General features: G+C 33.1%; 7 protein-coding genes and 3 non-coding genes across 10 annotated transcripts; 6 read left to right on the top strand and 4 right to left on the bottom strand.

Moving 5' to 3' along the window:
• Positions 1 to 4,875: 4,875 nt before the first annotated feature.
• Positions 4,876 to 9,095, top strand: LOC122594068 (probable dolichyl pyrophosphate Glc1Man9GlcNAc2 alpha-1,3-glucosyltransferase). The gene is made up of 5 exons (XM_043766544.1): positions 4,876 to 5,010; positions 6,306 to 7,212; positions 7,526 to 7,732; positions 8,151 to 8,388; positions 8,614 to 9,095. The coding sequence occupies exons 2-5, from the start codon at positions 6,433 to 6,435 to the stop codon at positions 8,976 to 8,978; spliced, it is 1,590 nt and encodes a 529-aa protein (XP_043622479.1). The 5' UTR covers positions 4,876 to 5,010; positions 6,306 to 6,432; the 3' UTR covers positions 8,979 to 9,095.
• A 638-nt stretch (positions 9,096 to 9,733) lies between these two features.
• On the bottom strand, positions 9,734 to 14,783 carry LOC122593269 (TVP38/TMEM64 family membrane protein slr0305-like). Its single transcript, XM_043765656.1, has 9 exons — positions 14,521 to 14,783; positions 13,951 to 14,012; positions 13,573 to 13,627; positions 11,824 to 11,922; positions 11,553 to 11,639; positions 11,340 to 11,456; positions 10,972 to 11,064; positions 10,185 to 10,215; positions 9,734 to 10,097 (listed from the first exon to the last, which is right to left on the bottom strand). The coding sequence occupies exons 1-9, from the start codon at positions 14,620 to 14,622 to the stop codon at positions 9,943 to 9,945; spliced, it is 801 nt and encodes a 266-aa protein (XP_043621591.1). The 5' UTR covers positions 14,623 to 14,783; the 3' UTR covers positions 9,734 to 9,942.
• A 761-nt stretch (positions 14,784 to 15,544) lies between these two features.
• On the top strand, positions 15,545 to 15,635 carry LOC122594738. Its single transcript, XR_006323095.1, has one exon. It is a non-coding gene; the product is annotated as a small nucleolar RNA Z223 (small nucleolar RNA).
• Positions 15,636 to 15,682: 47 nt separating this feature from the next.
• LOC122594740 lies at positions 15,683 to 15,798 on the top strand. Its single transcript, XR_006323097.1, has one exon. It is a non-coding gene; the product is annotated as a small nucleolar RNA Z278 (small nucleolar RNA).
• Positions 15,799 to 15,903: 105 nt separating this feature from the next.
• Positions 15,904 to 16,016, top strand: LOC122594751. The gene has a single exon (XR_006323107.1). It is a non-coding gene; the product is annotated as a small nucleolar RNA snoR97 (small nucleolar RNA).
• A 5,701-nt stretch (positions 16,017 to 21,717) lies between these two features.
• Positions 21,718 to 22,740, bottom strand: LOC122592123. Its single transcript, XM_043764332.1, has 2 exons — positions 22,033 to 22,740; positions 21,718 to 21,873 (listed from the first exon to the last, which is right to left on the bottom strand). The coding sequence occupies exons 1-2, from the start codon at positions 22,738 to 22,740 to the stop codon at positions 21,718 to 21,720; spliced, it is 864 nt and encodes a 287-aa protein (XP_043620267.1).
• Positions 22,741 to 24,688: 1,948 nt separating this feature from the next.
• On the bottom strand, positions 24,689 to 25,926 carry LOC122592552 (bZIP transcription factor 53). Its single transcript, XM_043764812.1, has 2 exons — positions 25,869 to 25,926; positions 24,689 to 25,690 (listed from the first exon to the last, which is right to left on the bottom strand). The coding sequence occupies exon 2, from the start codon at positions 25,345 to 25,347 to the stop codon at positions 24,898 to 24,900; it is 450 nt and encodes a 149-aa protein (XP_043620747.1). The 5' UTR covers positions 25,348 to 25,690; positions 25,869 to 25,926; the 3' UTR covers positions 24,689 to 24,897.
• Positions 25,927 to 34,516: 8,590 nt separating this feature from the next.
• Positions 34,517 to 42,188, top strand: LOC122593660 (vacuolar protein sorting-associated protein 51 homolog). The gene is made up of 20 exons (XM_043766094.1): positions 34,517 to 34,859; positions 35,180 to 35,319; positions 35,429 to 35,483; positions 35,603 to 35,710; positions 35,858 to 35,956; positions 36,065 to 36,142; positions 36,640 to 36,717; positions 37,636 to 37,785; positions 37,963 to 38,063; positions 38,161 to 38,228; positions 38,873 to 38,946; positions 39,062 to 39,128; positions 39,443 to 39,552; positions 39,636 to 39,902; positions 40,371 to 40,466; positions 40,549 to 40,620; positions 40,731 to 40,781; positions 40,910 to 41,131; positions 41,213 to 41,389; positions 41,773 to 42,188. Exons 1-20 carry the CDS (start codon positions 34,680 to 34,682, stop codon positions 41,890 to 41,892), a joined length of 2,313 nt encoding a protein of 770 aa, XP_043622029.1. The 5' UTR covers positions 34,517 to 34,679; the 3' UTR covers positions 41,893 to 42,188.
• A 1,311-nt stretch (positions 42,189 to 43,499) lies between these two features.
• LOC122593688 (DNA replication licensing factor MCM7) lies at positions 43,500 to 51,229 on the top strand. The gene is made up of 15 exons (XM_043766132.1): positions 43,500 to 43,593; positions 43,705 to 43,772; positions 43,878 to 43,937; positions 44,046 to 44,269; positions 47,600 to 47,777; positions 48,012 to 48,134; positions 48,252 to 48,341; positions 48,457 to 48,599; positions 49,062 to 49,239; positions 49,406 to 49,597; positions 49,737 to 49,909; positions 49,990 to 50,193; positions 50,364 to 50,529; positions 50,637 to 50,858; positions 50,940 to 51,229. Exons 1-15 carry the CDS (start codon positions 43,563 to 43,565, stop codon positions 51,042 to 51,044), a joined length of 2,157 nt encoding a protein of 718 aa, XP_043622067.1. The 5' UTR covers positions 43,500 to 43,562; the 3' UTR covers positions 51,045 to 51,229.
• Positions 51,230 to 51,429: 200 nt separating this feature from the next.
• On the bottom strand, positions 51,430 to 51,918 carry LOC122594468 (signaling peptide TAXIMIN 2). Its single transcript, XM_043766918.1, has one exon. The coding sequence runs from the start codon at positions 51,786 to 51,788 to the stop codon at positions 51,561 to 51,563; it is 228 nt and encodes a 75-aa protein (XP_043622853.1). The 5' UTR covers positions 51,789 to 51,918; the 3' UTR covers positions 51,430 to 51,560.
• Positions 51,919 to 60,257: the final 8,339 nt, after the last annotated feature.

The raw sequence follows: 60,257 nt of genomic DNA, 5'->3' as shown, positions 1-60,257 counted from the left end.
GACCGACCATCTTTTGGTTGGATGATATGTAATGGATTCATTTATGATTCGTGAATCATCAGCACATAAAAAGGTAACACAAATATTTTTTTAAAGGGTTGTGGTCTGGTTAACTCCTTTGTTTACCTATGTGGATAATTCTATGTTGAGAAACATCATGCGTGCAAATAACAAACTCATATCATATCCTTTTCGAAAGATATGTGAAATAAGAGATGCCTGTCAAATACGGTTAAACTTTGCGTCACTTGTCACTTTATTCATGTTATTTGTGTATATAGATGATTTAGAATTTAAAATTTGAACGAATTGCATTTTTGGTCCCTGTGTTATCACACCTTTTGCAAGTTTGATACAAACATGTGCAAAGTCGCGAAACGCATCCCTGTCATATCACACCTGTTGCAATTTTGGTCCAACAGTAACGTTCCGTCTATTTATACCGTTAAAGACATCATGTGCCCCTCATGTGAGAGAGTAAAAGACTCTTTTACCCCCAAATCATCATCATCTATACATCTTCATTGGCAGATTCTTTTTTGCAACTAACCAACAAAAATATACAGGAAAATTACATCACAAAACCTTATAAACCAAAACTCATAAATCTTATCTTACTTGTTATAAACAAAATCTATATCTATATCTATATTAATCCCTATATCATTCTTTATACCATTAAAATCATAACACTGAATAAAAAAGAAAACCCATATATATATATACTAGGTCTTTTACCCGCGCGATGCGCGACTATTTAAAAATATATATGGTTAAGTGTTGGTTGTTTGAAAATATAGTTAAGTGTTGGCTAAAAGTTTATAATTTAGGGGAAATTCATATATCATTTAACATCTAACAATTATTAATAACTATATATTTTTCTAGTTTAATAGTGTAACATGTGATGAATTATACAACAAATCATTAAGTCTCATTGTAAGGAATTGGCTAAACAATATACAAATCTGAAGAATAGAATTTTGTCAAAGCTCAAAATCATCGTAGTATATAGTAGCGATAGATTTAGTCAATAGGGTAGTGTTATCGAAAGAAAACACTCCGATGTTTAGCATGGGTCAAAGTTAAAAGTTAAAGGGCCCAAAAGAGGAACTAAAACCCCACTTAAAATAAAAAGGAAAAAAAAACAAAACAAAAATACTTTTGAAAAAATACATTAAAAATGTTTCAGTATGAGGACACTTGTTCTACCACGTCAACCAATGTTCATGAACAATTCCACCATAACTCTTCATTTGAAAGAGGCTCTTTATGATCTTACTCCGATTCCATCATCACACAAAACAAAGGACATTTGGTTGAATTTTGATCATGTTGACTTGATTTAACTCATTTAGCTAATGTCTACTTTTGACCATTTGCAATTTTGCAGTGTAACAGAGCCCATATGCAAGTAATTAACCGAATCCAAGTTTTATGGAACAAATAAAATTTGTTGTCACAAAAAGATTTAGTAGAAACATGGAACATCATGATTTACAAATGTGAGCTAAAAGAACTATCTAAATGACTAAAAAGAGGAAGGTATTAAACTTTGATGGTTAACTAAACTATATTAACCTTGTAGTCAGGATCACAGGAAGTAAAATGATGATAAATAAACCGAGAACCGTACTAAAAAGTGAAATAGATGGATGCCAAATGATGATAAATAAACCGAGAACCGTACTAAAGCTTATTAACCTATAAAAATTAAATCACAAATATGAAACAGTTAATCACAAAGGTGCGGTGATGACAAATGCAACCATGAGTTAAGACATAATTCCAAAAACTATAAATTACTTCAAAACTTAAATAAGCAACTAAAAAACAAAGATGCACTGAAATCTTGAACCATATACCTAACCGCATGCATTAGAATCACGCCGAAGCTCCATATTTTCACCACGTATTAACCCATACTAAAAAGATACATACAACTCATTACACTAAATAATCACCTCGATGAAGCTTTTGTAGATGGCCAAATATAACCTCTGTCGGAATACCCTTCATCATCCTAAAGTTGTTTTGCAAATATCTATGTCTCAAAATAATGCTTCAAAAAAAGCTTCACATTAGTCTGTCTGTATTAATATATAAAAAAATTTAATCTTTAAACAAATAATAAACGAAATCTAAAGACTATCTTAGATAACGTAAATGAATATCTTATAAACAAGGCCAAAACTACTAACTTTTAGATTTATGTAAAATCCCAAAATATAGATAAAATCGTTAAAGAATAATAATTTAGTTCTATCAAAAAGCAATTCATAAGAACTTACAAATTTAATTATAATGTGTCCAGCCAAAAAGAAATATGAGAGGAAAAGATAATTTCAAAAACTCTTGATCGGTATATATAGCATAAACATTGTTGTGTTTTTTTGGGTAAATAATATCATGTTTCTAATTATAAAGATTTAAATTCCTATAATATAATTATATGATTATTATTATTATTATTGTTAGAGACAAAGAAAAGAATAGTTGCAAAAAAATTTAAATATAATGTACACAATTTATTCACTTTCTTCCGTCCTGCGATTTATTTCAACCTTTTTTTTTTTTTACTTTTTATTTTATATTTTTATTTTATCTAATCATATTTTCTTTCTAGTCTATTATTTTATAATTTATTTATATTCTATATTAATATATGAGTTAAATTATTGAGAAAAATGTATGAGAATGACACATAGGTTGTAATCCTATGTGGCAAATTTATAAAATAGGTTTGAGTTTTTAGAGGTTATAGAATTGTTTGATTTCCTACTGTTTTAATAACTATATAGATAACAACAACAACAATGACAGTTTCAAGTGACCTCCAAACCAAATCTAAACTCAAATCAAACCAAAAATCAAAACCCCGAGACCACCATTGTGCCGCCGCAAACCACTGCACCATATATGGCCGCCGATCAGATGGAGCAAAACTTGTGGCGAAAAAATATTATGGGGTTTAAAAGCCTAATCCTGACAAGCTTAAATATGGTGTTTAAATTTGGTTATTAATGGTATGTAAGAATTATAGATCTTGGGTGAAAGGATGGATAGATGGCAGGGAAGAGTAAGTATAACACCACCATCGTCGATGACCAGACCACCACCACTGTCGATGACCAGACCACCACCACCGTCGATAACCATAACCGGAACTTCTTTGTTTAACGGGTTTTATTGGATTTTTTGTAGTTTCATGCCATCACACATACATACACAGCCACAAATATATATATATATATAGAGAGAGAGAGAGAGAGAGAAAGAGAGAGAGAGAAAAAAAGAGATAAAGAGAGTGTGTGTCCAAGAAGTGCATATATGTATAACAAAGGATTTAGTTGTGATATCTGATATATAGATATTGATGCGATGTATGGATGGATTCATGATATAGATTATTTGGATTTGGAGTTGGAAGAAAAAAATGGATGAAAAAATATGGAGTAATAATTTGCTATAGAAGATGTATAGATGATGATGATATGGGGGTAAAAAAGTTTTTTACTCCCTCACGCGAGGGACACATGATGTCTTTAACGGTAAAAATAAGTGGAACGTTACTGTTGGACCAAAATTGCAATAGGTGTGATATAACAGGGATGGGTTTTCACGACTTTGCATATGTTTGTATCAAACTTGCAAAAAGTGTGATAACATAGGGACCAAAAATACAATTCATTCTTAAAATTTTATATACTTCTAATTTTACTCTTAAATTAACCTCTAATCAAAGTTAATGCGATATATCAATTATTAAAGATTAAAGGTAAAATAAAATTAATTAAAACAATATTATATTATATTATTTAGAATTAAAAAATTAACATAACAATGATAGTGATATACAGTAAAAAGAACACACACAAAAAACACTTTATATCGCATCATCCCTATATATCTCTCTTATACACGACTATAACGGACGTCGGCTGTTGTCACCTTGAACCTTTTAGCTATGAGTGAGCATGAGTCAGTTTTGGTCGATTTTGGCCTAAAACCGAAACCCAATCCGATCCATTCGATTTTTTGAAAACCAAAATCATTAGATTTGGTTTTGACTCTGTTTTAACCTGGGCCATTCGACAAGGAGACATATGTCTTTTCCAACTTAGTTAATGGAAGATTCGTGCTAAGGTGTATTGGTTATAAAAGTAGTATTAAAGTGTCTGGCATACCATACCAACATTTGTTTTTAAAAGTAGATGTGTCGATTATGCTACTTCCAAACATAGTTTAACTAGGTGGATTATGTAATGGCGAGACTTAAAATAAAAAAACTTGGTGAGTGAGTTAATAAAATTGGGATAACTTTTGGTAGCAATGCTGAGAAATTTACTATCATTGCTACACATTAACGAAAATTATCCCATCGAAAAGAAGAATATTCCTTATGTTAAAAAAAAAAAACTTTCGTCATCTGTTTGTTTTGTAATGACTGTCAACAAGTTCTATGTTGCCCCTTCAAGAGTCAAAAACAATCATTGTTTTTTTTTTTTCTTTTTTTTTATACAACGATGATATACTTACAAACACCATAAATAAATGTTGTTTTTAAGGAGATTTTTGTTAGCTATAATTAATTTATATTTATATCTGCTTTAGTTTCAATCAGTTTTTATATTCATTTGCGGACGTCTTTATTGCCGATTTTTTTTATTTATATAACCTATATAAATATCTATTTTATTATATACAACTATTCACTTTTTGTTATAACAATATTTATATTGTATATTATCTGCGATAAATTACACAATAAATAGATTTGAATACATCGTTAAGGTTTTTCAACCTTACGATCTCGATCGTGTCAAAAGAAACACATACAAAGTGAAGTCCAATTTAAGCAAACTCACTTTGTCAAGAATGAAATAAAAATATGTAACAAAAAGTCAAAAATCAAATAATAGTACACAACTAACAAAAAGGGAGTATACTCCAATTTTCCAATCTGATCTTCTTCTCCCCGCGACTGCAACAACCATAAACACACAGTCGGTATGTATATACATATTAATGATTCTATTGTATCAATCATACATCTCACTTTTATACTCCGAAACTTGTAATGCTGAAATCTAATTATGTGAGGTTGCTGCTGTATGACTAGTTAGTTTTACTGTAATTAATAATTTGATTGATGATAAAAATAACTGATGTTAATTGTGTCATAGATCTTGTTTTATGTTTGTTATCGGTTAAATTCGTATGAGATGTAAGTATAACTTCTTTATAGCAAACTGGAGGTGGAAAAATAGGCGGATTGGATGGGGTAAATCGTCGAAAACCAAACGTTTTCTATTTGCAAATACAAGTAGCATATGTAAAGCCTATTTGTATCCCGAAATGAGAACAATGCACTTTACTGGTTTAGTATAAATTTTATTAATGCTTTTCATTCAGGGATATAGGTTAGATGTGTTACTTCTGTTTACATAGTAAAAGCCGCTAGATTTGATCCGAACCCATTTGATACATATGTTTTTTTCAAAAAAATCGGGCTCTTTCAACATTGTGGTCAAAGTGTAAATAGGTGTGGATGTGTTAGAATATTTAGCTTTTGAAAAGAATGAAAAAGAGCCTGTAGTTCACATATAGTCTAGTGGTTGTAGATTTCGTATTTTCCTTTGAGCCGTGTGCTCACTTTCTTTATTAAGTGTTTCAACCCTACCAATTGCCTCAAGAAATCTTAAAAAGGATAAAAACAAAGGACAACTCTAATCCAAGGTAACTAGGAGTTAGACTCTGAATAGACTATGTTGAAGTCGTGTGCGAAAATGAAACCAGAAATCTGTATACATTGCTCATTTAGAGACACAACCTTTGGATAAAAAAGATTGCAACTCTTGAAATGAAGAGTTATTACTATTACTTATACAAGTTAAATCACTGTCAAAAGAAGAGTCACACCTCTTCACATTAATGAAAATTAATTAACAGGGAATCTATGGTGGGAAAAATTGTTTATATTAGTTGGAGCGCTAAACAACTAGGGGACGCTCCCCCCTAGACCCCCGCAAGGGGTGCAGCCCCTAGAGGCCTAGACTTTTTCTATGTTTACTGGACTTGAATTAGCTCAATAAGTGCTACACACAAGCCTACTCATAGTTGATAGTTATGCTTAATTCAAAATCCCTTAGTTTCAACTATATCACAAGCACAACTAAAATGCCCCGATGACACTCAAATCACCAACAGTGGCGACAGTAATTTTATTTCTTAAAAATCATAAGACCTTTTGATGCTTTTTCATGAGTGCCAACTTACGAAAGACCGATTATGTACATTAATAGGTAAGTTTCCTACACCATAAACAGTAGAAAGCAGTTTCTCTAGCGATACAAGTCAAACTTGCAAAAAGGCCATCATTTTTATTCTAACAATTTCATTCACCTTCACAATCCCACCACAAGAGGATCTATGAAATCCCCAAAACGGAAAATAGCACAACACTTGAAAGAAAATCAAGTTCAGCTCCAAGGTTCACATAGATCCATACACAAAGACCTCCTGTGGTTCTCTCTCGTTGTTACGTTCTTCAAAGTTCTTCTCATCCCTGCCTATCATAGCACAGATTTTGAGGTTCACCGTAATTGGCTAGCACTCACCCATACACTTCCTTTATCTCAATGGTACACTGATGAAACCAGCCCATGGACCCTTGATTACCCTCCTTTCTTTGCTTACTTCGAGCGTTTCCTATCCTTTTTTGCGTCTCTTGTGGACCCCACCATCACAGACCTCCACAATGGCCTAAATTACAAAGCTCTTTCAGTCATCATTTTCCAAAGACTCAGCGTAATAGCCTCAGATACAATATTGATATACTCGGTTTACAATTTGACTCGTAACTTGGAGTCAAAGAAGAGGTTTTTGATCTTGATGTTGGTTATTTGGTCGCCTGGGTTGTTGATAGTTGACCATGTGCATTTTCAGTACAATGGGTTTCTTTTGGGGATTTTGTTAATTTCGTTGGGGGAACTGCAGAAAGGGAATGACTTGATAGGAGGGTTCTTTTTCGCGGTTTTATTGTGTTTTAAGCATTTATTTGCTGTGGCTGGGCCCATTTATTTTGTGTATCTGCTGCGACACTACTGCCGTGGTGGGATTTTTAAGGGTTTCAATAAGTTGGTCGCAATGGGTGTGGTGGTCGTTGGGGTTTTCGTTGCAGCCTATGGACCATTTGCATATCACGAGCAGGTAAAACACCTTTCTTCCATGAAATTACATTGCTTTTTTGGAAATAATTTTCTAGAATTGTTACTGACTTATTATGCATATATAGCCTTCTGATCATTAGAGCATCTTATATGAACCATGGTTGAACACTTGAACTGTTAAACAGTCGAAGTGTCTTTTAGACTGAACAATGTAATAACCATCAGTTTCTCGCTATAGTTACTGAGATATTGAATAAGTTCCCAATGACTCTAGTAATAGATTTAACTGGTATCATGCTCATGGATATCGACAACCCCATTATGCGTTTGTGACTATGTCTATTGCTTTGCAGATACAAGAAGTTCTGAGACGCATGTTTCCTTTTGGCAGGGGACTTTGTCATGCTTACTGGGCTCCAAATTTTTGGGTGTTCTATATACTTTCAGATAAGCTGCTTGCTTTAGTGCTTGCAAAACTGGGATTCCGTATCCAGACACCAACTGCTTCATTCACCAGTGGGCTAGTTGGGGATACCTCTCCGTTTGCTATACTACCTAAGGTATAATTTGGGGGCTAGAGGTGGCAGTTGCATCTCATTTATTTATGAATGGGTCGATTTAGGCTCTCTTTTATCTCAAAAGTGAACAAGCCATATGGGTTGAATAGGTTGAAACTTAAAAGTTGCCACTAGTCTAATTTTTTATGCCGACAACCTCCTGTCCCTTTTTATTTCAGGACTTTTTGCAACATTATTGTTAATAAATCATAGTTAACACATCCTTTTTATATTATTTCTCATATAATGGACAACTTTTTGGCAGCTCAACTGACTCCAGCACATCCTGTGCCGATATTTATAAAATATGACTTGTTTCGACCATTACATCTTGCCACCTCTAGTTGTATTTTTCTGCAAACCTGCATCTTTTAAGCTATATCTCCTATTCTTGTATAAATGAATCAACTTCGATATACAGATTACCCCTTCAGTAACCTTGGTCATGGTGCTGCTCGCTATTTCTCCAATTCTTGTTAAGGCTTGGAGGAATCCCCAGCCAAAGATGATTGTAAGATGGGTGGCATATGCATACTCATGTGGCTTTTTGTTTGGATGGCATGTGCATGAGAAGGCGTCACTTCACTTCTTAATTCCTCTTGCAGTTGTTGCTGTCGAAAGTGTCGAGGATGCATGCCATTTCTTAATTTTATCTACAGGTATAATTCTCGAGTGTATATCTACATATCAGCTACTCTAGAATTTGAACTTCAGCTCTGTTACATTTTACTTGATTGTCTCTGACAGTGGATGTTTCCCTGATCACGTCACAGCTATTATTTTAAGTTCATCGTATATTAGATTATGTACCATATTTTGTGTGTGATATCTTGAGGCATGAAGTGATAAAATCATGTTTGACAAATTCCTGGTTCTCTCTGCAGTTTCTGTCTACTCGTTGTTCCCTCTTCTCTATGAAGCCCAAGAGTATCCGATTAAAGTGATCTTGCTTCTTTTACACATTACTCTAATGTGGTTTGGTTTTTCTTCACAATTTTCCGACACAAGTGAATTAGACAAAAGAGCAACTCGTTTATCAAAAATTGGTGACCCTCTTGTTATTGGATTGATCGAGAAAAGTTATTTGCTTGGTTTTGTTGTGGTGGAGGCATGGGTGCAGTTTCTTCATCCTTTGCTTCTTGGTGATAGGCTTCCATTTTTACCCCTGATGTTGATCTCTTTTTATTGTGCATTAGGTATGATGTACTCTTGGATATGGCAACTTAGATATCTTGTTACGTCCCATTAATGATTTATTAGATGTGTTATTAACACACTAATATGGATCTCTAGATTGTACTCAAACATAAGCGAATTTTCATATAGTAGGTCTTTTAATGAGAAAAAATAGGTCATGTTATAGTGATTTTACTCTGTCATTCTTGTTTGGAGATTTGGCCGCAAACACACCTGGTTCATTGTTTCTTATCTACTACTAGTTATGTTTTCAGCAAAGCTGTGTAACAAATTTCAATAACGTTTGGTGACAATTTCTAACTTCAATCATTATCTGAACAATAGTTTTCCACACTTAGCTATGTAATGTATAATATCGCATATCATACTGTTTTTCACACGTTTAACTGTTTAAGGGAATGTAACTAGTGGTGGACTCGCCAGTGATACATCTCTATAATGATGGAGAAGCAGTGTTGACAAAACAATACAAGAAAATTATCCTTGAAATATACAGTCATCCACATACTCATACAGTCATACCCTTTGGGTGTTTTCAAATCATGTTACCTTCATTTAGCATCCCTCCCCTCATATATATGGCCCTTCCCAGGTCTTGCCGGTATTTGCATTTGGGTCGTTATGTGCCTTGTAACGGCTATCTCATCCCACACCAACCCACCGGGCTGCTGGTTGCCACTTTCTACCTTGTATCCCAATCTTATAAATTGGAAACGGTATGCTTAAATAACAAAAGTCACCAAGGTGATATATAGGTTGAAGACATTTTTCAACTAGTTTTACCAATAAAAAATTTACAAAGATAAAAGTCGATAAATATTGTGCTAACTTTCATATATGCATCGAAGAATATGTCAAATTGTTTTTACCCAAAAAAATATGTCAAATTGTTAACCTATGATACTTTAGTTAACTGTGGGAAAGAGAGGCCGGGATGGAAAGTTCAGCTATACATTGTAGAATAAAATCAAGGAAAGATCTAATTTTCGTCATTATTGAATGATTGTCAGGATGAATCAATCTTTGACAAGTAGCGATTGATGGAGATCCACCCGAGTTTCCTCCACAACAGATGAGCTCACAGTGCCACTGCCATCTATATCAGTACCTTCAGCCAAAGCTTTATCAAGAGCTGACTTTGCAACTTTGGTAATTACCACCATTAGGACCACTGAACAAGATTGAAATTTTATACATGATACACACATACAAAAAAGAAACAAGTGAATTAAAATAGGATTGATTATTTACAACGTACCAGACACCACAAAACTTAGAATTAGTACCGCCTGCATACACCAGACAAAAACAAATGTGAAGATCCAAAGAAATTCCCTTGTCCAACTCACAAATAAAAAAAAATCAAACACAAGAATGGAAGAAGCGGGTTTGTAACTAGAATTGCTAATGTCTGATTCCCCATATCTTTTCATTGCCCCGAGGACTGCCATGTTACATGTTTCCCTTCTGTAATATTAGTAGGTGTCTTATCTCAGGAAAAAGGTTTCTTTTTAAAATACACTGTTCAAAGAATGGTAGCTTCATCCCTTGAATATTAAGAGTCTGAAATATTTGTATTTGTATTAGATTATATAAAACCATTAAACATCATAATTGTACAACTACGGGCCCTTGGAGAGGAAATCAGAGACATTATTTTCTTTGTTGCACTAATCGAAATTCATCAAACACACACATGCACATACGGATGACCAAACCCAACCTGACACATAAATGTCTACAAAGTAAAAGCAAACTAATGTACAATTTACATGTGTATGTAAATTGGAAATCAAGATTAATGTACAATGATAAAAAGGTTACAAGCGTAAACCATAAACTAATGGCTCTACATGCTATCTGTAAAGACCTTCAACACTGCTACATAGATGTTATATAGGCAATGCCATACACAACAAAGGTTATGCCTTTGGTATTTGGTAATGCCAGCCTATAACGTGTTACATAATGTATCAAATCTTTATAATTATAAGAAGAATAAGAGCAACACAACTTTATCATATGATTGCCAAAAGAGATCTTACCCAACGAGTTTTCGAGAACTGGCTCCAACCATGAGTAACATCAGCTAGATCCTTCAATGTTGTTCCAACATATACAAGTGCAAAGGTAATTGGCTGGCCAGCAAATAATAAGTTCTAGTAAGCCATATAACTATACATAATACATCAAAAATAGCAAATAGGTGAATATCATAACTTCAATAATTAACACACACTCTTGGTAATTAAAAACTAGGCATATTTGTTATCCATATATACAAGAGGATTTCTCACATTTTTCGTTCATCAATCTCTGCAAAAACTCACATCAATTGAACCAAAAGGGCTTTAAACATTTTACAAACATGTATTTGTGTGTTAATAGGATGTGTCTAGTGAAGTAATAATACCATCATTCCCAGCCATGAAGCCATCATATACTCCCATGTGGTAATTGGAGTCACGGAAAGAAGGTAATTCAGCATGTTAAATGGGAGTAATGGAACAAGCCGGAGCAAGAGCACAATCTGGCAAAATAAGGAAATCACTCAAAGTAGTTGGAACAGTATATTTCATAAATACAATAATGGGGTAAACATGGTCAAAATGATTGTTCAACATGCCTTAAATCCAGATCTCTGAATAGCAATTGCAATTGCTTTGAACTGTGGATAATCCCCTAGCTTTGAAATGACATATGACCTCCCAATCTGCAATAAGACTTAGGAAAAACAAGATTAAGAGAACAAAAAGCATGTGGAGGTAAGAAAGCCAACAAAAACTTAAACTGGTTGTACTTGTCTCCTTGTCTACATTGTACTCAAATTTGATTTGTTCAAAACTTCCATAAAGATGATAGTATAAAAGTAAGTTGACAGATGGACATAAACTTACTGTTCTGCCAAGAACAAATGCTGCCGTTGCACCAATCACAGCACCAATAGAGTCAGCAAGAAAGCCCATAGGCAAACCAAAGAGATAACCACCACCAAGCTAGGATAAACACGATAAATACATCAATACATGCATACATACTATATATATACACATACATATATCACTATTTAATGCTCATGATAGAGCATTTCAACAGTAAGTAAACAAACTTTGTTAATGCATGTAAGCCATAAGTGCATAAGAGGTCAACACTAAGAGTATAACTATTAACTTTAACTATATCAGTTAGATGATTGGAAAATGCTCACCAATTTTAGTTTATTTTAGGCGAAACATAGCAAAGCAGAGAAGAATTAATCACACAAACAGCAAGAACGTATGTGATTTGGTCAATCACTGTTATCGACTTAGCCCATGAGCTAAAAGGGAACACTTGATTATGTATACCGCTGTTTCCGAAGGACATCCATACATGGAACCCTAATTATGACCATTTATAACCATATAACCTACTGACAATTGGGACCTATATAAGATAAAATCCCAATCTAACAGGTCCATATCAGGTCTCATTAATTGTAGTTTCTGTCGTTTATGGCTTTGGGCCTACTACTGGCCCTCGGCATATGACGCTGCTTATTCCTTTAAAGTTCCACTAACGATTGTGTTACAATCCCGCATCGGTCAAGTATGGGATTGGTTGGTGCCTTGGTGGTTTATAAGTCCAGGTGTCCCCTCCTCCATTGAGCTAGCTTTTGCGAGTGAGTTCGACAACTAGCTTATGGCTTGCTGCGAGCCTATAATTGAATGGGTTCTTATCAATTGGTATCAGATCCAAACCCTGCCTTTCAAAGTTCCGAGTGATGTCCTATGGAGTAGTGGCTTGGACCCGAAAAAGGAAGGGTGCAACCGTGACCAACATAGCCGTGACCAATGAGCTCGGAGTGGTGGCTTGGGCCCAAAAAAGAGGAGGGCCAACCATGACCAACATAGCCGTGACCAACAAGGACGTTGGCTCTTCAATGGGTGGGGTATTGTTATGATCACACATCGGCCAAGTAAGCGATTGGTTGGTGGTCTATAAGTCTAGGTGTCCCCTCCTCCTTTTAGCTAGCTTTTGGGAGTGAGTTCACACCTAGCTATGGCTTGATGCGAGCCTATTATGGAATAGGTTCTTATCAGGTTGTGATCCCTAGATAATAGACCAGTCATAGAATTCCAAGTCAAACTTTAGCAATCTGATTATAAGAGAGAACAAAACGCTACTCACAGTAGTGACAAACTGACAATGGTGTTTTGCAAAATGCAATAAAATCTTAGTAAATCTTCTATTAATATAGACCCCCCAAAGGTCATTCAAAACAGTAAATAATGTCTGTCTACCATAACATATCTGGTCAATGTAGAGCTTTTTTACATCTTAGGTTGCTAGGTGACTAACCTACATAAGATTTCTTATTGAAGGTTACTATTTGAAACAAGACGGGCAATGTTGACGCAGGCTTAATATGTGATACTGCTGAAGGAAATAAAAGGTGCAAATATATGAACCATGTAAAAAAGGCAGTCCAACAACCTACCCCTGTGAACATTTCATATCAATTACCAATAACTGATAACAATACTATAACACAAATGTCATGTAAACCAGAGAGACATGAAACTGGCAAAACCATTGTAGAAATAAGAATACATAATTTCTTCCGTTATTTTGCAACGGCGCAACGCACAAGAATTGTTACTTACCGTAAGTACTGATGCAGGAACTGCAAGAATTGTTAAAGGAACATATGCAACAGCCCTGCAGTAAGAACAGTTCACAAAACTAAGTATTGATGATACCAACCAAGTATGCAAGTTAGATATAACCGAAATACAAAGACAAAGCACATGATGGAACCCTTTTAATTTTTGATCAAGGAGATTGTGACATGAACTAAAAATTTAAGTTCTTTCTTTTGAATATAAATAAATGTCTCTACTAACATTGCAATAAATGTCAGTAGCTCAAATATAATTTCTTAATAAATTAATTATTTTAAAAATTATCCAATCAACAAGCTGTCATGAATGCAACTAAATATATACATGTATATAACTGAGATTCATATTCAAGATACTTACAATGCAAGAGGACCCCAAGGACCAAGATCTTCTTCCACCCATAATAAAAAGCCTTTTAATGCCTGCAAAAAAACAAAAAAATAAACCTCTTTTTAGTTTGCTATTTTATTTATATTTATATTAAAGGGGGCTTCAGGATTGTGCTTTCAAATAAGTTTTGTGCATTTGAAAGCATGTGCAAACCTGCTTTTACAAAACTGCATTTTCTTTTCTAAGATAAAATGTAGACTATCACTTTTCTGCCAAACTTTATTATTTTTCTGATTTCAGGTTATGCAAACATAATAATCTGTTCAAAACATAATCCAAATACTCCCAAAAAGAGATATATACAATACAAATATACATAATATATGCCAAAAGCTTAGCAAAGCCAGTGACTTTACATTGGAATTCAACCCCAAACCCTAATCAAAAATTTTCACATTATATTATCTTGATAATAATAATAGTAAATATCAAGTGATAATACGCAATTTAAGAGAACACCCAGATAATGAAATAAATAAACAAACAAAACCCAATTCACAAAATTTAGTTAAAAGGCAAAATCATAAATAAAGAAAGGACCTTTTCAACGGGGAGAGTAAAACAACCGATGGTGATGGCTGCGAAAAGAAGAATAAGAACACTAATTTTAATAATAGAAACCCAATTCCAATTTAACGCCATTAATTTTAATAACTTAATACTAATGCTAATATTTGAATTTGTTAACAATTATTTCTGGTCTCTCTGTAATTAATAATAAGAATGTGGCACAAATCGAGGCTCTGTTAAGAATGTGTTATGTTTGTTGTTGTTATACGTGTGGAAGGATCCCCAAAAAGGTAAGCTGGATCAATGTCTTCTTGGCTAAAGCTAAACTATATATACATAAAAATTATTATTTATTATTATTATTATTTATTATGTATTTATATTAGGGGAAAACCAATATGAGGCTACAAGCATGATCTTTCATCCTTTGACCGGAGATAGGCTGCTGCTAGAAGCATAGTTATTAACCCCATTATATTATACGAGTTTTTATCTTTTTTCAAACGAGATGGGTACCCGCGCAATACGGCAGCGGCAACGAAATAATTGACGTAAATGGTGGTTTAGTTATTTTATGGTTAAGAGATGTATATTTTGTAAATAACTTTATTAAAAATATTATATAGATATTAGGTGGAAGTTTTAATTTAATTAATAAAGAAGATATATATTTTGGATAAATATGAGTGTAAAATATTTTAGGATATATTGGGTAGATTTAGTGTGTGACTTAAAAATGTGTTAAAAAATAAAGATATTTTAGGTATTTTTAAGGTAGAGAGTTGAAAAGGGAAAAAGTAGTTTGTTTATTAATATAATGAAAAACTTGAATTTGCCGATGAAACCCAATGGGCCGGCCCATGATAGCAACCAGACGTCCATTAGTGAAACCCTAGAAAAAACTTCTTCATATCCGAGGCTATATATATAGATATCCCACATTCACATTCTTAGATATTATACAGCCGCACTGATGTATCTTTCAAAAAAAAGTGAAAGTGAATATTCCTTTTTGTTTTCGTAGTGTTTATGTTTGTTTTAAATTTAAATTTGTTGTATGCTGTGATGAATAAAACACAGCTTTAAGCCAGTTCTGCTTCTGAAAATTCATGATTGATAGAGCTGTTTTTTACTCTGAGCTTTCCTTCTTATTTTTTTAGTATAAAAAAAAGATCCTTTTCTGTAAAAAATTGCCAATGATGAAATAATCCAAGTGTATGAGGTACTGTGAATCCAAGTCCTTGTTTTACAGGGAGAACCACTTGGTGAAACTGTATTTCACTTGATATTACTGGATTTATCTGAGGTTTAATCTTTCCTTTTTTATTAAAAAAAATGATATTGTTTTTGTCTTTGATACATATGATGTGTATATAATTTAATTGAGTTTAAACTATACTTCATGGCTTGAATTTATTAGATGGGGCATGGAGTCTGAAAAAACTCGAAGAGGGATGGTGTGTTGTCTATCAGCTTCATCTTTTGTAATATTGACGAGACTGGAGTTAAATAACAGCACTACACTTTTTTATGTTTACCTTTTTACTTTATACCTTGTCCGTCTTCCTAGTCCATTGAGAACTTTGTTTTATAGGCTATGAATTTGTTATAGGGTAAATTACAAAAATTATATCTAAGAGTTATTCAAAATTACATTTGGTCATACTTACAATTTAAAATTTACTTGAGACATTCTTATCAATGTCAGAAATTTACACTAACCATACCTATTATTGACAGTCGTCTATTTGGCCGTTAAGTCGTCATGTGCCGTGCACGTAAGGTATGAAATCTGTGTATATTTTAGGTATCATCCATCTAAGATTAATATTTAAGATATTTATGCTTTTTTATTTTTTAAAAAAACTTATTTCAAAAATAAAAATAAAAAATTTCTAAAAAGATGTCATCACACGATACAGATTTGCTTTTGATCTTGCTTCACTCCTCGGATCCTGGAGGGATGTCATTTAACCGTATGAAAAATTTATTGCTTTTTAATTATTTTTGTGTTTTTTGCAATAGGTTTCCACTAAAAAAATGAATTATAGATTTACCATAAAAAATAAAAATAGTTTAATAGTTTTTGTGTTTCTCATCTTTGATTTATTTATTATACATATATAAAAAAATAATAACGATGATGATATATTAGCATGGTACCCGTGCTATAAAGCGGCGGTGATGACGATGGCAGTTTTGTGGTATGGATGACGAGTGGTGATTACATCGATAATTGGTGTCGAGTGGTCTAACCGTGTAAGGTGATACTGAAAATATTTATAAGATTAGGACTTAAAATGTAAATTAGCAATATAAGGATTTAAAGTATAAATTAATTTATTAATGACAAATTTGGTAATTTCTAATAACTTTTTTCATAGATGGGATTTATTAAGACTAATTTAGTACTTTTTTATCTAACCATTTTTTAAAATTAGGGGGTTAGATAATTTTTATAAAAGAATATAGATATAGATATAAATAAATGCATTTTTAATATACTTTTATGAAAAAAAATATATTTCTTCCTCATAAATTTCATATAACTTGATAAATAAATAAAACTCTAAAAATATACTTAATAAATCAAGTAAAGATAAAACTCTAAAACTTAATAATTTTTAGAGTGAATTATAATGATAATACTTAAAATATACATAAAATTACAGTTTTAATACCTCGCAAGCAAGACATGTGACTAGACTTAACGATGGTTGTCAGTGGTAGTTATGGCCAGTGTAAGTTTTTAACAATGGATATGTCTCAGACAATTTTTAAATTGTAGTTATGTCCAACGTAATATTGAACAAACCTCATGTATGATTTTTATAATTTACCCTTTATTTTATTTTTTGGGAAATGTTAAACGTACCTCCCAGGGCTATAATTAATTTGTTTAGACATGCATGATATTGTTATACTCCGATATTTATGCATATTTTTAGGTGGTTACATGAAATGTACAACACTTTTAAACATGTCTTGACAAATAAAACTTGGCCCCTGGGGTTATGTTTATCATTTCCCTATTTTTTAACAACATTACTATCGTTTCATTAACAAACTGAACTAAAAAAAAACATAAAAAAAGTACATCTAAAGAAAACAGATTCTTAGCCGACCACCACATATGCTAACGGACCCAAATTTCTTGTTGAATAACTTGGACATAACCCACACTAGTAAAACATAATCGGGATAACCTTATTGAAAAAAAAGACATAGTAGAGATATAATGGGAGGCGGGGGCGGATTAAAGATTCCAGGCGACTAGCGATCACTCGGGAACATATCTTCATACGCTGGATACTTGTCACACAACCCTCATATTCTGTGAAATACTTCGAGTTGTCATAATAACTACATTTATTAACAACTTCTAGCATTGGTGCAGAAGAGGAAGACGCCGATGAAAGCTCAGGCGTCGGTGGCCCCGTTGGTGTAGTAAGGATTGAGGTGGCGAGGCGTACGTAAAAGAAGATGAATTTCTGAAATCCACCTTTTGTGTACTTCTCACCACCTCAATTGCCACGACACCAGATGGGCGCGGGCGCATACCCTTTTCGTGGCGACGTCCTCTTTTGCACTTGCACCTGCACCGGGAAGTTGATAAAGTATATAGTTATTATGATAACCCAAAGTGTTTGTGCGACGTGTATCCGACGTCTGAAGATATGTTATCTAATGATCGTCTGTCGCAGGGAACCTTTCATCAGCCATCGCCTTCTTTATCACCAAGATATTTCTACTCTATCTTTTTATTCAAAAAAGTTTTCAGAAACCTTATTTAGGGATTATTGATTTTGTCTAATGTTTATCAAATATTTTAAGTATTTATTTGTAACAATACTTATGAATCTATTAAAGATATATACAAAATGTATTTCAATAATCACATATTAATATATAAAAAAAACAAGTGACCTAAATCACAACCCTCAATTTCTCAAAATTAAATTAATCAACAAATGTCTATATTAATTTACATTTTTTTGTTTTTATCACAAATTTACACTTTAACCCAATTTAAAAATAATTAATAGTTTATTGTCAAATGTCTATGTAATAACAAAATATAACTATAATTAGTAATTGTAATCAGGCTATAAGAAGGATAATCATTTTAATAATTGGAATCAAAATATATTTAGGATACAAGTGCTTCTTATATAAACCAAACCTTACAAATAAAATCACAACACCTAAAATAATTAAAAACCCCACGAACCAGCTGTTTTTTTTTATTGTTTTTTAATAACTATGACTAACGAAAATACAATAATTTTTTTATAAAACATTAATAAGAACTCGGTCTTGAAAGATTTAATATTCGGTATTTATATTTAAATATCACATTTTTTTTTAAGTATATTTTTATATTTAACGTATAAGTATTTTTTTTGTTCCATATATTAGATTTTATATTGATAATGTTGTAAAACCTATGTATTTGACACATATCTAAAATCTAGTTTTAAATTATACGTCATTATTAGATATAAATTTTGCAATTAAAATTGAGCTCCAAAGTAAAAAAAAAAAAAAAAATGTTAGAATCAAAAACTAAAATAGATAGATTATTATTGTATACATATAAGGAACACTTATATGTTAAGATTAATATCTTTTTCAACAACTCAATCAGCTTGAGCATACAAAATTATCAATCAGGATGTGATGTGAAAGAAAGGTTATCAGCGACCGGCGATCGATAGAAAACATATTTTCACATGCTGGTTACACGCCGCACAACCCTTTGTGTTTGGTGAAACATTGAGGGTTTTCATAAAAAACATATTTTTTTAACTTCCGGCGTCGGTATAGAAAAGGAAAACACCACTGAAGGGCGTGTGTCGACGACCCAATTGGTGTCCCGGAGATCGAGGCGATGTCTTCCTCTTCTGCACTGGCACAGAAAGTTGATAAAACTTATGATTATTATGAAAACCTTGGAGTGTCTCACCGAATACAAGGGGATGTGCAATGTGTATCTTGCGTATGAAGATATGTTTCCCAGCGATAGCTTGTCGCTGGGAACCTTTCTTCTACCATCGTCTCCTATCACCAGGATCTTTCGACTACTTTGTCTTTCCCTTCAATAAGGTTTTCCACCTGGATTATGTGGTAATAGTGTGAGTTATGTCCAAGTTATTCAACGAGAAATCTGGGTCTATTAGCATTTGTGATGCCCGACTAAGAATCTATGTTCTTTAGATGTACTTTATGGTATTTTTATTGGTAATTCTGTTACTTAATAAAATGATTCATTTTTAGGGTTTTTTGATTTTATTATGTTATGAATTGTTTTGTCTTCTATGTTCGGTACATTGGTTGTTATAGTAAATTTTAACAAATATCAGGAATTTCGATTTAAAAGCATTAAACAATGTTCGCCAAATATTTTAAGTGTTTGTTTGTTACTAATACTTATAGGGGTGTTCACGGTCCAAGAACCAGGCCGAACCAGACTTGTACAAGACTGAACCGAGGACCGTTTGTTCAGAAATTTAGAACCGAGGACCGGACCGATGTCTTCGGTTCGGTCCATGCTCGGTTTATATTCGGTTTTCGGGTCTAAAAGGTTGGATCGAGGACCAAGTGTTAGGCTTTATTTTTAGTCATGTTTGTTTGATTTCAGCCATACTTTTTGAGTTTTTGTCATTCATGAATAATAATGTAAGCAAGTTGCTTATCTAGAAATATTTATAAGGGATATATCATACATATATGTTTTTGAGTTTTAACAAGAAGTCAAGAATCCAAGCCATATAGCAAAATGCCCAATGTACTAGTGTACTAATGCAGATTGCAGCGAAACAAGTATGCAACACGAAAATATGGACAATGACTTTTGGAGTTTTGATATAATATTAATACATTACAAGCTTTTACAAGTTTGACTACTTGTACCCAAATCCATACATGTCCATTTTAAACTTTAACTTTAGACCAGACCAACAATTTCTATATAATTTGATACAATCATACACACTACAATACCAGAGCTAGTACCAGAGCTGAGTACCTGTGTGGCTGCGTCTCTGACCTGAGTACAAGCTAATATTTATGCATTCATAATTTGCATTCACAATAACAAAAATGCTTAAAAAAATAAGATTAAGCTCAATAGTACAGAAAGTGTCAATCTCAGTAGCAAATAAAGTTTCAAAAATACCAAATAATAAGAAAAATACTTGTCACAATTAAAAAGTCTCAAAATCCCTGCTTAAACTTATATTGAATATTTAAAATTTTGAATTATAGGCAGCATATACCTCGGTTCGGTCCAAACCGAAGGTTTTCTCGGTTTAAACATGGAACGAACCGAGGACCGAATGACATGAAATTAAGGAACCGTGGACCGGACCCATGATCTCAGTTCTACTCGGTTTTGGTCCAAAATCGTTCCGGTTTCTTAGTTTTCTCGGTTTGGACCATAATATGAACGACCCTAAATACTTATGTATCTAGTAAAAGATATTTACAAAATATATTTCAATAATCACATTTAATATTTTATGTCCTTATTGAGATATAAATTTTGCAATGAGAATTTAGCTCAAAAGTAAAAAAAAAAATAAAAAATGTTAGATTCAAGAATTAAAATAGATTACTTGTTACTTAGGCCTCTCCCTAAGCTAAGTCTCTTCCACACCTCTTCCACACTGCCACATCAGTTTTTCTCTCTCTTCATGCACCTCTTTCACAATCACTCCCTATAACCCCTCTTCCACACTTTTTATTTATTTTATTTTATATTTAAATAAAAAATAAATAATTCAACATTTATTTAAAATTAATTATTAAAAAAGCACACTACATTTATTAAAAAAAACACATTACATTAATTAAAAAAAAACACAATACATTTATTTAAAAAAAAACAATACATTACATTTATTAACTAAAAAAACACAATTAAAAAAAACACTACACTTAACGTTCACGTTCGTTTTCCGGCAAGTTCCAAATATGCTCGACTAGGGCGCCTCTTAGACGGTTGTGTGTCGCCCTATCACGTAACTCCCCTGTCATACGTTACTGAATGTCTACACGTTCGTCCCAAGAACTTGTTGGCGGGGTATCGGGAATTAGCTCCAAATCCAAAGGACTGATTGCACGCCCATTATATTCAACGACCATGTTGTGCAACAACATATAAGAGTACATGATGTGTTTAATTTTGTTAATACTTAATGGACGCGCACCCTGTTGAAGGATTCTCTATCGGCCTTGAAGTACCCCAAAAGCACGCTCCACGTCTTTTCTTGCAGACTCTTGGAAGCGTTTGAATTTAGAGGTCTTAGGGTCCATGGGACACTTGAAAGACTTGACAAGTGTAGTGCATTCTGGATAGATACCATCAGCTAGATAATAACCCTTTGTAAATTGTTGGCCATTAACGGTGAAATTTACCGCAGGAGCTCTATCTTGGAGAAGTTGGTCGAACAAGCCAGATTCATTAAAGACGTTGATGTCGTTGTTCGAACCAGCGGGTCCAAAGTAAGCATGCTAAATCCACAAATCATATGAAGCAACCGCTTCAAGTATAATCGTCGGATGTCCTTTGTCACCACGAGTGTATTGGCCTTGCCATGCCGTTGGGCAGTTTCTCCAAGCCCAATGCATACAATCAACGCTTTCAAGCATACCCGAAAAACCATGCACCGCCTCGTGTTTAGCGGTCACGCGGTTAACATCTTCTTGTGTCGGTTTTCTCAAAAACTCTGAGTGATATAACTGAACAACACATTTGCAGAAGTAGTTCAACGAATCGGTAGACGTTTGAGAACCCATTTCGAGGTATTCATCTAACTGGTCAGCAGTAGAAGCATAAGCCAGCTGGCGTATAGCGGAAGTACATTTTTGAAAAATATTTAACGTCGGGCGACCCACAGCGTCGGTTAGAGCGTTGTGGAAGAATACAAAGTGTTTTGGTAATGGTTGTACGACGTCAAAGTGATATATATCGTTTACTATACGAAGAAACATTTCTTTTGGCATTCGAAAACGCCTTCTAAAATAATCGGCAGGGTAAACGGGTTGCGGGGCAAAGTAATGATTGTATAAACGTGTGGAGGCTTCCACATGGTTTCTAATTATTGTTCTTCTTGGTATGATTGCCATTCTGAAGCTCTCTGCTTCTGCTTCTTCATCTTCGATTAAAGTAACGAAAGTGTTTAACATTTCGGCATCTATTGTATACTTACTCATGTATGAAACTGAATCTTCGTCGGAACTCGACATATTATGTGAAAATGTATAGAGTGTGTGTTGTTATGTATAAAAATATGAGTGAAAAGACGTGAATGAGATGAGAATGGTTGAATAGAAGTTGGTTTTTATAGAGGAGGTTTTTTTTTTTTATAAATCTAGCCGTTTGATTTTAAAAAAAAACAAAAAAAACAAAAGTGTAGCCGTTAACGTTGGAATTGGTCCCACAAACACGCTCCTCTCCTCGTCAATGAGCATCGACCGATCGAAAGGAAACGAAGGAAGAAGCTATCGACGAAGTTGCTCCCTATGTTGTCCTCGTCGACGAGCGGTCGAAGACCCTGTCGACGTGAGCTTAGTGAGCGGCCTTATATACATGCATGATTATCAATCTGGGTTGTCTAAAGATAAATATATTGTTTTACAACAGACAGTTCGAGCATACAAATTTGTGAGGACATCGAATATATAAAGATGTGGTATACAGAACTCTTGACATGAAATAAAACCAAATATGATTCGAGTAAACAAAATGTGGTAACGTTAACCGGGGTATATTTTGCTTTCGCTTTTGTTTTTGCTACAAATCATAGTTGAACCATGTACTGAGGGAAATCGGACAATTGTTTAAAATTTCATTTATTTCAACTAATACTGTTACTGAAAACATAAAGGTCATTGCAGAAACTCACGTTCGAAGTAATACCCAATGTCCAATAAGCAAAGCGTTTGATTGAAAAAACTGGTGAGATGATTTACTAGATGGCTAAGAAGATGGTGGTCAATGAAGCTTGATTTGAGAAGATATAACAGTGAAGACTCTATAATTTTGTAGAGTTTTTAACTAAAATGATGTACTTGAAAAATATATTTACCAAAATGGTATATTTTATAAATTATTTATCAAATGATGTACTTTTCAATTTTATTTTTTTTACCAAAATGGTGTTTTTATCACTTGAATACCAGATCCATCCATTTCATATCATAGCATCTTATCTATGAAATAGTTCCGAATCAAAGATTTAAAGAAAGTTGTATTTCAATCTCAATTAACTTTTCCTTGCTGAACTTGTTTGAGTTGTTTCTTTCTTAATTCGTTTTCTCTCTATATATCGCTTGCTCATATCATTTAACTTCTCAAGTAAAGCATCATTACACAAACAAAACAATGTATACATACATATATTATACGAGTATATATCTCATCCGGGGCCAAGAGCCACCGCCGGTAAATACAACAACAACAATAATATGAATAGATTTTAGCAGAAATTAGAGGTACAAATGTACAGAACAGAAATTCTAGGTACAATCATCAAAAATACTTGGACTAATATATATTTCCCCTTTTTAAATCTTAAAAAAACCAAACAAACCCAAACTAAAATTATAGGTACAAATGTACAATCATAACAAAGTTGCAATGTTTGAAGATCGGGTGATATGGTGACTAAAAAAAAGAATTAAAGGAGACGGCGGATCGAAGATTTTGCAATTTTGCACATGAAGTGTAAATTAAAAATAGATAAAAGTAATAAAAATACACTATTTTTGTAAATAGTATATAAAGTACACCATTTAAGTAAATATTTTTGTGAATACACTACTATGGTTATTAACTCAGTTTTTGTATATCTTATGTTGGAAGACACTAGTAAATGTGTTGAGTGCAGCATGTTTCCAATTGTGAATTTCTTCAAATTTGTCATTTTGTTACAAAAGTATAATGTTATAACAGGGATTTTCTGCACTTGTTTGTTAATCACATTAAGAATTAGAAACTTTTTTGTACGACTTTACCAAGCACTTTATTGTATCTGGCATTTGGCAAGCAAAATACCTTCCGAGAATCGACTTATAGCTTTCTTTCAAGCATTTGATCTATAGAAATAACTGAAGATTGGCAGATAATAAAATCCCACATAAGAATGATAAGACCAATTGCTATATAATCCCTCATATAAACATCATCAACAAGTACACAAAAAATAGTAGATTATATATTGCAATCCAAACCTAATAAAATCACATACTACTAAACACCATTTTCTTTCGGATCCCATATATCACAGAAACAAGCCTGCCTAACTAGCATTATTATTATTATAGCTACCAGAAACACAATTACATATAACCAAACTCAGACCCACTGACACGACACGATAGGCAGGGACTTGATCAGATACTCTAGAACATATTCATATCGAAAGATGATGCTGTGATAGGCTGAACCGAGCAAGGAAGCTTCCACGGTTCCAACAATGTATCAGGAATCTCAGGAATATCCATAGTCAAACCACTAACTTCTTGAGCAATATGCAAAACCGAGTTCAAAGAATGCAACCTGTCAGTCAATTCCGTAAGCTGAGCCCTCAAAACATTGTTCTGAGACTCTGCACCAACAAACATTTGGGTTGCCCCATCAACTTTTCTCATTATCGTGTTGTTATCGTTCTGTAACTGACTGATTTCACCGAGTAGTTCATCTAGACGTTGCTGCTTCTTTGCACGTGACCTCCGAGCCGATTCCCTGTTGGATATCATCCTCTTTCTTTTCCTTTCATCAAGGTTCGCGTACCTCGTGTCTCCGTCTGATCCTGTGGTGTTTGGAGACTGTTTCCGTTGCGGAGATGCCATTGAGATGTAAATTGGGGAAAATATGTAGTTTTGTTTAGAATTTAGGGTTTTCAAAATTGATTTTAATCAAATAATAATTATAACAAAGAATAAAAATTCTAAGGATTTCAAATACGGATACGAAATGATTAAGGGAGATTCATGAAAGCTCGTGAAACCAGTACAAAAAGACGACGGAAAATGAGTGTAGAATTCGGATCCGATGCATCAATATAGCATACGTCATAAATAAGTGTAACTCATTTAAATAATTTTCAAGTAATTATTTCAGAAACCCTAACTTTAAACTGATAAGATCTGATTAAAATAAACTGATTGGAATATGGAAATAGGTTCAAATTATCTGCAAGGATTCACAAATAAATATATATATATATTAATACCATAATCAGGATGATGTTAATATTAAAAGAAGAATAAATGATTGTTACAATCAAACTATTAAATTAATAAATAAAATAAAACTATTACTTGTAAAAGATAAATGAAATGAAAAAGAAGAGATAGAGAAGAAATGATACCTGTTGGTGATGGGATGAACAAAGTGGTAGGGTAGGTAGAGTTAACCAAAGGATTGGCAAAAGAAGGTTTGCAAGGGGGTTAGATGGGGGGTATTTATAGGCAGAAATCGTAGGTTTATGCGATTATTTTAATCAAATTTAATTTTTAATGTAATATAAAGGCAAACAAGGTAGGCCAGATATCCATGCTCTTTTATACATGAATCCTTTGACATTCTCAAGTTACAAAATGAGCACTTAACTTTATTCACACTATATATGTTTGTATTCTTTTGGATAAAACATTAAACATAGCAATGGTGGTGACATACGATATATTACATTTATCTTTTGTGGATTTCAATTATAATTATTATGCGAGTCAAGTTGATGATGACTATCTGGCTTCAGCTCAACTACATTACCAAATTCGAAATATAAAGCTTTGATTCAAAGCCCAATTTGATAAGCAAATTTAAGTCTCGGTTCAATCTTACTCAAAAAACTATATTAAGCTATTAATTTGAAGATTTTGTTAAAAGTAAGCTTAAGGCTATGATTAATACAAAGTAAAATTTTCATGCTTCATAGTTATTGACTTATCGATCATCATATGAAATACTTTAATGTGTGTTACTCATTTTATTTATATATATATCGATAAATACAGTAGTATGAATTCAATAAGTATATCCCAATATAATTAATTAGTATTGAGATTTATGTAAAGTTTTTCTTATGTTTGTTTATAATAAATAAAACTATAACTCAGAGTATATTGTGTTATTTTTTTATACGCCACTATAAGACTCCAACATCGTTTTCAAAGTTGCTTTCTCTATAGAGCTTCAAGGATGCTGTATGCATCTGGATTTATAAGCCATATTGATGTCACTGTCTGTATTTGGATCTATACATGTAAGATTAAGGGGTGTTATTGTAGTTGTCATAACCATAAATTGTTGTCCTTAAACGTGAAAAAGAAAAAACACAAAGGTGTTGAACGTAAATTGAAGAAGGAAGGAAGGAGTGGCATCGGTGTAAATAAGGCGTATCATTGGCTGCCAGCAAAGCCATGTTATGTTGATTGGCCATCTGTTTCTGGCCGTCCTTTTATCTAGATGCATTTTTGTATGGAAGGTAGGTAAGATATTAAGGTGTGACTTAAGATAAGTTAAGATTATTTCCTAAATAAACACGGACTTTAGACATATTTTTTGAATCAAATCAATCATTCCATATTTAAATTAAGTATGTCGAATTATCCATCCATGGTTTTATAGAAATAAAGCAAATAAATTTGTGTTAAAATAAATATTCATTTTTATATTTTTATTTGGTTTTAAATAAATACATATTTTTTTATTTTTAATTGATACTATATTATTACCCGCGTAATACGTGAGAAACTTATAAATTTAATGACATGTTAAAGTTTTATAATATCATAAGGTGACAAATATTTAATCAGATAAGAGTTAAACCACTAAAAAACGTGAAGTTACATTAGTGGTCGTTTAGATTCCGGTTAATAGTGATCGGACATTTAAAAAATAAATACATCATATATTAGAGGTCTCGCTACGTAAGGTTTTCATTTCTTTAAATGTCTTTTATTCGTCTGAATATGTCTGCATTGTCATTGTACTTGTGCTTTAATGTTTCAATCAAATAATTTAGTTACCACTAAAATTACTAAACAATTTAATTATCAATCTATATATCGCATGTTGTGTTAATTAATCTAACTTAAAATTATGCATAATATCATTGCAATTTTCATACAATTATTTTTTTGATATATAATTATGATAGCTTACTATATGCTCCATATTTGTTTTTTAGTTCTTTATTAATAAGGCTGGTTTGATATCCAGTCCGGTCTTCAAAACATTGATTTAAAAAATAATAAAATATTAACTATATAAAACCAAATACTTAATCAAGTTTTATTACGTTATATGATAAAAATTTTATACACGAATATAAACTAATAAAAACGTATTACATTAAAAAAGAAAATTTTTTTGTAAAAACATCAAAAATTAATTTTACAGATGAAAAATGATGTAAAATATAAAAATATTAGTTTTCATAATCAATCATTAAAAACATTAATTATTAATGTCTACGACTTAGATAAGAAAATAATAATCATTTAAGTTTATTAAAATTAAATTAAATCTAAAAAAATAATTATATCATTAAAAACATTAATTATTAATGTCTACAAACTGAAATTAGAAAATAATAATCATTTAAATTTATTTAGATTAAATTAAATATAAAAAAGTATATGATATCATCATTTGATCTAATGACTCTGATTAAAAGTTGAATTTCATTTATGAGTTCATATTTCTCCAATTATGAATTAACGTTTTTCTTTTATACTTAGAGATTAGAGATAGTATTAAATAAATAATATTGGACGGCAATACATGTGTTTATATAAAAAAAAATTTCACATCATGTGATTTTTGGTAATGGCTCTCATGTATGTGATAAAAGAAACCGAAAGATCATAATGTATCATATGTTTTAATAGTCTATACTCCTTTATAAAAGAAACTTTTCCTCTTCCTCATTAATTTTAAGAACCTGAAATGACCCATTTATCCTCCATCTTAATACATCATTATTTCTATTTTATAGATTGTGACTAAAATGTCCTTAAAAGAAATTGAACATCTATCTCTCCCCCCACGTAGAAACACATAGCAAAAATCCTGACTCAAAATTCGTCGTCATCCCCCCTACATATACCACGCAACAATTCATCACATCTCCGACCGCAATGAAATTATCTTTACGTTAATAAGCACACCATCACCGTCGACGTTACCGCCGCTGCATTGCGCGGGCACCAGTCTAGTACATTCAAGTGAATAAGTGTTTGTAACATAGTTATTAATAAATCATAATTTTGTAGAAGATTTAAATTGTAATTAACTAATAATTTTATATGCATCTTAAATAGATTAATTGATTAAAAATATAAGTAAATGACGTATAAGGAAAGATGTAACTTAACTTTAAATGAAAAATAAATTACATATGTAAAAGTTAAAATGAACTAACCAAGCACCCCATTCTTGCATGGATTGATCAACATGACATTTTAAAACACAAGCATCAATCTTAGATTCTCGTAACACATCAACTAGTAGGCGTTAGTTTTGAGACATGATCAGATGAGCTTTTCATCTTATAATAAAATCAATCAGTCACTAAGTCAATGGCATCATCTCATAATCAAAGCAAAAATATGTCTACATTCACTTGCACATTACTTCATAAAATGAAAGATAATATTTTACAAACAACAAATATATCTTTTAAACACCTTAAGATGAAAGGAATTGAAAAAAAGAATGAAAATAGTATAAAATGTCCTGAAAGGTAACTTATAAACACACTAATTAATCACCTTAAGATGAAAGAAAAACTTTTTGTCTTCGTTGTTAATTTGTTATACAAAGATAGTAAAATATGAAAAATATGGAGTTTAGAAAAAAGGGATTGAAGATTGTACCATAAATTTGTCTGCTGCACAGATGGCAGTGGTGGTGATAAGGACGTATATAACTATATCCAAAAAAAAAATGTATCTTAATAAATTCACAAAAAATGTATATACTTACAAATTTAAACAAATTGCTATGGGTGTTTGAACTATGTGTATTTACCATCAGAATTCATTGAGAAAAAAAAAAAGAAATCAAACCTAATTGATGAACCCCAAAAATAAAAATAAAATTGAATCTCTCTTCTTGAAGAAACTGATGATAACCGAAATTTGATTATAAACAGTAAAAGAAACTTCCGATTCTAATGGTGGTGATTGCGTGCAACGGGGGTGATAGTGGTGATGGCGGTCGGAGATCGAGAGAGAGGGTTACAGTTGTTGGAGCGAAGGGAAAGGGTGTTTTGGGTGGGAGATTTGGGCGTGCGATAATATTAGAAATTTAAGTTAAAGGGTATTTAGACATTTCAAGTTCTTAATGTCTTAAAGGAAAAAACCAAGTTTCTTTTATAAAGTATTATAGATGTAGATATGTAACACCCCAATTATTTTAAGGTAAAAGAAATTAACCCCTTTTTATAGTCTTGACATTAAATTAATTTCATAGTATTTTGTTTTTAGTTACAGGGTTAATTTAGTTGAAACTTTAGCGCATAGCGGGTAAAATACCCACAAAAAGGTGGGATGGGTCGTGGCATCCCCTGAAAGTGCCAGCCATCCATATGACTTATGAGTCATATTTCACTTCTCCTCATCTCTGTATCTTCATGCAATTCCATCCCCTTCTCTCAAAATCAAAAACTTAATTCTCTCTAATTCAAAAAGGGAAATCATCATACTAAACATCACCATCATATAATCTTCATTCAAGAAATTAAAAAGCTAGGGTTGTGGGTTTTGAGTGGTGGTGGCCGAAAATTTCGAAGAAGAGGGGGGAAAGGAGGATTTTCAATTTAAGTCTTGGATTAGCTCATTTAATCTTAAGGTATTGAATTCCCTTAATTTAGTTTTTATCTTTCCTTTGAAATTAGGGTTCATGGATGAACCAAATTGGGGGTTTTGCTAGAAATTGAATTATGGTTAATTTTTCCTAATTTCTTTTTTAACCTAGTTGTCATTGAGTTATATAATGTGTTTGATTATGAAATTGATAAGCTCTTGTGATAAATTGAAGTTATGAGAAAAGATGAATCTTTTTGCTAGTTATTGAAAAGATGATGAAAATGGTAGAATGAGCTACCTAGTGTTATTATAAGAATGAAAGTAACTCAATGACAAATGGGTTGGGTTTTGGGTTTAGAAAAGGCTAGTAAGTGTGTATGACTAGGTTAAGCTAGTCAAATTGTGAATAAAAGCTTATGCATTTTATGATATGATCATAGGTTGAGCTTGTTGAGCATTATTGTTTAGCTTTGTTGTCTTTGTTGCGGAGGAGGTGAGTATTCTTGCATACCTTTATGTATATGTTGGATCAATTGACCACATCATGTTGAAGGCTTTTGTCCATGGTGGTGTTGACCACCATGTTGAAGTTTATTTGTCCATGTGTGGTAATTGATGTGGCTTAAGCCCATGTGGAGCATTGTGATTATGAGGCCTAAGAACCTCCGGGGCCTAAGAATCCCGATAGATATGATTGTTATGATTGTTTAGCTTATATGGATGCATATATGTATTGTTTGTGTGCAAGGTGAATATGTAAATGTGACATGACGATGCCATAGGTTACATGTGAAAGTCCTTGTACTATGCCCTCCTTCGTATTCGTAAATGTATGCAAGTATATACACTAAGCCTTTGCTTATATTTTAGTTGTTTACACTCTTATAGGTAGTTCCGGAAGAAGGAACTAGTGTTGTTGATTTGGAGAAAATTGGATTAGAGCTTGAAGTAACTTTTGGAAGTTCTTGAAGGTATTTAGGTCATCCTTGGATGGATGACAATCTTTTGGTGTAGATACCTAGTTGTCCCTCTCCTTTGGCTCATGGTACATTTTGTTTTGGAGTCATGTTTCGGTAACATTTTTGTAAATGCTCAAGTTGTAAAGTTTTTGGAAGTTGGTATTGTCGCATTTGGGCGTTATTGTTGCCAAAACGGGTAAATGACCCGTTAGGATTGATCTTAGAACTATGGAACAAACTGTGTTGTAATTGTGTTTAAAATGTGTCTATGAAGTCGTTATAAATCTCTAGAAAGTGTCTTTCAGTTGTTGGTTCGAAATTTGATGGTTACGAGTTGTTCATGGTCGAAAGGAGTTTTAGGGTTGCTATCAGGTGGTCCACTGCGGCGCAGTGGAGGTGACTTTGCCCACTGCGACGTAGTGGAATCCCACGGAAACAATTTTGGTTCTTCCCACTGCGGCGCAGTGGGAGATGTGTCGAACCCACTACGGCGCAGTGGGGCTTGTTCAAGTTCTGGCCGAGGATATCCACTGCGGCGCAGTGGGGAGTCTTCGACCCACTGCGGCGCAGTGGGGCATAAAAAAAAATATTTATGATTTCGGTTTATCGAGTCTGGTCCTTTCAAGATAATATATATATATATATATATATATAAGGTATAAATAAATAAAACCATGCAATACATGAATAAAAAATAACAACAAGGCTAGTAGAAATGTATAACATCATTAAGCGTGAAGCTGATAAATATTATAAACATCAAGCGAAACTGTTTTATTGGTTTACGCATCACTATTTGAATTTTTGCTATATCGGGCTCCGTTAGTTTTTTTGTTTATTTCTGTTTTTCTTAGTTTGATACATAATTTTTTGCCTCTTATATCATATTGTATTAGTTCATCTTATACCCCGCATCATTGTTTAGATTTTCCATATCAAATCCCGTTTGAGATTTTTTCTTTCATATTTTCCTTAGTTTTTTTTTTTTCCAATTGTTTTTTTGTTTTTGTGTTATTAACCAATATATTGAAAACATTTACCCAACATTTTGTTTTTCCTTCACTTTACTTTTTTGGTTTTATTGCAAAAACTAAATGTGTTTTTATTTGATATTGTGAACTTTTTGATGTCGTTTTTTTAGTTTTCTCAAACAATAAATTTTTGTTTCTTTCAAGTTATTTCTTTACTTTTCCGCACTTTTTTTCTTTTAAGTTTTTAAGTAAGTTTTAACGCAATTAGACTAACATAACAAAACTGTTTTAACACGGCAATTGAAGCCACACAATTACTTGTAAGAAAACTTAGGAAGAATTTTAGTAGCCATATTGATATTCATATTCTATAATTGAAATCTTATATTAAAAGCATTTTTTCCATATTTAAGCTTGAGGAGGTCTTAGATAGTTAATGAGTCGTCTCTTATATAATTGATAGACTAAGCTACTTTCCGTAGAGTGCTATGAAGCATGGATTCCTTCTAGGAGCTTTCCTCTTTTCTTTCTTCCTTTGGAAATAGGGGAATGACCTCAAGTGTACTCCAAAATACTAAGATTAAGCTACAATTGGACGTCGCGTCCCCTGCAAAGCTTTTGAAGATCCGAGAACTTATGCGGGATCTTTAAAGCAGACCGGTTCCTGATTTCCAAGCGAGAGATGCTTTGTTGAAAGCTCTCGCCCAATGGGAGAGAGACCTCGCGTAAAAGCGATAAGAATTCGAACACGCCTCGTTTTACTAGAAGGATCGAACCATGGGAACGAATCTACAGGGCTATCACCTTATTTGGCCAGATCTTCCAAAGCAGACCAGTTCCTACTTTCCAAGAGAGAGATGCTTTATTGAAAGCTCTCGACCAATGGGAGAGAGACCTCGCGTAAAAGCGATTAGAATTCGAACACACCGTGTTTTACTGGAAGGATCGAACCATGAGAACGAATCTACGGGGCTATCACCTTATTTGGTCATATCTTCCAAACTTTTCACAACGCCCTTGACTAAACTTAAGTTGCGGTCCCACTTATTTGTATAGTGAAAGGTTAGGTAAAACATGCAGTATCTATCTTCGGTAAAATACGGGGAGATTATGTAAAATTTAGGGGGAGGTTATGTAAAATTCAGAGAAAACTATGTATATTTATCAAATTCAAAAGTTTAATTGTAATTTTTTCTTAAAGTGGATTACCTAAGGTGGTGTTTGGTTCATGGAATTCAAAGGAATTCTATGGAATTGGAATCTAAATTCCATTCTTTACTTTGTCCGGTTGGCTAAAATGATGGAATTGGAATTCAAAATATTCCATCAAATTCCTTAAAATACAGAATTTAGAAATCCTTCACTATATCCATGGAAAGTTTACAATTCCATTGGAATTGGAACATTTTGACATAAAAAGCCCTAAAAAAAAAATACAAACCTATTTTCTCATTTGTTTTTCTATTGCATCCATAATTCGTTGTTGTACCTATACCCTGTAACCAACCGCCACCACAACCTCTGTGCCGCAACCACCACTAGTGATAGGAACCGCCACGGCAGCCACCACTGTTGTACAACCACTATGTAACTGACCTTGGTGTGCCGCCAACGCGCTAACAACCTTCATACTGTAATGAGAGCCACCATTTACCGCCATGGCAGCCACCGTTTACCACCATGGCAGCCATTGCTGGTGATTATAAATTAGAACCTCCACCAACCTTGTTGTTGTGCTCTCTTTACCACTAACTTTGATTAATAGGGTTTATGTTGATTTTGAAAAGGAAAACTGAAATTAGAATAGAAGAATGAAAGTATGATATGAAATTTGGTAAAAAGATAATGATGGTTCTTGGTTAAAAGAAAGAAGATAAATAAATGAATGGATATGAGTCATATTACTTTGTAAACAAGAAAGTGAGTGTTGACTGTTTGTTTCATATAGATCAGTTACTTCATTATTATTATAATTATAATAATAATTATTATTCATTATTATTATTATTATTATTATAATATAAAGTATGTGTAAAAATATGTTATTAAAATGAACCGTAAATATTATCATAAGAGATAAAAAATTTAACAAAGGTTAATTTTATCTTTTGACATAGTTTATATTCGAATTTTTTTTAATTGTATTCCATTGAATTCCGTCAACTAAATTTATAATATATTTTAATATGTTCAGATTCTAATTTGTTCAAATTCTAATTTATTTGACGGATTTCAATTAAGAAACACAGTATACATATAGACAAAACTGGGTTCAATTGAATTTGACGGTTCAAAGAAAAAGGCCCAGTCTCTACCTGATTCACATATCCCTGTTCCAGCATCCGTTCCCGGCGTAACTCCGATCACCGGATTTTCCAAAGTCGGGTCATTATAGATACACAATAACAGTTAAGTTGTATATATTATATAAAAAATGGCGGCAGATGATGTTCCGGTGGATGATAAGGTAAAAAGAACGAGAGATCTGTTATCAAGTTTTTATTCACAGGATTCTTCTCAGACTGCTGGTCCCACCAACTCTACATCACGATTTGCGACGCTTGATACTATCAATACGACGTCGTTTGATGCTGATCAGTATATGAATCTTCTTGTATGATCTCAGATCCCTAATCTCTTATATTTATTATTACTGTATCAAAATTATAATGTTACATGTGTAGGAATGTGCTGTGATTTAAGTCTCCAATGTGGATTTTTTTTTTTATCTTATTTTGATGCGAAGCATGAAAAAAAGGGAATATAGTTGGCTATATTGTTTAAGATGAAAATAGATCATGCAGAAATTTCGTTACCAATGAGAGAGGTAGCTCTGACCGTCTGTAGTTGTATAAACTTGATACTTAGAACATGTGTTAAACTCAGCACTTCATTAAATAAATTTTTATAAAATTGTGTCTGCTAACTTCCTAGGTACAAAAGTCGAATCTGGAGGGTCTCCTTCAGAGACATGTTGAAATGGCTGCTGAAATTAAGAATCTTGATACCGACTTGCAAATGTTAGTATATGAAAATTATAACAAGTTTATCAGCGCGACCGATACAATTAGAAGGTAAGAATCTTGGGAAAAGTTTATCTTCAATGAGATGCCTGTTGAACTTTCTCTTAGAACTCTTTTCATGCATGACATGTGATAGTTTTTCTTTTTCTTTTTGTGCCAGAATGAAGAATAATATTGTTGGTATGGAAGTAAATATGGAGCAACTTCTTGATAAGGTATATTGGCAATAGTTTATTTGCATGTTGTCGACACTGTTATCAACGGAAATGCAAGTAGGTTAACCGAAATCAAGAAAGTTTTGAAATTTACCTCTCCTGATTATTTCTTTGGTCAGATAATGTCAGTGCAATCAAGAAGCGACGGGGTCAATACTTCGCTTTTTGAAAAAAGAGAGCATATAGAGAAATTACACCGCACACGTAATCTGTTACGCAAAGTTCAGGTATTAGAGTAAACATAAACTTCATCTTCATGAAATAGAGTCATCCCATTTTGCTGTGCACTTAAAGGTCTTAATCTTATGTGAAGTTATACAAATTCTGGTCTTTGGTCATGTTCAGTTACACAGATTTCATCCCGTGTTTTGCAGTTTATATACGATCTTCCTACCACACTTGGAAAATGTATTAAATCTGAAGCATATGGTGATGCAGTGAGGTTCTACACTGGAGCGATGCCGATATTTAAGGTTAGTTAACGTCGTTTGATCGGATCAATTATATATGTTCTGATAGTTGTAAGACCTCACTTGACGACATTCATTTATAATTTTACTCTTTATCTCGAACTTCACTAGGCATATGGGGACTCCTCATTCCAGGACTGCAAGAAAGCATCCGAAGAAGTAATGTCCGTCATTGTGAACAAGCTTCAGGTACAACCTTTGTTTCTTTTCTTTTTCTTGTAACAACTTAAATGAGAAGTATTCAGATGTTATATATATCCGACTACAGTGTTTATCATATAACTTATCATTATAATGATATTATGTCAGTTCTGTTGGAACACATTAGAGGTGGTAACTTTAATCAGTTCATTTTCAAGCTGGCTGATTTTGGCTGTGTTTTATCTAAAATGGATTATATAATTTAGCTAAAATTAAACGCGATGTATATCGCTGTACGCCTATTTCTAATACATATAATCTTCCATGTTGTTTTTATCTGAAAGTTTAGACTATTAATGTGATTACTTTATTTTTTTTGTAATTATAACAAGTCTTGTTTTTTACAAAATAATGGACAAAGAAGTGTTTCAGGTGAACCTGTTTCGTTCGGTTACCATCTTGCTACATCTACTATGTTTGTTATTTGTTGATAAAGAATAAATGGAAAACAGAAAGAATTCATAATGTGCCGGTGTTTGTTTCAGGATAAGGTTTCTTCTGACTCTGAATCAATACAAGCAAGAGCAGAGGCTGTAATGCTTCTTAAGCAGTTGGATTTTCCGGTTTGTAACTCTTATTTTACCATCAGTCTTCATTTTAATTCTAAAGCCTCGTTCTGCAGTTCTTTTCACCTTTATTATGTAAACTTGATATGAGGAATGAACTTTAATTTATACACTAATACAAGAAAGCATAATCAACTCATGATGTGCATATATACACGATGCATCTAATCATTAGTAAGACAGCCAGAAGTTTGTGCTTCATGTGCCTTCCTAGTGTATCATGTCATATGTATATATATGTTCTATAAAAGCACAGTTCTTCAGACATTGGCTCAACCCTTCATATGCAATGCTATATTTTCACTTTATGTATCTTTTATGCCTTGGTGGATCGATTGTGCTGGTAATAATATGCTGAGTTCCCACTGGCAGTAGATGTTAATAAGGGTGAGCTGGGTAATGGTTGTTTGGGTAATACATTCTCAACCCCTTTGTCAACTGTGGAAGTTTTTTTTCTTCTTATATATATCGATGATATATAACTATATGTGATTACACTAGTTAAACCAAGCTTTAAATAAAGCAGTTTAGGGCTTGGTATATATTATAAAATCTATACTATGAGACCACATTTGACCCGTTTGAGATAAACAGAACCCAAAACTGATCATAAGTAAATGGGTTGGATTTGCCATCCTAATTGATAGAAACACAAAAAGATAAAAGAAATTAACATATTATTTTACAGGATTCTAGATATCCGTGTTTAAAGAAGAGCAGATACATGTATGTGTTCATGATCTCCTAGGACTATCTTACTGTCTCCCTAAATCAGAAAAAGAAAGTCATTTCTAGAGGAATATAAATTAGTTTCCAAAAGGAGTTCAACATATCTTAAGCTCTACAAACGTCATATCTCCAAATTATAATGGTCTCATGCTTTATTGAGTACCTATGGCTCTTCACTCTTTTCAGGTTGAAAACTTAAAATCAAAGCTGCTTGAAAAGCTAGAGCAGTTCCTAGGGGAACTGAATCTTGTTAAAGAGATAAACATGGGTTCTGCAGATCATCACAAATCTACCAATGCAGGAAGTGAAGCTGATTCCACTCCTCCCACTCCCGAGGTAATTGTAAAGATGATCTACCTTTTATTATTGACTGACCCCCCATAAGGTTTTGAAAGATGTTTAGACAGGCTTATACTATAATATTTGTCCCTTTTAATTAAACATGTATCACTGTTTTCAGTTATTACTTGATCATATATATGATCTCTTTCAGACGTGTAATGTCTTGAATAGGTTCCCACACGTGAGTTCGTGCAAGCAGTTCACGCTTATCATGTAATTTTCCCTGATTCAGAGCAGCAGTTGGTCAAACTCGTGCATGATTTGACCACTAGGTATGCATGTGCAACTTTTTAGTTCTTGTAATTAGTGCCAGTATCTACATTTAACTATATTTTGTTGCTCATTCCTAATCGGTGTTTGCTTTGTTAGGCACTTTGAAGCCGCCAAACAACAAATACAAGAACAGATCTCTTCAGAAAAGCTATCCAACCGACTTCGTATGTAACATACCTACTAATGGTATCAATTATTGTTAGAGGTGGGAAAACGGATGGGTTGGTTAATGGGTCAAAGCAGTCATTTTTGGGTCTGAGGTTGGGCCATGCTGGGTTGTCTCAAAACTTTGCTGTTCACAAATTCTATTTTTTTGTGTTACTGTGCTCAATATAATTACAAAAGCTGTCTTATTTCAGTAATAATATAATATTTATGCACGATTTGATAAGTTATTATTATTATTTTTAATTAATTTTAATTTTTTTATTTTTTAAGAACGGTATTCTATCCTACTCTTAAATTACAAGCATGCCTGGGATGAAACCCATGACTCTCGAAAAACCTCTATTACCATTAAATTACATGCACAAAACATACACTCTCCGACCCCATCTAGTTCTTTTAGCTTATTTTCCTTTAGCTATTTTAAAATTCTTTTTTATTTTCATCCATTTGACCCCGTTAGTGATTAAACTTAACCTGAATTGGCCCATTATAAGTAAATGGACAGAGTTGTCACCTCTGTCAACTATAGATACTTGTATTACCAAATTTTTTCCAAACAGGTGTTAGAAAAGTCTTTGGTCTAAGCCTGTTATATACTTGTTTTAAATACATCATGTCAGATTGATTTTGCTTTTTACAGGATTTATTTGGACTGATGTCCTCTCGATTGACGAAGTCTTACCAGAAGCTGGTCTACAAGATTTTGCTTTTGAGGTTGTCATCCTCCTACTTCAATGGTGTTCTTTATCATGTTTATTTCAACATATTTGCTAAGTTGAAAACTTACTGATAAATGGTATCTATACTGATTGAATATTTATGGTGTCAGGCTGCGCATGTTGCTCTGAAGCAGTACGTCACTAACGCATTTTCTCATCTTCTTCACAAAATATCTGGTTAGTCTTTTCCTGAAACAAACAAGTAGAGGTGGCAATCTCAAATGGGTCAAAGATTAGATCATTATTGTAATAATATCGTGTTTGTAATTTGTTTACATATTTAAAAACGGTAAGAGAGTGTATTTGTTCAACTAAAGCTGCTCAACCCGTTTGAATCATACAAGCACTTAAAGTCCTAGAATCATACAATCTAAATGTGGACAAGGACAACAACCGTGGGTTCATATCACAGCATTTACCTGCATGCTTTTAGATCTGATAATCTGATATGTAATGTTGAATTTCTGATTGAAGTCTGTTTGAATTGTCAGATACTCTTCTGCAAATTCAAAAGGATGGCACAGGAGAAGAGTATCCTTTGCAGTCTGCTCTTGACGCCAGCAGAAAAACTTTAATTCAAGGCAGTACAAAAGTCTTATTGGTAAATCATGATTCATCACTTTCATTTGATCATACGAGTGGTCTTTTTTTTATAATTGCTGTATCATCATCTTTAACCTGCAGGATATCCGGTATCTTCTTGATGAAGATTTGGGATTGATATTGAAGTTAAGGAGCGCGATTATTAGTTGGGTACAAGAAGGGTTTGAGTCTTTCTTTAGACAACTTAATGATCAGTTACTCTACCTCTCTGGAAAATATGTTCCTGGGGCACAAGGGCAGGCATTAACAGAAAAATTACAAGCTGATAAAATTCCTGCTGGGCTTGTACTTGTGATAGCCGAACTATCTGTTTTCATTGAACGAGATGCCATTTCAAAACTTACCGAGGCAAGAACTGATGTTATGTTATATTTAGAGGAGGCAATTTTGATTTGATTACTTATGAATGGGTTGCTTTGGGTTTTGTTTTAACTCTAATAGGCCAAATGGGTAAACCTTATAAAAATAAGTTACAAAGGAAGATGGTCAAATGGGTTGAACTGGTCAATCACAAGTCACCTAAAGTGTATTAACAATGCCTAAATCATTCTGGTTCAAATTTTAAGATTATCCTTTCGAAGTAATATAGTTACTTAATTTGACACGAATTGTTAATAAAAGATGATCTCTTTCCTTTTTTTGGACAAAGCAGTTCTGGGTATCCTAACCCAAGCTCATTTGACTTGTTACTCAACCTCCCAACCCATCCAGATGTGCCATTTCTAATTTTATAGCTTTGCATATATTTTCCAAGTGTGTTGATTTCTCTTTCTAGACATTTAGGCATTTATCCGGATTTTGCCTGTTACTCTTTAGGAAATCCGCTCTTCATTCTCCGGCGGCGGTCCAGTTTTTGTTCCTGCTGAAGTCCGTCACACCTTCAAGTCAGCCGGGGAAAAGTTCCTGCTACGTGTATGTATCTTGTAATCAAGTCTGCTGATATACAATCTTTTTCCCCTCTCGCTTCATAAGTTAATTGGAATTTTCTTTACAGTATATTAATATGAGAACTCAAAGAATATCTGTTCTTCTGAGGAAGAGGCTCACAACACCAAATTGGATCAAGGTTTGCTTTGTACAGCTTTATACCATGATATGTGCATAAACTGGATGTGGTTTCTGTATGATTAGATATAAATTGTTTTTAATTATTGACTAATATTTTTCCATCTTTAGCATAAAGAACCAAGAGAAGTTCATATGTTCGTTGATTTGTTTCTTCAAGAGGTATGGATTTTCACCTGGTTTTTAACTCTTTATATTAAGCACCTGCAGATCTAAATATATTGTTAATATTATCTTTTTTGTATCAGTATGAATGTATTATAAAAGTGACTTAATTTATGCTTTGGCAGTTGAGAGCTGTAGGAAGTGAAGTGAAACAGATTTTACCTCATGGACTTGTCCGTAAACATTCTCGCACTGAGAGTAACGGAAGCACAAGCTCTTCACGCAGCAATGCGTTAAGAGATAACCGTTCAAACACCAACAGGGCTCGGAGTCAGCTTCTAGAAACCCATCTAGCAAAGTTGTTTAAACAAAAGATGGAAATTTTCACAAAAGTCGAACATACACAGGTGTGATCTTATTTGATTCCATCTACGAACAGTTGGTACTGTAACTGAGTATCCGTGATTTAAGAATTGCTTGTGTTGCAGGAATCTGTTGTGATGAATATTGTGAAACTTTGCCTAAAAAGTTTGCAAGAGTTTGTTAGGCTGCAAACTTTTAATCGGAGTGGATTCCAACAAATTCAGTTGGACATGCAATACCTAAGAATTACACTCAAAGACAGTGCTGAAGATGAAGCCGCTGTTGAATTTCTACTCGATGAGGTTAGCAGTTAACCCACAAACACTTTCTATTCCCAGTGTTATTTTTTCTCTAAGCAACTAATTGTCAGCTTACTATGAATATGATCACAAAAATATTATTGTTACACGTGATCATATTTTTTGTACAAAAACGAAGTAGGAGGTTGTATGCAATGTAAGTAGGGGCTTTGAACAACCTTTAACGTGTGTGTCCCCATACCCCTTTAGCTGAACACCACCTAAATCGATCAATTGCCTTCTCTATTTACACTATAGTATGATGTGAGAGAGTTTGTATTTGAATTGGTGCTTTATTGTTACTCTTTTTTTAAGCTTCCCCACGCTTCAGAAATTTAATGTGTTATACCGGTGATTAGTTAAAGCTATCATTCTCTGTTGAACAGGTAATAGTCGCTGCTGCAGAACGTTGTCTTGACCCTAGTCCTTTAGAGCCTGCCATCTTAGATAGACTCGTACAAGCAAAATTGGCAAGGACCATGGACCAAGGAACAGTCTCTTCTTAGCAAATGATGATTACATAACTGGGTTGAACTATCAGACCTGACTGGCAATATCCTTTGCATGTTTTGGGCAAACATGTTGGAAGTGCAAAAGTTCCGTGCATCACCTGTTGTATCATTGTGTTAAGTATAGATAGTTCAGCAACTTTGCTTTTGACTTAGTGTCACCCTGTTGATATGAAACATGTGTTGTTTATTTGGGGTCACAAGTCTAAAAACTCCGATAGAATAACTTCTGGATTCTCATTATTGTTTTAATGTTACAGAATAAATGTGAATTCATTTAGTTTTTTATTTTATTCTAATGACACACAACCACATACTTTACACGTTTGCCCCAATTCCCAGTTGGGACTTGAATTGACCATCTTAAGCATAACTGGAAACGATTATACTAAAGACTTGTAATGAATTGGGTTATTTGAGTGGTTTGAAATTCTTATAATGGGTACTATATGTCGGGCTCATATTAGATGGGTCAATCTGACTCAAAACTAATTCATTATTCATGTATTGGCCTATTGCTCTTAACTTAAGTAGTAGTACTATGGAAAATTTATGTAACTTATTTTCGTCCCATATTAACTGCCTTTAGTATTTTGTTCCTAAAATAAATGTGGAATATTAGTTTTACCATTTTACTTTTAATATAAATTTTTACAAATCTAACTTTTAAAAGTGTGGAATGTTTACAAAGAGGTTAAAAGCTTTTACCTATAAGAAGATAGAAATTCTTTACTCATATATGCATCTATGATCTAGACTCCAGGCCTGAAACCATATCAAACATTTTAAGGGTAAAGTTGTTAATGTCAACCCTTGAATTAAAATTAAGGGTTAAGATTCAAAGATGATTTTTGAATCTTTGAATCTTGAGTGGATCAAGATCCTTTCAACTTTAAGGGGGTGTTTGGTATGATGGAATGGAAAGGGGATAAAGAGAATGAGAAAGACTTCCCTTGTTTGTTTGCGACAAAGAAAGAGAATGAGAATGGAGAAAGGGGAATCAATTACATTCTCTCCATTTTCTACAAATTGTGGAGAATGGGTGAGAATGGAATTTTTTTTTTTTTTTAAGATGTTATATGTAATAAATGTATTATTATTTAAAATTTTATTTTTTATATATATTCATTCTCTGTGGGTACCAAACAACGGAATTCATTCTCTTTCCAAATACTCATTCTCTTTCTCACTATTTCCATTCTTTATTATATTTCTATTTTTTATGATTTTCTTTTACCAAACACTCCCTAAAGTTATAAATAACTTTAGGGAATCTCCATCCCATTTTACCTATAGTTCTATAGACTATAGTCTTATGTACATGATTGAAAAAGAAAGACCCTAATACGATACGTTATGTACAAACTGCAATACATTCTTTTTTTTTTTTTTATTCTCATCAGAGCGACAGAGCATACAAAATATCTTTTTTAGTGGAGTATGGGCTTTAAGATCATGACCCTAACCCACTAAAATGATCTGTTGGGCCGAAGTCTCCCCCCAACTTGTTTCCCGCCAAAAACCTATCCTTGACCACAAACAACACCCCCATTTAGGCGCCAATTTCATCTCCATTTTCCCTCGCAATCAACACACTCGCTATATCCACTCTCTGTGTTTTCACTTCTCGTTTTGCCGATCAACGAACCACCGTAACCGGCGACAGAATGACGGACCTCGATTTCACCCGTGACAAAGGTATTATTATATCTTCATTTCAAACCCTAATTCCTGTCTAACTGTTTTCCATTTAACCTTTATTTTTAATTAATCCGTTCAATTATTCCTTTATATATATATATTTTACAGATCTCGCCAAAGACTTTCTTCAAAACTTCGCCGATGCAGATGGCGAAGCTAAATACATTAATATCCTTGTATGGCTTTTTTTTATATATACATATACAATATATCTCTATATTCTGTATCTATATATGTTTTTTTAAATAATAATTTTTCTATATATTGTTTTCTCTAAACAGCAAGACGTTGCGAACCGGAAGATGAAAGCGGTTCAAATCGACATTGAAGATCTATTTGATGTATGTATTCCATATCCTATTATTGTATACAGTATATAAGTTAAATTAGGTTTAAGATTTGGGGTTTAAGTGTATATAATATATGTATATGTATTGTTGTTGAAATAGTATAAGGATTTGGATGAGGAATTTGTGGGACGAGTAACATCGAATACTCGAAGATATGTTGGAATATTTGCTGATGCAATAGATGAGTTGATACCTGAGCCAACTGAGGTGTTACCTGATGATGATCATGATATATTGATGACACAAAGAGCTGAAGAAGGCAATGAGAATGCTGATGGTACTGATTCTAGACAGCAAATGCCCCCTGAAATCAAACGTTTTTAGTAAGTTTCCCTAACTAATTAGTGTAAATCTTGTGCCTTTATTTGTTTCATGAAATGAGGGCCTTTATTGGAATTATTACATAAATTTGATCTTTGACATTATATTTCTCAACTTCTGATACTACACAGAGTCTAAGATGAAATTGTTTCATGTTAAGTATTTACAAGATTATTATGCTAATTGCTTGAGATAAGTCATAAGTAATACGGTGGTGGTTGTTTTTGACTTAATCCATATAGAATTACTTGACTCAAGAAGACTTTTCAATATTTCCCTTTACAGACTTTTTTATACAGCATGTAAAACAAACAATGATATTGCTTAATCTGTAGACAACATTTATTCAGTCAGAAACTTTATGCACGTATCACTGAATTTATATGAAACAAGTCTGCATAAAGACACTTTTTTGTTTAAGTTTCTAATGTTCACTTTTTTGGTAATGAGAATGCTGATGGTACTGATCCTAGACAGCAAATGTGTAGCACCCATCATTTAAAAACATGGATTTCCAAAAAGTTTCATCTAATGGTGTCAAAGAAAGCGGAACAAACATTTAAAAGTCCAAACCAGTAATTTCAGTTTGGTTTATTCATCAAAATGGTGTTATTTATCTTATCATTGAAACAAGTCTAAATGGAAATCCATCGGTTGCCCAACATAAAAAAACCGATCACAAGTCTTAACAATTCATAGAACATCTTAACATAAATCAGAGGTCTAAAATAGCAGCCACTATGGGTAAACTATGATCATCTTCAAGCTATCTACCCATGCCTTGCTCTTTATTCATCAACATTCAAACAAGCTTGCTAAACCTGAGGGGATAAAACATTTCAAGAAACAAGTGTTAGCTAACGAATTAGCTAAGTAAGATAACACAAGATTATAAAAACATTTGTCCAATTAAAACTTAATAAAAGTTGTATTTCATCATTAAGGCACTCATCATCAGAAAGCATCTCATATAGCCATAAGCATCATTTATATAGGATCGTTCGTTTTAGTTGTGCCTAATCATCTTTTCATCATCACATATAACATCATTTCAGGTGTGACATAAGTCACCATATCATATAAGGTGTAAGTTTGTGTGTAGGCGGTCATAAGACCTAACGGGAACCTCACACCTGATTGGATGGATAAGCCTTTCAGCGGTCCATCAGTGTCGTTAAGGAATGGCAAGCCAATCCAGGAGTAGTCCGTATGTTCGAAGACATTGGTGGGTAATCACTCCACCCGGAGGTACTCAAACCACGTAATTATGTTGCAAGGAGCCACCCAAGCAACCATATATGCACTCACCGGGCAAGGGCAAGTACGGGTTAAGCTTAACACTTTCATATCATATACGAGCTCGATTTACATTACATATAGTTTAGGTGTCCACATTACCTAAACATAACACATATTCATCTTTTACGTTTAGGCCCTTAAACGTGCACGTGACATGGCATCTTAATGAGTCTAGTGAACTAGATGAACAAGCCATACAATCATGCACATTTGAATAGTCATCAACACATGTCATATTTCAATACATCACAAGACATTGCATATCATTTCATAACATCACATCACATATCATTGGGACTGCATTTCAGGTCTTAATGGTTAATTACATAGCCCATATAACCTCCCGTGTAATCCCGAATACCCATAAGCAACAAGACATCGTTAGGGAAGTTTAATTATAAAAACCATGCTTTTGTTGAACCCTCAGCGTGTCAAAATAGTGTATCTTACCTTGATACAACTTACCAACAGATTAAGGGTATCTTAATGTGCTTGCTAAGTGCTCCCGACAACCTAGAATGAGTATAAGATTGAAATATAAGCTAAATGAAGTATTTTGTGCAACCTGGGCATCAGGTGCATCGCACCTATCAAGTGGTGTGTCTCGCACCTATCAAGTGGTGTGTCGCACCAATCATACAGAAAACTCAGATCAGGTATAATCAGGTATAGGTGCGCCGCACATGCCTTTGGTGCGTCACATATCGGGCTCCCTTCGAAAATCAAAATTCCCAATCTGGGCAGTGGTGTGCCGCACCTCCCACTTGGTGCGTCGCACCTGGGGTGCCGACCAACAAACTTAATTTCAAACTTGCTCTAAACGATTCCCATTCAATCTCAAACCCTTAGTCCAACCTGGAGACATAAAATTGACCTCTTTGACAACACTTTTGATGAATTTAATCCATCAATCAATCCTTTAATCCTTTACAACATAAATTAATCATTGAATCACCCGAATAACATGAAATCGGTAATCGTTTAATCAATTAACCCAACCCAAACCCCATGGCCTGGATTGAATACTCATCTATGACTCATAAGTTCAGATTTCGAAGAGAATATTACCTATATTACCTGTAGATGACTTAGGGGATTCAAGATCTTAACAAAACTTGATCAATACGGCACGGAACAATGAAATCTTGGAGGGAACTTGGTTGGAGAGGGAGGGAGAACGTCGGGGGGGGGGGGGGGGGGGGCTCTTCACACACACGACACAGAAGTTATGTGACAATTAGGGCTGCCTAATTGCTCCTTAACCCCTGGCCATCAGCCCTATACATTACACTTAGGACCCCTTAACTTCTAAACTTAGCTTTCCTAGCTTAAATTCACTTACCGGGGGACTTGACGCACTAACAAGCACTTAATTACATCACTCTACTTTAATTACTTTCATTAACATCACATTAATCATTTCACATTAAGCATCTAAGCATTAAATCATATAATCACATATAAGACACATAATTTAACGAATCTAACGTTAATTAATGGAAAGTCAAATAGTCAAACACGAAAAGTTCGGGATGTTACAAAATGCCCCCCGAAATCAAACATTTTTAGTAAGTAGTTAGTGTAAATCTTGTGCCTTTATTGGATTTTTTTTTTCATGAAATGAGGGCCTTCATTGGAGTTGTTACATTATTTTGATGTTTGACATTATATTGCTCAACTTTTGCTATTAGACAGAGTCTAAGATGAAATGGATCCATGTTTAAGTATTTCAGTGATGTTTGACTTAGTGTTTGTTTTTGAGTTAATTCATATAGAATTACTTGACTCAAGAATGTGTTTGTTTTTTACTTAATTCACATAGAATTACTTGACACAAGAAAGACTTTTCAATATTTCCCTTTACAGACTTTTCATTCAGCATGCTAAACAAACAATGATATTGCTTAATCTGTAGACAACATTTATTCAGTCAGAAACTTTATGCACGTATCACTGAATGCATATGAAAATAAGTATGCATAAAGACACTTTTTTTGTTTAAGTTTCTAATGCTCAATTTTCTGGTAAATCAGTGAAGTTTACATAAGAGCTTCTTCAAAGGGTCAGCCTTTTACTATAAGGGAAGTCAGGGCGTCAAATATTGGCCAGCTTGTCAAGATATCTGGCATTGTCACTCGTTGTTCGGATGTAAAACCGTTGATGAAGGTTGCTGTTTACACATGTGAGGAGTGTGGTTTCGAGATATATCAGGTTTGCAGTTGTGTTTACTTTATTCTCACATCAAAAGTTGATGTACTAGATATTGAATAAGATATGGATTTAATTAGCCTTTTAGGTTCAAGTATCATTTTGTAAGATCTCAAACACTGAGTTGTGCTTATGTAAGCTATATGATTATCACACATTAAAACAGTAAATTTTATAATTTCAATTTTTTAGCATTGGACATTCTTGCCCATATCAATTGTTGCTTCTTTGAAACAGGAGGTAACTGCTCGAGTTTTCATGCCCCTCTTTGAATGCCCATCTAATCGTTGTAAAGTTAATCGGGCAAAAGGAAACCTTATTCTCCAACTCAGAGCTTCAAAGTTCCTGAAATTTCAGGAGGTTAGTTTGAATTGCTAGTTAGCAGGGGGCATCTTAAAATTTTGTGCAATACAAAAACTTTTTTTTGCTGTTACAGAATTGGCTTCTTATACGAGATGTTTCCATGAAAAATTTCAGGCAAAAATTCAAGAGCTTGCTGAACATGTTCCGAAAGGTCATATTCCTCGCACAATGACTGTTCACTTTCGTGGCGAACTTACAAGAAAGGTAGATTGTTCTGTAGTTAGCTGATTTTTTATATTCTTTTTGGTACAAGTTTCTAGGGGAAAAGAGATCATAAACTGTTTAATTGGATTATAAAGCCCACTTTCAATATTTTCAGGTAGCCCCAGGTGATGTTGTTGAGCTATCTGGAATATTTCTTCCTATTCCTTATACCGGCTTTAGAGCAATGCGAGCAGGCTTGGTGGCAGATACGTACTTGGAGGCTATGTCAGTTTCACATTTCAAGAAAAAATACGAAGAGTAAGCAACTGCCAATTCTTTATGGTCATAAGTATATTTTATATAAAGTTTCTCTGTGGCTCAAAATAAGACAACATTTTTCACTATCACTAAAAGTTTTCAATCAATGATAAATAACTAAATTACCTTTTATCAAAATAATTTGGAAATGGTCCCTCTGGTTGGGCCGTATACATCTGAGTAATAAAGACTCGCCATCTCTGGGTCCAGGGAAACCTTCTCTGTTTATTCGTTTACCTTTTAGCAAATTAAAATTGGCAAAACATTTTGAACAAAATCGATCTCCACATTATTTTGTAATGATAGTTAACTGAAAGTTAGGTAAATAATAAATTGTTTTGGAAAGAAAAGTGGGAGTGTAGTATACATGAAATATGGTTGACAACTCAGAATAGATAGCATTGTATTCTTGAAGGTTATCCATTACGTATCTGGCTTTATTATCTTTTTGCTTTTCTGCAGGTATGAGCTCAAAGGAGACGAGGAAGAACAAATTTCCCAACTAGCCGAGGATGGTGATATATACAGCAAGCTGGCACGCTCATTGGCCCCTGAGATTTTTGGACATGAAGATATCAAGAAAGCTCTTTTACTCCTATTAGTGGGTGCTCCTCATCGTAAACTGAAGGACGGAATGAAGGTAATGCGTTTTTGGATTCATGATTAAAATTTTAACAGTATGAAGTTTTTTTGTCTTCCACAATTTAACCTATTATCAGCTAACAGTTGGGTTTTTAGTTTTTCATACACGAACAGTTTTTCATTTGCTTGTTTTAAAATGATTTTTTCTGCATGTGCTCTTTCAGATAAGAGGGGATCTACATATATGCTTGATGGGTGATCCTGGTGTTGCTAAAAGTCAACTTCTTAAGCACATAATTAATGTTGCTCCAAGGGGTGTATATACCACCGGAAAAGGAAGCAGTGGAGTTGGTCTGACAGCAGCTGTTCAGAAGGATCCGGTGACAAATGAGATGGTTCTGGAAGGCGGAGCTTTGGTGAGTATAATTTGTGTCTCTCCTCAAGTCTTAATTTTTTTTGCTCATTTTTGGCATACAACTATTTTTACTATTATTATATTCATCTATTCAATTAGTACACTTAAGCTCTAAGTATTTGTGACTCCGTCTTTGATAGGTTCTAGCAGATATGGGTATCTGTGCGATTGATGAGTTCGATAAGATGGATGATTCCGATAGGACGGCCATACACGAAGTCATGGAGCAACAGACTGTTAGCATTGCAAAGGCTGGGATCACGACTTCCCTGAATGCAAGAACTGCAGTTCTTGCTGCTGCCAATCCTGCCTGGTACAAAGCATTGTTTCCAGTCCCTATATCTGCTAATCACTGGTTCTGGTTTTTAATTTGAGTATTCTGCTTTCTTGAAGGGGAAGATATGATTTACGTAGAACTCCAGCTGAAAATATTAATCTACCTCCAGCACTTCTATCAAGATTTGATCTTTTGTGGTTGATCCTTGACAAAGCGGATATGGACAACGACCTTGAAATGGCTAGACATGTTGTTTATGTCCACCAGAATAGAGAATCTCCTGCTCTTGGGTTTGCACCTCTTGAAGCTTCTGTCCTTAGGTATCTTCAATTTTTCATGTTTCTTATTCTCTTTGTGTATATATACTGTCTAGTCATGTTCTTAATTAAAAAATAACTTTAGAGAATTTGTTTTTTAATTTGGCCGAATAGTTATTCTAGTGTTGCTTTGATCAGCTGAATTGGTGATCACTCTTTTTTGTTGTTGACAGGGCATACATTTCAGCTGCCAGAAAGAAGTCTCCATCTATTCCTAGAGAGCTGGAGGAGTACATAGCGACTGCATACTCGAGTATCAGGCAAGAAGAAGCAAAGTCAAACACCCCAACCTCATACACCACTATCAGAACTCTTCTCAGTATTCTAAGGATATCAGCTGTGAGTTTTATACTTTCATATAGTGTCATTCTCTAATATTAGCCGACTATTAGTGGTCATGCTCATTGCTATGGCTATACTTTGATAAATAAAATATGATATTGCAGGCACTTGCGAGGCTGAGGTTCGCTGACACTGTTGGTCAGAGTGACGTGGATGAGGCACTTAGATTGCTGCAGATGTCAAAGTTTTCTTTGTACTCTGATGATAGACAACGATCTGGTCTGGATGCAATCTCAGATATTTATTCAATTTTACGCGATGAAGCTGCAAGGTCCAACAAGATGGACGTAAGCTATGCACAAGCCCTTAACAGGATTTCAAGAATGGTCAGTCTCTTGCTCTTGTTATATTCGCTTGGTGTTTTATTTTAAGCTATGCAGTAAACTAACATTTGGTAATCTGAATAGGGTTACACTGAAGCTCAGCTCAAAGAATGTTTAGAGGAATATGCAGCATTGAATGTGTGGCAAATCCATCCCAATACCTTTGACATCCGATTTATTGATGCTTGATTTGTCTAACTTTAAGATTTGTCTAGGAATCAAGTTAAGGATGAGCTTGTTGTACTTATTATTGTTTTTATAATACAAAGTGTTAGTGACTATGACTGTTATGCTCTAGTTTTTTGGTGCTGGTTTTGACACTTCATATGAAAGTTAAACTTATAATGAAACAGCTATTAGGCTTTTATTGGTGATTTGTGGCAATTTACTAAAGGATTTTCAATGGCTGACACCAACGAACGCTGTTGTAGGTTCTATCTTTGAATGGTATCCAGGAAAAAAACATAAGATAGTTTGTATATTCTGACTTTTTATGAACAGTTTGCCGGCTCAAAACAACGTTAAACAATCTAATGTAAACACAAACGCAATATACGAGTACTAAAAATTTAAATCAAATAAAAATAATCCTCCATAAATGTTAAAAATCTGCTACAATAATATTTAGAAAGAAACATGTAACATGAAAAGAATAACAAAAAAGAAAGAAACTAGTCATATAACACTATTATTAGGTAAGGTAAATTAACAAGGAATCTGATAAGTAAACCATCTAAGAACTTTAATAGGAAGTTTGATGAGATCAACAGCTACATTTGCGAGTCCGGTGAAACAACAGCAACAGGGGCACAAACAGCTGATCACAGATCCGATGATCCAGATAACCGCTCCGATAACCGAGATCACCAATGCAAGTAATGCAAACGGCAAACCGATCAAAAACCCAAGCGGCCTGCAATCTCCATCCCCCATTCTATTCTACCTTTCGCTAATAATTCTTCAAATCTTAATGCGTGTTTTCGTATCTATGTATGTATGTGAGAAACGAGAGAAATAGAGAGTTGAAATTTGAAAAGCGTTGAGTTGGTATTTGGTAAAGACGGTTTATCTAGAATTGAATTTTATTTTGTAAATCTCGTGGCGGTTTCCTTTTTGACGAAACTACCCCTTTGATGACATTGGGCCGTTAAAGTCATATGGGCATTCTAGTATTTATGCAAATTGGTAAATGGTAATGGACTAAAAGTCTAAAACTCAAATATATATATATATATATATATATGGGAATTGCTATACAATGCCCTTGGGGCATCCAAAATTTTACATTAATTAACCTATTATTTCTATAAATATGAAGGCTTTTTATTAAATGAAATTGATTTACTTCTTTATACCTATATTGCCCTTTTTTTGTAATTCAATGTGAAATATCTTGATTAGTATACCCGTCATTCATGTACGTGTGAGCCGTTTTTTTATCAATATTATAACTAGAATTAAATTGTACAATTTTGTTTTGTTTTTAGGTGATTCTCAGGATCACATTTTATATAGTGTTTATAGTAGTTTTAATTAGTCAGTTTTGCTTACTTTTTAAGTAATTGTCAGAATCACATTTTATATAGTGTTTTAGTCATAGGTAGATAATTTAGAATATAGAACATATCTTTATATATTTGATTGGATATTCGTTGTGATTAATTTGTTATTGTCATTTGATAAATTATGATTTTGAAAATATTTCATCTTTAAATTTAGTATCTTCAAGCTTATTATCATGCAAGAGATATTTATTATTTAATTTTAGTGATTCTATACACTAATTCTAATTTTGTTTTTCCCTCCCAAATTCCTACTTATGTTAGTCTATAAAAAGTGTACGTATTATCATGGGAGTTTCAAAACTACAAGTTTTTATGTTAATGCGTTTTTCTTTTTATTGCAAAATATGAGTGAAAAGGTTTTTTTTGATTTAAATGAAATTCCATTAGAAGAAAATCTAAACTTTTATGAAAATAACATTGTTTTTGATAAAGATGAACAAAATTTGATAGAGATTCATCAACCTTTCGTTGGACAGTGTTTTCCTAGTGAAGAAGAGGCTTTCGCGTTTTATACCGTTTATGCAAGAAGAATTGGATTTTCCATTCGGAAAGGAAGGTTCGTTAACCAAAATGGAGAAAAGAAGCGTCGAGACTTTTTTGTCATCGTGAAGGAAAGTCGACAGTAAAAATGATAGATTTTTCGAAAGAACAAAGAAATCGCGGCTCTATGAAATGTGAGTGTAAAGCTCATATGCGAATTAAAAAGAGAAGGGTTAATGAAATTTTTCCCGATGAGTGGCAAGTTACCACTTTCATTATGGAGCATAATCATGACTTGTTATCTGCGAACGAGGTACGTTTTCTCCCATCGTATCGCAATATTACAAAGGAAGATGAGAAACGTATTTTGATGCTCAAAGAAGGTGGTTTATCGATTAGACAATTAATGCGTGTTATGGAGCTTGAAAAAAACGTAAGTCATGGACAACTTTCTTTTCTAAGTAAAGATGTTCGTAATTTTTTAAGTAAACTTCATCGCATGCATGCTAATAATGATGTGAAAGATCTTTTGGAATATTGCAAAAAAAATAAGAATGAAAATTCAAAATTTCAATATGCATTTACAATGGATGAAGAAAATAAGCTTCAAAATATATTTTGGTCTCCTGCTCATTGTTTTGATTGGTACAAAGAATTTGGAGATATTGTGGTTTTTGATACGACATACAAGGTGAATTCTTACGACATGCCTTTTGCCATCTTTGTTGGTGTGGACAACGATGGAAAAACTATATTGTTCGGATGTGCACTCTTACGTGACGAAACGACGGATTCATTTAGATGGCTTATGAAGGTAATGGTATTGTTTGCTTAGAATGTATTATTAAACTATAGTTGGATACGTAATCATATTCATATACAAAAGATTTTGATATTTGTTACTTAAATTATATGGTTAAATCTTTCTTTCGTGTCTTGCGCATGCTCAGTTAATATCAGCTAGTGCCTCATTTGATTTAGGAATTTCTATTTATAAATTTTTTAAGTAATAAAATTTACTAATATGCAGATGTTCCGTTTGCTTATGACAAAACCACCCAAACGATATTGACGGATCAGGATTCATGTATTACAAAGGCAATTGGAGAAGAGATGCCTTTCACAAAACATGCCTTTTGTATATGGCATATCACTATGAAGTTTAGTGGTTGGTTCACGTCAATATTAAAAGTTAATTATTCAAGTTGGTGTTCAGAGTTTTATAACTTATACAAGTTAGATACAATTGAAGAGTTTGAACAACAATGGCCATTAGTGATGGCAAAGTACAACATGGACCAAAACAACCACATTAATGGGTTGTACCGCATTAAAAAATTTTGGGTTCCAGCTTATCTTCGTGACTTTTTTTTTGGTGGCATGACAACAACCGGAAGATCGGAAAGTATAAACTCATTTATAAAAAAGTTTATATCTTCAAATACATGTCTAGCTCAACTTATTCGACAAGTAAGTAGTTTATATTTTACGTTTTAAAGTCACTTATTGCTTTTATTAAGATATAAATTATAAGTGTTAATTTGTAGGTTGATCTTGCGGTACAAGAAGTTGAAAACACACAAGTGTATGATACCATGAAAAATAAATGTGTGAGATCACATTTGAAGTCACAATCACCACTAGAGGAACAAGCTTACCATCTATTGACTCCGTATGCATTCCAAAAATTCCAAGATCAATTCGGACAAGCAATTCGATACAAAGTTACGGAGAAAACATGTACTAGTTTTGTTGTTCAATATCACAAAGAAGGACAATATAACACGCATCACGTGAGTTGGGATGGTAGTGTTGCCAAGTGTAGTTGCAAAACTTTCGAATTTGTTGGTATATTATGTCGTCATATCTTAAAGGTACTTTTACATAAAGATTGTTTTAGTATCCCTCTTTTTTATTGGCCTTTACGATGGAGACGTAGAGAAACTTCTATTTTGCATGAAGCACCCCTTGAAAATGTTGCATGCATGGACAACAATGAGCTCGTGATGGATGTAATAAATTTGATTGAGTGTCCTCCAATTTCAAAAACAAAAGGACGCCCTAAAGAAAAACGAATGAAAGGTGGAATTGAATTAGCGAAAAAGGGAAGGTCTTGTAGACTTTGTAAAGGCGCTGGTCATAACTTTAGTACATGTTCACAAAGAGGGGAAGTTCGAAGTAAAAATGGTGTCGATTCAAAACGGGCAACTAAGAAAAAGAAAATCATATTAGAAGATGAAGAGTTCAATCCTATTTTCTCTACAAAGTTGTAATGCAGTTTGTTTCAATGTTAAGTTTTAATAAAACTACTATGTGTTTTTTTTTATTATATGTTGTTTAGTTGGGACTAATTTTTTGTTTCTTTTTATCAATATCTGGCTCATCTAATTAACACAAAATCAAAAGGTAATATATGGACAAAACTAGAAGACGTTGTTGATTTTTTAATATAACACTTTGATTTTTTAATACAACACTATATAAAATGTGATCCTGAGAATCACCTAATAACAAAACAAAATTGTACAATTTAATTCTAGTTATAATATTGATAAAAAGCAGCCCACACGTACATGAGTGACGGGTATACTAATCAAGATACTTCACATTGAATTACAAAAGAAAGGGCAATATAGGTATAAAGATATAAATCAATTTCATTTAATAAAAAGCCTTTATATTTATGGAAATAATAAGTTAATTAATGTAAAATTTTGGATGCCCCAGGGGCATTGTATAGCAATTCCCTATATATATATATATAGGCTGGCCATCAAATACAAACTATATTATAATAAGAACAAATGAGAACAAATCCAAACCATTTATTATACTAATCGTTGTTATTTTTTAAGGCTTTTATTAATTTAAATAAATATTAAAAGGGTATAGATGGCATTTAATTTTGTTGAACCCATCCCATATATATCTCCACGCTCACGTTCTATACCAAAACCCCAATTCTTTTTTTACATCATAATTATCAATTCCTAAAAAAGACAAATAGGATATATCTTTCTTCCCTACCAAATTCTCCACCTCCAACTAAAAGTATTTTCTCATCCATGGTCGCCACTAATTTTCTTACCACTGTCTGTTCAAAAGTTTTTCTATACTAAACACGAAATCTGATAATCATTTGCAGAGACCTTCTTGTTTTTATCTATATGATTTGGTACATCCAATTTTATTGCATCCAATTTTATTCGAACTTTTTGTGCATCCATTTGTTCTATATCAATGCATCCAATTTTTTTCAACAACGCATCAACTTTTTGTGCATCCATTTGTTCAAAAACGATTATTGCATCCATTTATTAATAATAATTATAGCATCCATTTATTCAATAACAATGCATCCATTTTCACACCAATATCATCCTTATAATATACAATGATATTGGTGTCAAATTAAATGTAATTACAAGCTGAAAAAATTGATATGTGTTGTTTTTTCAGGAAGTTAATGATATATGATTTAGGTTCGATTAAAATTTTTGGAGTTAAAGTGTCAATGATAAAAAAAAATAAAAAAAAAGTCTAGAAATTCTTATAGAAAAACTGTCAGGACATAATTACAATAAGGTCCTCTGTTCGCACGGTTCGCATTTTATATGTGTTCGTACGGGAAACCAGATAGGTTCTAGGTAAAATAAAACAAGTATTAAAGTAAAACAAATAAAACAATAGATTTTCCTTCACTAACAATCATTGTGTATCATCAAAATCATCGTGTATCAATATATATGTGAATCTCCGTGCATCAACTTTATCATAATCTAAGGGTCAAGATCTTGTCTTATTTGTTTTACTTTAATACTTGTTTTACAATAACTAACTAAAAAAGTCCAGAAAAGGACCATTGATTTTCGTAACTTACACACCACCATCATCATCTACCACGATATACAAGACTTTTTTGTAAAAACACTAAGACTTTCCAGCGACGGACCCACAGAAAAATCATGTGTAAGTTACACATGTGTAAGTAACTTGTGTAAGTTACTTACATATGATTTTCTGGTGGGCCCATCACCGGAAAGTATATATATATGGTGACTATCAAATGAGAACCAAATTAAAATGAGAACAAATGTGAACACTTAAAAACAACATTTTGATGCATTAAAAGTTCATAAAACTGACATAGTGCATAACTAATTATCATTATTTAAGTGTTTAACAACACATTGATCCGTTAAAATAAAAAAAATCACGTTTTTTGTTGGATGCATCATTTTGATGAATATGCATCCAAGATGGATGCACAAAACAAAAAACGTGAGTTTTTCGATTTTGACGGATCAATGTGTTGTTAAACACTTAAATAATGATAATTAGTTATGCACTATGTTAGTTTTATAGACTTTTAATGCATCAAAATGATGTTTTTAAGTGTACTTACCGTTCTTATTTTATAAGTGTTCTCATCGGAGTGTTACTCTATAGAAATATATATATATAGGGGTTAGTTATGGTAAAACAAATATTAAAGTAAAACAAATTAGAAAATATCTTGACCCTCATGATAAAATTGATGCACGTAGATTCACATATATATTGATGCACGATGGATTTTTATGATGCACGGTGGTGATTTCTAGTAAAAAAACCCCTATTATTTTACATATTTTATCGGTGGTGATTTCTAGTAAAAAACCCTATTATTTTACATATTTTATTTTAATACTTATTTTATTTTACCTATATAATATAATATAAGGATATATATTGTGGGAGGTTTAGGAACGTACTCCATGTGTTTTGGTCGTACATTGGTTGCAAGACTTTTTCTGAAAACGTGGGTGCGCGCATGTTCCTGGTAGTGCTACTGGTGTGTGCGAGTCTGACTTTTTCATATTTAAATAGACTTTTTCGAGTATGTTTTAACATTCCATTATATTTAAACATTTCTAAAGGTGGGGGAGAGGCTTTCCCACTCTTTCCCTCCCTGATTTTTCTTCTTCTCCCCTCCCCTCTTTTAATGCTAGGATCACCTCGCCACCTCTCCCCACTTTTTTATTTTTTTAATTACTTAATTTAAAAATTAGTTCAAATCAAAAAAAAAATTAAACAATACTTAAATATTTCAGTAAAATAGTATTTAAAACTGTAAAATTAAACATTTTATAAACACTAAATATCAATTTAAAATACTATTAATAATAATCATGTATAGAAAACAAGAATATAAGAAAAAGACTTTGAGCCAATATGATAAATAGCTTAAAATATAGGGTATAAAATATAAAATTGAATTTAATATTATATAACATATATCTCGATGTTGTCTTCTTCCTAACAACGCCTGCACACACACACACACACACACACACACACACACACACACACACATATATATAGAGAGTTAGGTTATTACGAGAACTAATTATTTATCGAGAACTGCGAGAACTATCTTAAACCATTAGATGAGATTAATCAATGACTAGTAAATAAAGTGCAATTAAAACAATAAATAAATGGTTATAAAATGTAAAAGGGTAAACATGCCATTATAAACAAATTAGAACAACCGTATCCTCCATAACAAACTTCCAGTAAATTCGGCACCACATTTAATGATTGATATAGTTATTGGATTTAAAAATCATTTAATAATAATTGTTAATATTAAGACTTATTAATCGATACACATAATTTTTAAAAACTTTAAAATACTAACATAATTTATCTACGTTGTTGTATATTTAATAGAGTATAAATTTTGTAAAAAATATTTCTGCTTTAGTATAAGTTTTTTTGTTGGTACACATGTGAATGAAACCGTTTATAAATGTTCAGGTATATATTTTTAACGAAATTACAAGTGTGTTTAAAAACAATTATATAAGAATTGTGTTTACATATGAATACCTTTTATTAACACATGTGTATGATGAGGTTCATATCTACACAAGTTATATTTACACATGTGTATGATGATGTTCACATATAAACAACTTTTATTTATACATGTATTTGTTTGCGTTTACATGTAAACACCTTTTATTAACACATGTGTATAATGATGTTCACATGTAAAAAACTTTTATTTATACATATATCTGATAATGTTCACAGATAAAAATCTTTATAAAATAATAAACCTTAATATGTGAATGGAATGAATATACACAATTTAATGAATCTATTATAATTATTATGAGAAAATAAATTGTTAAAGTTGTCTAACACGTAAAAACTATTTTTATTGTCATAAGTATTACACTTTAATCAAATTAAATTATTTGTCTATACTTTACTAAGTTAACAAAAGAAAATGAAGTTTTGAAAATGTAGAATAAAACATTCGTGGAACAGATTTAATTAATCTTGTAATTATAGAGAAAAATGGGTTAAAGTGTCAACATTATTTATGGAAATATTTAAGGGACTCATTTAATTAAATTAGTATTATTTTTCATATGTTTATTGAATTACAGAATTACCCTTATCTAAAAAAGTTCTCACAGTTCTCGACATTTTGTTGGTTCTCATTTTATCTTTTTACTATATAGATATATATAAATATGTATGTATATAGATTTTCATGGCAGCTAACATAAAAAAAAAACCACAAGCAACGGTCGAAAAACGTTAACAAAGGTGGAGACCAGGCCGAGGACGACCCTCCCCATTTTGCTTACCGCCCAACCGGTACCGGTAACACGAAGCGGTGTTCCCCCGGTACCGTCCACCCTAAGTTGGGCTAAAATGAAAAAAGATTGTGATACATATAAGAGTATACAAAGTTACAAACTCAAACTTGGACAATTTATTTGACGGGATATATGTTCCTATTCCACAAACATGGATGATGGATATTGTAACACCCCAACAAGGTGGAATCATGGGGTATCACAAGAAAAGCACAGCACGACATGGAATTTATGTAGAGTAAACTAAATGCATAAAATGATCAAGTAAATCCATACGAACCATTTAGTAGTGCAAGCAACTGGATCACATCTAAGCATAAACCCTAATCGGGAAACATGAATCACGGATCCAAGAAGTCCAAGTCCAAATCTAATTCTAGCAAAATCAGGCAATCAATCATCCAATACATCTTTGAGCTAACCTATCATCTGAAAAGTGTACTAACACGCGTCAACATAAAGTTGGTGAGTTCGTAGGGATAAGTAACAGAGAAATAAGTGTGTCGGGATAACAACCGTTAATGATATACGAGGATTGAAGTACTTAATCACGTTCCAAGGAAACCCTAAAAGGTTTCACGTTATCACAAATCAATACAAGTCAACGTTTACGTTCAATTATAGTTATGATGGCACAACTTACATAATAAATAATGCGTGATAAACCGGCACGACTTACATGATAAACAATGCGTATA

Source organism: Erigeron canadensis, chromosome 3 (assembly GCF_010389155.1).
Source record: "Erigeron canadensis isolate Cc75 chromosome 3, C_canadensis_v1, whole genome shotgun sequence".
NCBI classification, from domain to species: domain Eukaryota; kingdom Viridiplantae; phylum Streptophyta; class Magnoliopsida; order Asterales; family Asteraceae; genus Erigeron; species Erigeron canadensis.
This window is presented reverse-complemented; position numbering and strand designations above follow the sequence as displayed.

Bases quoted from the DNA above. Each gene is read 5' to 3' on its own strand.
- LOC122594068 (XM_043766544.1), top strand. From the start codon at position 6,433: ATGAAATCCCCAAAACGGAAAATAGCACAACACTTGAAAGAAAATCAA. The intron at 7,213-7,525 runs GTAAAACACCTT...ATTGCTTTGCAG, and splicing joins CATTTGCATATCACGAGCAG to ATACAAGAAGTTCTGAGACG. The intron at 7,733-8,150 runs GTATAATTTGGG...TTCGATATACAG, and splicing joins CGTTTGCTATACTACCTAAG to ATTACCCCTTCAGTAACCTT.
- LOC122593269 (XM_043765656.1), bottom strand. From the start codon at position 14,622: ATGGCGTTAAATTGGAATTGGGTTTCTATTATTAAAATTAGTGTTCTT. The intron at 11,640-11,823 runs GTAAGTTTATGT...GTCTTATTGCAG, and splicing joins CATTTGTTCTTGGCAGAACA to ATTGGGAGGTCATATGTCAT. The intron at 11,457-11,552 runs GCATGTTGAACA...TTATTTTGCCAG, and splicing joins TTCAGAGATCTGGATTTAAG to ATTGTGCTCTTGCTCCGGCT.
- LOC122592123 (XM_043764332.1), bottom strand. From the start codon at position 22,740: ATGTCGAGTTCCGACGAAGATTCAGTTTCATACATGAGTAAGTATACA. The intron at 21,874-22,032 runs GTTGCTTCATAT...CAATTTACAAAG, and splicing joins CGACGATTATACTTGAAGCG to GGTTATTATCTAGCTGATGG.
- LOC122592552 (XM_043764812.1), bottom strand. From the start codon at position 25,347: ATGGCATCTCCGCAACGGAAACAGTCTCCAAACACCACAGGATCAGAC.
- LOC122593660 (XM_043766094.1), top strand. From the start codon at position 34,680: ATGGCGGCAGATGATGTTCCGGTGGATGATAAGGTAAAAAGAACGAGA. The intron at 36,718-37,635 runs GTTTGTAACTCT...CACTCTTTTCAG, and splicing joins TTAAGCAGTTGGATTTTCCG to GTTGAAAACTTAAAATCAAA. The intron at 38,229-38,872 runs GTATGTAACATA...TGCTTTTTACAG, and splicing joins AAAGCTATCCAACCGACTTC to GATTTATTTGGACTGATGTC.
- LOC122593688 (XM_043766132.1), top strand. From the start codon at position 43,563: ATGACGGACCTCGATTTCACCCGTGACAAAG. The intron at 49,910-49,989 runs GTACAAAGCATT...GCTTTCTTGAAG, and splicing joins GCTGCTGCCAATCCTGCCTG to GGGAAGATATGATTTACGTA. The intron at 50,859-50,939 runs GTCAGTCTCTTG...TAATCTGAATAG, and splicing joins TTAACAGGATTTCAAGAATG to GGTTACACTGAAGCTCAGCT.
- LOC122594468 (XM_043766918.1), bottom strand. From the start codon at position 51,788: ATGGGGGATGGAGATTGCAGGCCGCTTGGGTTTTTGATCGGTTTGCCG.